Raw genomic sequence first — 72,089 nt, 5'->3', positions numbered from 1 at the left:
TTGACTTCCACGGTGAAGGAATAAGATCGTGTAATAAAAATGAAACCCGCAAAATTATAATTTGCGTAATTACTGGTGGTAGGACCTCTTGTGAGTCCGCGCGGGTGGGTACCAACACCCTGCCTATTTCTGCCGTGAAGCAGTAATGCGTTTCGGTTTGAAGGGTGGGGCAGCCGTTGTAACTATACTTGAGACCTTAGAGCTTATATCTCAAGGTGGGTGGCGCATTTACGTCGTAGATGTCTATGGGCTCCAGTAACCACTTAACACCAGGTGGACTTTGAGTTCGTCCACTCATCTAAGCAATAAATAAATAAAAAACTATCTAGTCTATTACTATGTCTACATTTACTGGTGGTAAGGCGTCTACGCAACAGTTTAATAAAAAAATCAATTATAATATTTGGTTATTTATTTAAGTGCAGATCGATTTACAGTCAAACTGAATGTTAAGTGGTTATTAGAAGCCAGAGGTGAGCCTGCCGCTACCCAACCTGACAAATTAGATTGCAGTATTAATTTTTTTTTATTAGTAGGCATACGAACTTACGGCCCACCTGATGGTGAGTGGTTATCGTCGCCCATGGACTTCAGCAATGCCAGCTGCAGAGTCAAGTCGCTGCTAGCCCAAACGTATGATTGCTTAATGGTATATTATAGAATCTAATAAGTTGAATTGTGATACCTACCATTATCTTACATCATGCTCCCATCAGTTGTACTTAACTATATACATATAAAGATCTCATTTACTTATTATTTTCGGTTTTCGCGACTCCTAAACATAAATAAAACTGCTTTTGCGGCTTTTAATTGTCATCATGTTATTTCCGACGATTCGCGGTCATGGACGACTACGGCGATAAAGATTAAAATAAAAAATAATAAAAATAAAATAAAATAAAAAAAACCGTAAACGTTTAAACCGTAAATGCTTTAACTGTATATTAGTCTTTATTATTAACTAGCTGACCTGGCAGACTTCGTAGTGCCTCAATCGATAAATAAAAGATCAAAACCTTTGTATAAAATAAACTTGAAACAAACAAAAGGAATCCGTCCGACGGGGGACACATCAAAGGAAAAACAAAATTGTTTTTATTTATTTAATTCCGTGCATTTTCATATTTATGTACGATTTAAATCTTCTCTGGAATTCTACAAATAATTCAAGACTAAAATAAGCTAAATCGGTCCAGCCGTTCTCGAGTTTTAGCGAGACTAACGAACAGCAATTCATTTTCATATATTACCTATATAGATATAGATAATCACTTAATAGTGTTCTCTCTTAAATTCTGACTCCATCTCTGCGTGCACTCAGAAAATTTCTTCATAATCCAAGATAAAACGGGCAGCTTCGAGTTTCCTCACTATTTTAATAGCGGGGCCGCGTCAACAGTTCATGTATACTTTTCCTATTTACAGAACGAATGAATTTAATTTTATACTTTGCAAAACTCAGGAAGGCATTCAGGAGCTATGCTCAAAGGACTCGTTCTCTGTACATTACTTAGTTACCCTACACAATACTAAACTGTACTGTTGTCTGCGGTAGGCAGCGGCTTGGCTCTGCCCTTGGCATTGCTGAAGTCCATGGGCGACGGTAACCACTCACCATCAGGTGGGCCGTATGCTAGTCTGCCTACAAAGGCAATAAAAAAAAATAAAAAAAAATTGTGTACAAAACGTATTTTTGCAGGCACATATAAAAATAAAAATACTGTTTTTAATACACTTCTATTAGCTTTTATTATGTTTAGCACCCCACGCTTTCCGATACTAATATTATAAAGAGGAAAGATTTGTTTGTTTGTTTGTATTGAATAGGCTCCGAAACTACTGGACCGATTTGAAAATTTCTTTCACTATTTGGAAGCTACACTATTCCCGAGTGACATAGGCTATAATCTTTTTTGAAAAAAATTAGGGATTCTTACTAAAACTACAATAATGTAACCCAAGGTGTAAAAAAATTACCTAAAATATTCTTTACATCGCGTGTTCTTTTATTAAAAAAAAAATAAAACAACATCAAATATCGTTGAAATTTTTGTTAAAGACCCGAGCGGAGTCGGAGCAGGCAGCTATTTTATAATAAAATCATTTTTTGTTACACTATTTTTAATACAAATCTATTTTCTAATTTTTTGTTGGATTTTCTATAAAAGCGTATTTTGTTAGTTTTTTTAAACTATTATTTATTTTTATTTACTACAGCCCTTGTCTTTTTCGGTCGTGAAGCAGTTAATGCGTTTCAGTTTGAAGGGTGGAGCAATCGTTGTACTGTAAAACTGAGATTTATAACTCATTACTCAAGGTCGCTTTTACGTCGTTTATGAATTCCGGTAACTACTGGTGATAGGACCTCTTGTAAGTCCACGCGGGTAGGTACCACCATCCCGCCTGTTTGTGCCGTGAAGCAGTAATGCGTTTCGGTTTGAAGGGTGGGGCAGCCGTTGTAACTATACTTGAGACCTTAGAACTTATATCTCAAGGTGGGTGGAGCATTTACGTTATAGATGACTATGGCTCCACTTACCACTTACTCCAGTAACCACTTAACACCAGGTGGGCCGTGAGCTCGTCCACCCATCTAAGCAATAAAAAAAAGTATTTTACTTAAATTCTGGGAGACATAAAAAAAAAAAATACATATGTGCAATTCACACGTGGTAGAAGTGAAACCTTCCAAAATTAAAATACAATTATCCTAAACGTCTTAAGTATATGTAAAATTTTGTCATTAGTAAATAATTGTAAGGTAGCGCCCTCTGTGAATTGATATTTTAATTTCACGTATAATCCTAAATTAAAATTCACTACAAGAGCTTTCATACACACGTTAGTATTAAAAAATCTCACAGATGGCGCTGTATTAAATAGTATGTATATTTCTGTCTCATTCTTTGCTGGCTTCATCCTACACATTTTTGTATTTGTGTCTCTTACCTGTCGTTTTTTCCGTTGCATCCGGTTTGAAATCACAACGATTCTAAAGAAGCTTTCACTTCAAAACTTTTCATATAACTACTTAGATATTCGTATATGGTGGTTTTGTTCTTATTAAGTTAAAGTCGTCATGGACAATTTTTCTATAAAATACGTATTTTACAAATGCTCACAATTGACCTCCACGGTGAAGGAATACATCGTCTAATAAAAATCAATACGATATTTCTTTCAGCGTGGATGTCGTAACTTTGTAATTTCATTAGTAAAAATTGATGCCTGCTTGCGAGATTTGAACATCACCATTGCCTCATCGTTCGATACGAATACACCGGGTGGATGGATGCCTTGTCCTTTTTATCCAAGACCACTTCAATCGATAATATTAATATAAACAAAAAATGCGGACAAAATATTCAATTTACACATAAAAATCAAATACGGTAGGTCTGAGATTTTCTAACATGAATTTCATTTGAAGAAGCCTATTTTGCGGTAGGCAGCGGCTTGGCTCTACCCCTGGCATTGCTGAATTCCATGGGCGACGGTAACCATTCACCATCAGGTGGGCCATATGCTTGTCTGCCTACAAGGGCAATATAAAAAAAAAACATAGATATTCGGTAACACGAACATCGTACATAATAAAGAGTTTAATCTTTTTTAATTTGGGCGAATGTTGACCCTAGCATTAATTAAAATATCCTTCAAGTATAAAACGCTATGCATAGAAAACTTCAGAACTATCCTTTTCTTTGGAAGTCGAAACTAACAGTCATAAAACCCATATCTGTTTTTGGTTTGGAGCTATGTAAGGTTTGTGGTTGACATATGAACATAACCTCAACATATCTTCACACTGCCCAAATGTCCAGGCAAAGGGAAAATAACACAAAACTGCTATATTTCCAATTTGAAAATATGTCTGCGCCGTAAACCCCGGAGGCGCTATGTAGTTCATAATTAAATTACATTCCGGCACTTCGTTCTGTACTCCCGCACGTAATAGCAGCGGACCATGTAGATACGTAAGTTCGCAAACTTGTTGATTGAAATTGATTGATTTTCGGTGTTACCAACCTACAAATTCTTGTTTCTTTGTTTTTTCAAAATATGGGATTGAGTGTTGAATTCTATGTTAAAGTTTTGATATGTATGATTATTTAAAAATAGGTATGCCATTCAACAGAATGTACTCTTGTCAGTTTTCACTTTGACTATTTACAACTTTTTTAGAATAGCCAAATTGGTCCAGTACATTGGTCATCTGATGCAATTATCAACGAAAGGTAGTTAGTTCATTTTATTTGTTCATAGAAATGGAAATAAATATTAAGCAGAAATTCACCAAAGCCCATTATTATTGCAATATTGGCTACGTACGCTTTTAAAAGTTATAAGAATTTTATGTTTTTTTTACTAGTTCAATCACGTCATTTACCCCTTCATATTTCATATTCATTAAGCTACGTAGGTATTGTAAAGAGCAGTAATCGCCGGCGACTAATCCAACGACAGAACGTTAATGGAAACTGCACTGAATTATCAAACGTGTCAAAATTTGCATCAGCTGATCATCGCAATATATATCTATATTGTTTAATTGCCTTGGACGGATAGGTAAATAAGCTTCGAATGTATGTAATTCCAAAGAGGTTCAAGTATTCCTTAGCGATAGACCGTAACTTGGATGTGCCTGCCATTGCTGACGCCATAAACAACGGTGCTCATTCACAAGCGAGTATGATGTACTGTTACGCGCTGGGGTTCGGGATAAATAAAAATTTCACCAAAGTACAACTAAAAACTGTATTCAACACTTAGAACACTTAACAAACCAAATCATTCAAATCAAAAAATGAAAATTGATTAACTTTAAAACTCTCAATTCGCTTCTTCCGCTTCGCTTCAGGTGATCAGTTCGCTGTTTTGCTTCGAATAGTTCCGATTACTGACTTACTGCGTGCCATCTCTGCAACGCTTTTATAGTCGATATCACATCCCTAGAATTATCGAGAATATTCCACACATCTCTAGTATTATGTTTCCGCTGTCTGACAATAGATGTATTTCTCGATCGTTCTAGGTGCTACTAGATCCTTCGATATTCGTTCGACTATTCGACGATAGACGGCGTTACTCTTACCGCCGTAACAGTATGCTCAACTGCAAAAGACACTGACCGGGCTCCGCACGGCTAGACAGGATTGAATTTTCAAATGCATCAATGCTTCCACTCCCTCAAGTAGAATATACAAGGACTTAGGAATTAGGGAATCAGGTCTGAAATAGCTAAGGGCGCCTACGCTACAGACGTAGTAGAAATTGGTCAAGCGTTTCCTGATCACATAGTGGTATAGAAGTTGATTAAGGATCAGGTCTTGACACAAAGGTCCTTAAGGGTCGAAGTATCGGACGATTTGTTCGTATTACTTAACGATATCGATTCAATTGTCGTATTGATTTGATAAAATCATTGAGCAATGAGATTTATTTATTTATTGACGATCCGAACAAGCTTTGTGTATAGTTAAGCTGAAGTAGTAAAATGTTCAGAGAAGTTAATACCGAGAGCTTGCTTAAATGCTGAAGTGGAGGCTTTTGTGCGAGCAGTACAAAACGAAACACTTGGAGGCTAAGATTTCGAGAAAAAACATTTAACAAAAACATTATTTCCTCTACTGTGTTGAGATGACAGCTGATAGAAGAGAATGGAATACAAAAATTCGCTGTGCCGACCCCACCTACTGGGATAAGGAGACAGAGACAAGTCGTCGTGGCCTAAAGGATAAAGACGTCCGGAGCATTCGTATTGAGCGATGCACCGGTGTTCGAATCCCAGGCAGGTAATTTTTTTTCTAATGAAAAACGTACTCCACAAATGATCGACTTCCACGGTGAAGGAATAACATCGTGTTTTTTTTTTTTTTTTTATTGCTTAGAGGATTGGACGAGCTCACAGCCCACCTGGTGTTAAGTGGTTACTGGAGCCTATAGACAATTACAACGTAAATGCGCCACCCACCTTGAGATATAATTTCTAAGGTCTCAATTATAGTTACAACGGCTGCCCCACCCTTCAAACCGAAACGCATTACTGCTTCACGGCAGAAATAGGTAGGGTGGTGGTACCTACCCGTGCGGACTCACAAGAGGTCCTACCACCAGTAATTACGCAAATTACAATTTTGCGGGTTTCATTTTTATTACACGATGTTATTCCTTCACCGTGGAAATCAATCGTGAACATTTGTTGAGTACGTATTTCATTAGAAAAATTGGTACCCGCCTGCGGGATTCGAACACCGGTGCATCGCTCAACACGAATGCACCGGACGTCTTATCTGTTAGGCCACGACGACTTCGCAATTTCATTAGAAAAATCAAATTCAATCAATCAATTAATAAGAATCAAACCCGCAAAATTATAATTTTCGTAATCAATGGTGGTAGGACCTCTTGTGAGTCCGCGCGGGTGGGTACCACCACCCTGCCTATTTCTGCCGTGAAGCAGTAATGCGTGTCGGTTTGAAGGGTGGGGCAGCCGTTGTAACTATATTGAGACCTTAGAACTTATCTCAAGGTGGGTGGCGCATTTACGTTGTAGATGTCTACGGGCTACAGTAACAACTTAACACCAGGTGGGCTGTGAGCTCGTCCACCCATCTAAGCAACAAAAAAAATAAAAAATGAAAAAACAAAGAAGAAGAAGACTATGTTATTATTATTATTGGAAGAAGGTTTCGGATATTGGAATTCAATTGTTTCAAATGTTATAATCGCTTAAGCTCGCATGGAAATTGGACCCTGCAAGTTTTCGACGAGCATCCATAGAAACTAACTCGTACAGTTCGTGTTAGAACTACGAAAACTCATCGTCTTCCATTACTCGTGTTACTTTTTTTTTTTGCCTACCTAAGCTGATAGCCTTGAGAGGCTATATCAGCGTAGCCTTAACTGGTAGGTGAGCTCACGGGGCTCGAACCTGGCGACACTGCTAACACGAACCCTAGTAAGAGCCGTACTTCGCAGAATCTACCACCGGATCGGAAACACGACCCACTGAGAAGATCCGGCGAAAAACTCAGTGGGCTGTCTGAGGGTTAAATCGTGTTACGCTGATACGCTGACATCCCATCCCCGTGAACAATGAACATTAAATAATTCGATTCGAATTTATCCTTAAGCCTTTCACTACTCTATGTTGTTAATTTAATGCTTTTCATACCGTTCTCGTTAGGTAACGCTGCAGACTTCCAATTTCACTAATGCACCTGCCTGCCGTAGGTAAGGCGTGTCTGTTGTGGACTAATACGGTTGGGGCGCAGACTTATATGGACGAACATGTGAACAATGCTTCTGTGATCATGGATAGGACAACGTTTCAATGAGTTTTAATTGTCAAGATGTTTAAAGCGATTTTTTTCTACCTATGCTGATAGCCTTGAGAGGCTATATCAACTTCTCTTTGACGTGTAGGTGAGCTCACGGGGCTCAAACCGGGAGTGTTGCTAACACTGGAACTAGCAAGAGCAGTTCTTCGCAGAATCTACCACCGGATCGGAAACGCGATCCACTGAGAAGATCCTGCGAGAAACTCAGCAGGCGGCGTCTATGGGTTAATTCACTCGTCGAGCCCTTCGTCGCAAGTGACGGGTTCGATGAGGACGGTGACCGGTGCTTGTGGTACCTAAAAGCACCGTTAATGGATCCGGTGGATCCGTAATGACGTGCTTAGGGCGATGTCGACTGTTTACCATTCAGTCCACAGGATCGGGTATGATAAAGCGCTCATACCTAGGCGGCACTGAAATTTTGGGAATTAACGAAGTGACACAACATTACTATTTAAAAATGTATTTATTGCTTTTCGAAGTATTCTCCGCGAAATTTGACACATTTTTCCATACGATGGAACCAATCATTGAAGCAACCATTCCGTTCGGAAGTTGGGGTCTCCAAAATGGCCGTTTTGTAGGCGTCCACAGCTTCTTCAGGTGATGAAAATCTCTGTCCACGCAATTTATTCTTTATTTTAGGGAAAGTACGAGTAACCTATCTATCTAAAACTATCTTTTGATTCATAAGTGTCTCACTTTCTGATTAACTATCGTGTGCACAATGCTTTTGTGATTGCGTGGATAAATTTTCAATGCGTTTTCATTTGTCAATACGATCTTAAGCTACGCTCGTAATCTATCAATCATTATATATATCTATCTGGATTGCTGTTATATTGTCACCTTCTAACTTTGCACCATATACCTAAATGTGCAAATTTTTACCTTTTATCGCATTCTTTGGCTCAGCTCAGATGGCGATACAATCTAAAATGAAAGCAATAAAACAAGAACGATCAATATACGACGACGGAGGTCATGTACATAAAATTACCAACACATACAAAAACAACTTATTTCATACCGTAATTAAACATGTGCCAAAGTCTAGTGTTGTGACATTATCGGAATTCTTAAACAGGTAAACCGTATGGATGTAAAGTGTTAAAAGCGAATAACTATTCGCCTAAACTTTATTAATAAATTGTTGAACAACTGTTGAAGTTACAACTCGTTCTTTAGTTTTGCTCGTCGAGCGAAAACATTAATTTACAATTAATACTTCACGCGGAGGCTATGTTGGAAACGTCGGAATTAATATATTATTTATTCGTAGATTAATAATATATTAAAAAAATTCGATAACGTGATTAATTCGAAAAGGTAGATTTAATTACGTCTACGTTCCGCGAAAACCAAAGGAATTACGCCATCGATTCATTTGACAAAGAATACGAAAAAAAAAAAAACATTTGGCAGTAGCTATGCGTCAGCTTTGCAATTAAAGTTAAAATATGAGTAGAGTTTTTAATTAAAAATATTATGGAGTATCACATCGCGGCAACGTTTCGCGGTGAGGTGAATTTCTTTTGTTACAAATTTTAAAAATATATTTCAACTCGGATTACGCGACTTTGGTGCAAATCAAGTAAATTGATAGGGGAAAAAAATTAATCTAGTGTTTTCAGCGGTTTTACAGAAAGGAGTTTTGAGTGAGATATATTACCGAAAATAATCGTTAGAATTAGTCGAGCAAGACGTTAAACACAAAGTATATAGTAATTGTTCAAAAACTAAAAAAAAAAAACAGTTTTGTACCTCGCATAATATCACGATCAGGATATAGTACCTACTACTTAATTTAAATTTTTTAATTGAGAATTTTCGTTCTGGTTTTCAGCAAATTCCACTATTTTCGTTGAAAATTGGTTCAAGTTAGTTTTCATCGCAACGATTCCAGAAGTCCAATAAAGTCTTCAAATTCGATTAAGAAACCTAACAATCCAGGGCAGCTGCTTCGCGAATGAATCTACTACCGGACCGGAATCGCGACCCGCTGAGAAGATCCAGCGAGAAACTCTGCGGACTATGCATGGGTTAAGTTGCACGTCGAACTCTTCGCCGAGTTGGCCTGCTCCTAGTGCTAGAGCTAAAGGCATGTAATGCAAGAGTTATTGGATATGATGGATCCGTAAGGACGTGTCTAGGGCGACGATAGTGACTGGCTCATGGGTGAGCAGGAGTCTAGGAGTGTTCAGCGGCGACAACGATAAGACGATTATCATGGCCCATGGCCTTATTGAAGTACCGTTCCGACGCTGACTTTAGTTGTTTCCGGATCGATTCAAGACCCGGGTCGTCGCGTAGGCCAACGTTCCTTACGAACCACGGAGCTCTAGACGGCTAACCTGCAAAAGCGGGACTGTAGGGCTTGGATGGTGTCTATGTGTGTGCGGGCGGCGTGAGCGAACCCCATAATCCCGTATGTCATGAGGGGTCTTATGCAAGATTTGTAAAGTGTTACCTTGTTCCGAAGGGACATTTTATTCCGCTTGCAAATTATGGGATAAAGTCTGCCGAGAAAAAACGCGGCGAGGTCACGAACAGACTTTGTGTGTGGGCGAAATGTCATAGATGTATTCAGGGTGAATCCCGGGTACTTGACCTTCCTAGCCCAGGGTATGGGTTGCCTGAAAAGGGTTATCGGGGGTATCATTTCTACGCCTGATGCAGGAGAAGATACGGGTTGAGTTCCCCCTTTGAAAGAGCACCGCTATGCTTTTCGCTAGGTTAATATCGTTGCGCTATTTCCGTAACAACTGTCTAAGAGTTACGGCTGCGCTCTGGAGTTTACTCGCCATTAGGGACTTGTTTCTACTGGAATAATAAACGGCCGTGTCATCGGCGAATAAGGCTAACTGGGTCGGCGGCGACCGGGGAATGTCGTTAATAAATAAACTAAATAGGAGCGCAGAGACGATGGAGCCTTGCAAGACCCCGGCCGTGAGAGATCGCTGGGAGGAGCGGGTTCCCTCGACTTAATATCGCAAAGAGCGGTTCGACAAGAAGAAAGACTATTAGAGAAGATTACAAGACTTGCAGATTTGGTCTTTTTTTTGTCTATATGTAACTAATAATCTTCCCAATTCGTAAAAAAATGTCGCCATATTGTTTTAAAACTTACTGACAATGGGGAATTTCGCTAAATTACCATCAATCAAAGTATACCGGTCCGATTGAAAAGAATATTAAACGACAGCGAGAAATAGGAACGGTCAGTGATTTAATCACGACTGGAAAAACCTTCCGAAAACACTCTTCTAATACGCTTAGAAGAAATCTGTTGAATGCTGTAAAATAAAAGCACCCATCACGATCCGACCTCTATAATTCACACAGAGGAGAGGACCGTAACGGCTTGCGGTAGACGCTTTCAACGCGCTAATTACATGAAAATGTATTCGGTAGTTCCCGAAATGCGATGGCTAACACGTGTTATTGTGGTTTATACGAAGACTTAGTGATTTTCTAACTATACGTGCAAAGAACATTAAAAGATAATAACGTAAACCGTTGAAATAATAATTTGCGAAATTGTTCCGGCGTCAAGGCGAGAGAAAACTATAATAAAATGTAATTATATAAAAACTCTGAAAATTATTAAAGCGTAGGCGTAAACTAATTTGAGATATTTTCAAATTTAAGTTAAGGTCTTATTAATTTAGTTCAAATCGTGAGACAGCAACTTGGGTAATGTATTAAAGGGGACGGTAAATATCTTTTTATTGCTTAGATGTGGACGGGCTCGCGGCCCACCTCGTTTTAAGTGGTTACCGGAGCCTATAGATACAACGTAAATAGATACTAATTATGTACATACACAAAGTTATAATGTACATATTCAAGAATTGTAATTAAGATTAAAATATATTTTTAAAATCAATAAAAGATATTAATAAATAACCTTTCCTTGCATTATTTTATACATTATCATATATTAATATACCTACATAAAGTTTATGTAATAGCCTAAGACTTTCTCAAGTTAAATAATTTGAATAATAAATAGTTAACCTTAGATTAGTTTAAGTTATTATTTCTGTCTGGCGTTCCGAGAGTCGAGACGCACGTTTTTTTTTAAATTATAATTTGGAACTAGATCAATTCCACCCACATTATATTTCGACTAAATAAAAAAAGATCCCGCTTCAACGTAAAAAATAAGGTCTATATATATTATGTATTTACTCAATCCAATATTTTTTTCTAGATTCCCGAGATTCAGAATCAAATAAAATAATAACAGGCAAAACGAAATCAGTAATTGGGTTTTAATCCTTAAGAATCAATTTCATGGAAAGCCCCCGGGTATGAAAATTTAATGAGCAGTAAAATTGAGAGTTAGCAAAAAGCTGTTTTTCGTTCAAATACAATAATGGGCTTTAACACAATAACACTTAAACATCAAAGAGTTGGCTAAAAAAACTTCGATCACTGTGCGTAGTGCGAGTTTATTAACGTTCTCGATAGCGTAAAAGTTAGCTCATATTTGTATGGAATGGGATCGTTTGCTTACGTTTGCCGCTAGGGGCGCTGTTCCGACTGCATAAAAAATTGGGCTAACTTTTACGCTATAGGGAACGTTAAAAAACTCGCACTAAGCACACTGTTTTGACGACCGAATCCGAAAGTGCTTAATCTGGCCGTAGCAGAAGTTTTAGTCGAACTCTAATTATTAGCAATTGTCACTCGCGAGCTAGTAATTTAATACGCTGTGGAAACAATTAGCGGATTGTTATTTTTTTCATTTTATTTTAACTATGTTAACTTAAATTAGTGCTAATTAGAATATTTCAAAACTATAACTGTTTACTTACCGAATAATAGATGGCAGCACATAATTTATGTAAAGTAATTTGTTCGCGTTTTAGCGAGTCATGCGGATAACATTGAATGCATGCTTTCAGTATTATGAGATATGCGTTTATTTACTATCTTTGCTTATTGTATCTTCAATGATAATTACAGCTGACACACCCTGAGATACGACGTCGAAGATTCAATTCTAGTACATAACAGCTATTGCACCTTTCAAGTACCAACCCTATAAATCCTATAAAAGCGTTTGAACATTATGAGCTATATAGGCATCTTGGTCTGGATAACCATTGCCTTAATTCTTCTCCTTACCAGGCGAGGTTTCTCCTTACCTTACCAGAGTGAACTCTTATAGTATATGTGTTGCATAACTAGATGGCGTTGTAATAAAATACAGAAATTGCTAACACATTTATTTCCATTTAAAAGTATTTTTCCAGGGGTTCCCCTAATATAAGTTCGAGTTTTCTAATGGCCTCTTTAGTGCAGGTTTCGATTCTCTGGTCACCGTCTTCTAAAAGCTCAGCTAAGAATGGTACACTCTCGGCTAATAGGGGCAGCCAACTGCTTCCTAACTGTGTTGCCATAGCTACTAAACAGTCTAAAGCTGTTAATCTGTAAAGTAATAAGATGATCTTCAATAATTAACTAAAAACAATATAAAATTAAGCATTTTTTTATCTACGTCAACAACAAAAAGGTGACATTTAAAATAATTTCGGTAAAGTTTGCATGTAAAACTTTTTCATTTTAATATAGTTTGAACTTTATTCTTTATTTACTTTATTAATTTACTTTATTAATGTACTTTATTAATTACTTTACTTAATTAAATGAATGTACTTTATTAATTTGGATTAAATTAAGCAATAAAATCATTTTGCCAATATAATTTTATTTTAAATTACCTTATTTCCGCATCGTTATTCCTAGTTTTCAATAATATCTGGTAGTTTAGAAGCTTCCAAAGCGAATCGTCTGCTGTCGCCACTGCGAACTGTGATACGCACGGAATAATATTTTCTATCGCTCTCGCTTTAAGGTTCAATATTCCGCCTACAGTATTTTCTAATTGATCCACAATTGGCTGCATCATCGTTTCAAATCGATTTTTGTTGACGAATTGCTGGCTATCATACAAAAACACCACATGAAGTGTCTTTATTATGTATTTGATTAGGATTTCACATTTTTCCTCGTCGTCGAAGTAAAGTTGTTCGGTTTTTGTGTTATTACAGCCGTCGAGCAAATCAGCAGCGTTCTTCATGAAGTGAGCCGCGAACAAGACGAAAAGACCTTTTAGTTTCTCCGCTATAGCGCTGCTCAATCTGTATGAATTAAATGATACACGAATTATAAATTATTCAATACTATCTTTCAGCGAGGTGAGCGTTGAAGGAATAACATCGTGTAATAAAAATCAAACCCGCAAAATTATAATTTGCGTAATTACTGGTGGTAGGACCTCTTGTGAGTCCGCACGGTTGTAATTATGCTTGAGACCTTAGAACTTATATCTCAAGGTGGGTGGCGCATTTCCGTTGTAGATGTCTATGGGCTCCAGTAACCACTTAACACCAGGTGGGCTGTGAGCTCGTCCACCTATCTAAGCAATAAAAAAATAATAATAAAAAGTACATTCATTTTCTACATGGATACCAAGTTTCAAGTCAATCGGATGCATGGTTCAGTAGTTATAACGGAACATCCGTAAAAACCACTGTAGGTTTACATATTAGTATAGATATAGATTAATAATGAATTTAATATTTTTTACATTTTAATCGAAAACTAAAAGAAAATGGCTCACCTGTAGAATGTGATAGCTCTATCTTTGTGTCCGTCGACGTTCGTCCTAATAGCCCAATCGTATATCTTAAAGTATAACGGTCTGAAACTGGACTCCGAAAGCTTCAGAACAAGAGACACCAGCGCGTTCACCACTTCATCCTCAGCTCTGTCCACTACATCACTGTCCACATTCTTGTCGACCGCGTCACTGCGCAACTGCAGTGCTGTCAGGAAGAGGGAGGTCAAGTCCTGCTGTAACGCGGTGAAGTCAGCGGGGGTCACGTTGGCGAAACTATCAGCCAAGACCGACATGACCGGTCCTATCGCGTCGAATTTCTCCTTTTCCAATAACAGCTGATGCGTTTCGCTCACAACCGGAATCAAAACCCTCGGAGGTATTGAATCGGCTATTTTCTTTCGTATATTCGATAGTTTTGTGACTATAGCGGATACTTTACTGCACTCCAGATCGGCGGCCTGCCATTTGGCCAATAATATAGAGTACTCGTATAGAACTTTCTGTAGATACGGACTTAGGAACAGAGGTAGGCTTTCGACGATTTTCGCTATGGCCGTCACGGTACTGAGTAAGATTAGCTCCGGTGTTTCAGCTTTTCTCTGCCTCTTCAGTACTTTGATCAGGGCAGGCATGAATCTACGAAGGCTGACTAGGGCGTGCGCTTTCAGATTGCTGCACAATTCGGCCAAACACAAAACAATAGAGGCCATGACGTTTCCGGAAATGCTTTGGTTACACGTGTACTCTGTGACCACTTCGAGAACTGCTTTGAATGGTTCTGGATCCTCGGCTGCCAACATCCGGGTCAATAGCTTCAAGGAAAGAAGGGCTGTCTGTTGGTTCAGTTCCAATTCTTGGGCTGCGACGTCGTTTACGTTGCTATCTTTGTTTTCCACAGTTTTCACAATATCCAAGAGCTCCGGTATTAGTGAATGCAAAATTTCTCTATCGACTTCGGCAAAGATTTCTGGAGTGTTCTGTATTTTCGAGTTCAATAATTCCATAGATTTCCTTCGGACCGTTTGCAAGGGATACTTCAATAATCCTTTAACAACGCCCAAGAACATCTGAGCCGATAGCAGATTGTTCGTATGGTCTAATAAGTCGTAGCTGTGGTGCAACATCACCCGCCAATACTTAGCTGTCTTCTCGTCGGACACTTTGGAAATTGACTGTATGAAGGTTAGTATGTTCACGATGAGATTCTTGTAGTGAGTTTCCATTTCTTTCGGAATCTTAGCTTGACCACAGTGGTGGATAAATCGGGATGACGCTAAGCAAGCATTCATAAAAGTTATTATAACGTATTTGTAGTGACGGAGTTGGATTGCCGTGTGACCGTTCACGCTAAATATCTCACTTGGATCGATATCAGTCTCCATTGACTCGTCGTCTTTTTGTATGGGCAAAGATCTGATGTACAAGATTAATTTTATGAAATTTTCCAGGCAGACCTCTGGTGGGAATTCAAGGACGACATTTTGGCCAAAATCGAGTCTGTTAAGTGGCGATTCTCGGTCGGCCAATGTTCTTGATTGCCTTTTATCCTTCTTCTTTGGTTCATTGAAATGGGCAATATGAGTTTCTATTAATAAAGCTAGGAACACCCAAAGGAATTGACTTGGTCCCAGTGTTTCTAGCAGTTTTTTGAACAATGGTAACCTTCTGTGTTCGGGAACATGCAAGACAACGTCAGCGAATATACGAAGCACTGGGACGACTCGATTCTGAAGCTGCTGCAATTCCTTCTCCGTGTGATCTTCAATGTTTTTGTCTAGTTTCACTAAAATAGGTATCAAAGTTTCTATAATCTTTGTAATTATCTGGAAGCTGTACGCATCGTCGTGCCTGAGAACCGATGAACCCATGAAAGTGAAAATTTCCATTGTATGATTGAGAACTTGCTCTGGCAACATGTACGCTGCGTGCGACAATAGGATCAATGCATGATGGTGAGTTTGAGGGTTCTGGGTCCCCCTGATGCATTGGACAACCAAGTCTACATCGAAGATATTCTTTAAAGATTTCAGTTGTTGAGCGTCTTTGTCGTTTACGTATTTTTTACAGAAATACCACAATGAGGACAGGATTAATTGTTTTGTGTATTCGACGTGCGATTGCTCTTCGAACCTCAAACACCTTTTCAATACATGGAAGAGGATTGTCACGAAAGTATTGTCAAGTTTCATTTTCTTTTTTGATTGGACATATTCGAGTAGGGTCACGCCCAATCTCCATTCGTTGGTTTCAGCCAATTGATATGATAACATTGAAACCGTGTGCTTCTTCTTTTTCTGCGCATTATCAGCGGGATCCTCAGCATTCACCATGCCCTCTAAAATTGGTTTAAAATCTTCGAAAGCAAGTTGAATTTTCTTCATTACTTTCGAGGCTACGCTTGAAATTTTTGAGTTGTTGCTTACCGCACCAGCTAAGCTAATGAGGTAAACTAATTGTTTTCGTTTTTCATCGGGAGCTTTTCCGAATACATCTTCTGTTAATTGCCTCATTATGAGAACAGCGGGACTTGTAAACGACTGATCTTCTTCAAGTACACATTCTCTGTATTCTTTCAAGCCCAATTCAATGATATTCCAGACTTGGTCTTTTGTAAAAGTCGTAACGGTTGACTCGTTGATGAAAGAAAATACACTTCTGAACAAGTTTGATTCGTAAATATCGAATGTCAATCTATTGTTGTCTTTATCCTTCAACAATTTCGTGAAAGGACTCAAACATGGCGTAAGTAAGGGAAATGTAGAAGCGTTGTCAAGATGACTCAAAATTTTTAGGAAGGCAGATTTTATATGGCTCGGTGTCTTTTCACTCAGCAAGCCCGTGAGTCGTAATAGACAGTTTCTTCTGAATAGTTTTTGTTGTTGATCTTTCTGTGTAAAAATTGTTTTCAGAACCTGTTGTATCTGGTTTGGATCTAGCAATAGCTCACTTCTGTGTACGAGTAGCTCTTCTAATAACTTCACATACAATAATTTGTTGTCAGGTTTCTCTCGAAGTAATTTTTCTATGAAGTCTACTATGCATTCGCGTATAGCAGCAATCGGGTTGTTCAAATTTAACAAGATAACCAAAATGACGACATCCGAATCAAATAGCCACTTCGCATTATTTTGTACAGCAATGAAGTTAATTAATAATTTAATACTTCTTAGTTGTAATTCTGGTGCGATCACATCTTTAGGGTCAGTGGCATATAGAATATGTCCGCAGGCGAAATTAGCTACAAAATCAAACTTCTCTTTAGGGTTGCTGAAGAATTTATCTAGCAATTTTTGTAAAAGCTCTACATAATTTTCTCCGTAGCCGGGTATAGCACACCCTGTCATACATATTTCATACAATCTTCTTATTAAAATCATATCTATTGTCCTTAACATATTACACCAAGGTTTAGTAACCCCCTTAATGTTGACATCTTCAATGACTTTACTAAATATGTACTTTATAACTTCAAAGAGCATTTTGTTTTCTTTCGCTTTCATTATAAATTCTGGCATGATCTCGGCAGAGAAGGGCACTTCACCAGTACTCTGAACAATTGATCTGTTCTCAACAGATTCCAGCAGTAAATTCAGTAAAGCGGTGACTTCCTCGACTGCTACTTTCTTGAATGTACATGTTTTAAGGAGAAGATAGAAACATATGTTCAGAGTATCATTCTTATCTAGCTGATTTTCATTTAATAGATCATCGAAATCAATGGCGTTATCTATGAACAAAACTTGAAATATTTTCTGGTTCACTTTACTATAGTCAGATAGATTTTGTAGTTTTTTTAAAGCTTTATTTGTCAGTTCAAACTTTTGGCCCCATTGTGATTTCATGATTTGAATACAGATCTCGAGTTCCTTTTCATCTCGTGGGAATAATAGTGGTAGGATTGCTAATACAGTGTCTTGATTCACGGGTAGCAAATTCAATGAACAGAATTTAACTATAGCTGTTTTTATAGTAGCCTTCCATTTTTTCGATCGCTTTGATATTATTCTTATGAATGCGTTAGTAACATCAACCTCATTAAGAACTTGAGCTAAAGATTCATTCGATATTTCTAAGACTGCATTAACTACAGCAATATGATCATCGTTGAATCTTTCAAGAATGGATTCTTTCACGAAATCTGGATTTTGTAGTTTCAGAGCTCTGAATTCTTTTTCAATATATCTCACGGCTTCCATACGTAGATTTGGATTAGTGTGGTTTAGGTTTTCAAACAGATACGTACCGCCCACTTTGTGAGCTATAGCCGGTTTAAATCCAAGTAGTTTTGAAAGTTGACGCTGTCGTTTGGGAGTAATATCACTTTCAGAGTTCATTACTGAAGTTATAACCTTGTCAAATGCGTCAGGGTACTGGCGTTCTATGTTTTTAAGGAGTATAGCATACCACTTGATGATTTTGGATGAAAAGTCCTCTTCATCTATGATTTCAATGTCACTCTCACCATCGGCTTGTTCATCAGCAGTAGGTAATTGATATGCATCTAGGATGCACCTGTAATGGTATTTTTGTCTTTAGTGTAAACAAGTACATGACCTTGAGCTATTATGAAGGTATATACATATAAGGGGGTGAACATGCCACTATTTGAAATTCTGATAAATTCTCAACAACTTCTAAATAAGAGTTATTTCTTAAATTTCAACAATAAGGCATGATTATGGTGGACATGTCCTTAACTGGTCATCTCATTAGAGGGATTCGTCATCACAGACACAGCCCACTGAGTTTCTCATTGGATTTTCTCAGTGGGTTAAGATTTCGATCCAGTGGCAAATTCGGCAAAGCACTGCTATTACTGGGGTAGATGTTAGCAAAATTTCTCAGGCTGAGCCCCGAGGGCTCTCTTACACGTTTGATGAAGCTAGCAGAACCGCTCGAAGTTACTAGCAATAGGTAGGAAAAAAAACACCTTAAGCATGTTATAAAACACAAAACCCGCCAACATCTAGACTCACTTAGATATAGTCAAGTGAGTACAAGTGTGATAAACATGATTCTTAACATGTTCAGCACTCAGAAGGCTTGATATTCAAAAAACAAGGTACAGTAGCATTGCAAATGTAAATGAGTGAGCACTTCCTATTAATATACTAGAGAGTACTATTATATATGTTTTAATGACTATTCTTTACCAATAGTATCACCATAAGTATTCAACCATAGATTTGTTACAGCAGTTGTTCTACAGAATATAATTGAGAGTTTGACCTCATGTCTGCTAATGCTCATGCTTTGGTTTCTGCTAAACAGCTAAAACTAAGCTGTCTCAAAACTTAAGGGCTCATATTTTTATAAAACAAAAAGCTGAGATACTTACATTATAATTTTTTCAGGATCTTGGTTTTTCAAATCAACTTCCTCTATCAATATATCTGGCAAAGGGCTGTAAGTTTTAAATTCCTCTACACCTCTCTGTGCTAGAGGCAGAACTTTCTTTAAAAATGCTAACACAAATGGTCGAATGTTAGTCTTTTTAGCTACAAGTACTTTTATATGACCACAGAAGGTATGCATCATGTCCACAGAAATATTAAATATCACATCCGACATTTTAGTTATGTGCTTTTGGTGTTCATACATCATAACTATAAGAAGAACTACATCATATGACAAATCAAATTCAGTTGTTAGCATCCTATCCAATATTTGATTGAGGGTTTTTTCTTTGAGTTTTGTTTTTGTAAACAGATAGCCTATAATGATGTAACAAGATGCCCGGAAGTCAGCTATGGGTGACTCAATGCCTTTCATAAGTGTTGGAAGTAGTGCGGTAATCATTCCTTCACTAACATTTTTTACTGTACTAATAGTCCCCACAGCGACTTGACAGAAAAAGGCATATATCGTATTTAACTGCGTAGCTCTTTCTTTGTACTCTTGTACATATTTTAGCACCATTTTAGCTATGAATTGTAGAGTTCCCATATTAGAAGCACACTGATTGTATAAAACTTGGTTTCCTAAAGGAATACCATTTTTTTTTATTGGAACAAGCCAAATCCATCTATTTGAAGCATATTTCAGGTCCATTAATTGAACACATCTCACGAATATCATTGTGCCATGGTATGGTAGTATTAGTGCCATCATGGCATCTTGGTTGTACTGATGTATGTGGTATCTGTTTATTAGCCATTCTAATGTTTTATGCGCAGACTGTAGTAAATAGTACGGAGACAATTGAAGTAAGAACTTCTTAATGTTCTGATCCAAATTTTGATTGACCTCTTTAGACTGTACTGCTCTTTCAAACTCTTTGGATGAGCGACTGAATAAAGTGTCTTGGTATGTGGAGAAATCGGGGCAAAGTGCTATGAGCTCTTGAAGACCACTCAAGCCGATCTCGTAGAAGGTGTCACGGTCCTTCGAAGCTGCCTCTGAAGGGTTAAATAGCAGCGAAACTTGTATCGTCGACTCTTTGTATATGGAAGATTGCGGTGCCTTCAGCTTTTGTAGCTGTTGCGCTAATGACGTGGTTGCCATTTTTTTAATATCGTTTTTAATTCTGTAAAGGTAAAACAACCGATAGATCACATGTTTTTAACATGAATAATGTTAGCCTTAAATAACCTTCAATTTACATGTGTTAAACTTACCCAAATAAATGATAATATTTTTAACAAATATTATAACTGAAGTTTTAAAGAGTTATCACTAACAATTTCATATTAGATATAAGTAGTTTAATATAATATATAATTCAAAATTCAACCTCAATGCAGATGAGCAGTATAAAGGTACCGTCAATATTTTGGTTGTTGTTGTTATTGGATTCGTCATTAGACACGCAAAAGGAACATAGGTCATAGAGGAAAAGTTTTGCGACAAAAGCCGAAGTCAGGTCTGCCTTTTGAAAATTGAAATGGAACAAATACTTTTTAGCGGGAACGCGAGAAGTGAAGTTGTGCGATTTGTTTTATTTTATCTATTTAGTGTTTCTTCAGATTTAAATGTGTAATAACGGTAGTTTATTAACTGTTTAGTATCTGTGAAAGTGCACAAATGTGGGAAAGTGAAACAAAGCCACTGAACGTAACTTCTCGGGATCCTCCAAAAAGTCCACTAAAAAGTTTCAGTAAAGGACCACCATTTTACTGAGATTAAATTTTATCCCTTATTATCTCATCTCATTTCATTTAATTTCATCCCAGTTGATTAATGTCTCAAATTATTAATATTTATTTCATTTCATTTCACTCCATATTATCATTTTTCTTAAAAACAAGAACATAAAATAAAATAAGACTTGACTTAAAAGACTTAGTTACCAGGTCATAAAATCCCAAAAAAAAAACTGCGGCGCCGCGTCTGCGTCAGCGAGACTTCTTTCGTGAGACCAACACTTTAATGAGTTGAGAATTCTCAAATATAATAAGTGTATAATGTATGTTGAGAATCATACCATATTTCGGACTTTTTGGCGGGAGCGCGAGGAGTGAAGTTGTGTGATTTGTTTTTTTTTGTCTAATTAACGTTTCTTCAGGTTTAAATGTGTAATAGCAGTGGTTTATTAACTGTTTAGTATGTGTGAAAGTGCACAAATGTGGGAAAATGAAACAAAGCCGCTGAACGTAAATTCTCGGGATCCTTCAAAAAGTCCACTAAAAAGTCTCAGTAAAGGACCACCATTTTACTGAGATTATATTTCATCCCATATCATCTCATCTCATTTCGTTTTCATTTCATTTCATTTTATAATACTATTTTTCATAATATAAAAAAGCTATCATTAAAATTAAAATAAGACTTGACTTAAAGGTCTCAGTTACCAGGTCATAATACCCCTTAAAAAAATACCATATTTCGTTCGAAGTTCGAATGATGTCGTATTTACTTATTTACGCACGGGGGCTATTTGTGTATTTACGTTTATACGTTATCAACGTTTATTACAATGAGTAGTTCCTAATAAATAAAAAATTAAATATGTATTTACTAGATTTCAAATAATTCTTAATGTACAACTAATTTAGAAAAGAGTTTTAAAACAACAAAACAACAGTGCTCCTTAAATAGTGTTATTATTTATATAGTGTTCTTTGTTCTTGATTACAATGAATCTTGTTAAAGCTTTATTGTTTAATTTATTAAGTTTAAGTATAGGATTTGCGTATAAGCCTGTGGTTTTAATGCATGGAATTATGACTGGGAGTGGTAGTATGGAAATAATAAAGCATAGAATAGAAGAGGTAAGTCTAGATTTATTTGTGACCTTTCTTTGATAATAGGAAATATATCGTGACCTTGATTTTTTAATATCATAACAGTAAGGGTAAGATTTTATAAATAATAAAAGTAGTGGTAGATAAATTATTATTTCTTCAATTTGAAACTGCCACTGACTCCATCTATACTTTGTAGCAGTTTTAATAAACATGAAGCAAAATATTCCAGAAACATCCCGGAACAGTTGTGTACAACGTGAACAGGTTTGAGAGCTGGTCCAGCTTGGAAAGTATGTGGCACCAAGTTTTGGAAATTGGTTTGGACGTGGCTAACATATCTGCGTCACATCCTGAAGGAATAAATTTAATAGGTAAAATCCAAACGAGAATTTGAAAATAAATTTTGCTTTCTTAAATGCTCTAATCAAAACAAAAATATAATAACCATATTACAACAACATTATTTGATTGTGAGTAACCATAAAAATAGTTAATGCTGTTAATCTAATTATGTGAATTGGCTCTCTTAAATAATGGCTATCCGGTAATTAGAAGCAGAACCCAAGCCTGATTGGGTACTTCATGGCTTGACATACAAGGCTAAATTCTTAAGAGTTTGACTTAAGTACATAAAGTTTTTCCTTGTAGTGGCTTTGTTTCAATTAAAATAATTAAAACTCAATAAATCAATTCCAGGATATTCCCAAGGAGGTCTGGTAGCAAGAGGGATCGTCGAGACATTCTCTAATGTATCTGTTAGTACTTTCATATCACTTAGTTCACCACAAGCTGGTCAATATGGAGGTAAGGCATAGTAAGTAATTGTTGATATAAAAAATTTTACAAGATTAAAATGTGAAACTAATCTTAATTATTCTCTCTACAGCTATAATTTGAATAACCACTATGTAATCTCAATGAATACCTTGTTATTTGTTAGGAGAACTATGTGTTTAATCTAAACAGAAAGAACACATTTTTGAACGGGAATACAGTAGAATTAATTTACAACGACCTCGTTTATAATGACTAACCGCTTTTAACGACGATAATGATTACTCAAGTTAGGTTTCATAGTTAGGTACTGAGAAAATATAACTGTTTAGTGCGACTCTGTTTTAAGCGACCAACTGCTTTTAGCGACCCTTAATTATGAATATTATGATGATATGTCCGGTTAAAACGACGCACAATGTTTTGTTTACATAACCTACCAATACCTCGGCGCCCCAACTTCACCCCGCCCCTTTTATTGGCGCGTGAATCACAGTTAGTGCTTGTCACTTGTTATGAAAAGTTCTTAAAGCTCGACAAAATGAGTTCTATGAAGCGAAATTGTTTTACAATTGAAGAAAAAACGTGCAATATTACACCGAGTGGAAGCCGGTGAATCAAATGCAACCCTCGCAAAGGAGTTTGGCGTATCTCCTTCTTCAATATCAACAATAAAGAAGAATAAAGATAAGATCGAGCCGCTGTTTAACGCCAATGTTTTAAAATACAAACGTGTAAGGACTTCTACTCATGAGTCGGTGGATAGGGCATTGTTACAGTGGTTCAAGCTTCAGCGCGACTGGGGAATAACCGTGAATGTACCTCTGCTACAAGAGAAAGCAATTTTTCGCTATACAGTTAGACATGCAAAATTTTACATGCTCCATGAGTTGGATAAACATATCTTCTTAACATATGTACTTAAGAAATAATCCTGCCGTTTTGTACGTCATCCGGTTAGTACGACATAGTTTCGCCGGTCCCTTGAAGGTCGTTATATCCGGATTCTACTGTAATTTGAAACAATTCTTTCACAGCTGGTTTCCTGCACTTGGTGTTTCCGGGCTTGGTCAAAGAAACTGTCTATGAGTTGTTCTACTCGAAAGTTGGTCAGCACACATCCGTTGGCAATTACTGGAACGACCCATACCATCAGCCGCTGTACGAGACCTACTGCATGTTTTTGCCTTACCTAAATAATCATAAACAGTGAGTATTTTTATTAAATTTAGCTTCCGTCAGTATCAACAGAAAGGAATATATAGTTTTTTTTTTAATCCAGCTGCTTATTTCTATTGTTTGAAGTATGTGACAGTCTATGTATAAGGAATAAAGTATGAGTTAATAATAAATATTAACAAATTAGGCACCCTGGGTTCGAATCCTGCAGACAAGTACCAATTTACTATATACAACTGGAAATTAATGTAGTTCTGTAGTTAACATTGTATGAGACAGCTACCGAAAAAAAAACATGTCAAATAATTATACGATTTTTAATAATAAAAAAATTATAAAATATGAAAGCAAAAATTTTATTTCAATAATTTGATTGTGCTGCAATAAATGTTTGTGATTCGGCTACATTACCGTAATTTTGATGTGTCGTTCGTCGGTTCCATGGTGTAATGGTTAGCACTCTGGACTCTGAATCCAGCGATCCGAGTTCAAATCTCGGTGGAACCTGATCTTTTTCTGTTTTTATTTTGCATTTCCTAGACGACGGAACTTAATTAAATATAACTAATAGTATTTGATTTTTATATAGATATTTTTTTTGTTATTTTTTTCCTTTTAATATTTGAGTTCAGTACCTAAAGTTGATGAATTGGAACATCAAGATAAAACATTTATCAACGATAGAAAGAAAATTTTCAATCGCAGAATCTACCACCGGATCGGAAACGCGACCCACTGAGAAGTTCAGCCGAGAGACTGGACTAAATCTATTGTAAAATCGCATGTGCACCAATTTATCTCTCTACTATGCAACAAATACTGTACAAATACTTTACCGGTGGTAGGACCTCTTGTGAGTCCGCACGGGTACCACCACCCCGCCTATTTCTGCCGTGAAGCAGTAATGCGTTTCGGTTTGAAGGGTGGGGCAGCCGTTGTAACTATACTGAGACCTTAGAACTTATATCTCAAGGTGGGTGGCGCAAGTACGTTGTAGATGTCTATGGGCTCCAGTAACTACTTAAAACCAGGTGGGCTGTGAGCTCGTTCACCCATCTAAGCAATAAAAAATAAAAAAATAAAAATGATATGACATTTTGAAAATTCAGGTCGAAGAAGTCTGAAGAATTCAAAGCCAACATGCTGAGACTGAAGCGGCTGGTGCTGATCGGGGGACCGGACGACGACGTCATCACACCCTGGCAGAGCAGGTACGACGACATAATCGCTCGGTTATACGTTGTCTCTTTCTCTCGCGAAGCAAGTGACAAGGCTACTGGACACCCATAACAACACAAGAAAATATATCAAAATTTTTCTCATTTAATATGAACTTTTATCTGAAAATTAATTTTTTTTACTTCAAGTGAAACACCAATCTTCTGAGTGAATTGAATATTGGATGATGTGTGGTCAGCTCACCGTACATACTGGGACCTCTAGAGTCCGCACGGGGAGGTACTACGGCCCTGCCTATTTTATGCCGTGAAGCAGTAATGCGCTTCGGTTTGAAGGGTGGGGCAGCCATTGTAACTATACTGGGACCGAACTTATATCTCAAGGTGGGTGGCGCATTTACGTTGTAGACGTCTATGGGCTCCAGTAACCACTTAACACCAGCTCGACCACCCATGAAAGCAATAAAAAAAAAAAAAAACATTCTGGTTCCAAATGACTAGTAAAGAATTCGGCAATATTGAAGAACAATAGCCTAAAAGTTAGTTTATGCAGCATCTAAAATAAAATGATTATTAGGATTTTGTTCCCACACCGTTTTATTAGCTAATAAGAGTATGTTAAAAACGGACACAAGTCAGTACTCATAATGTTTCACACGTGACCGTTAGTAACGGCGCTGGCGTACGAAAGAGATGGCGAGATAAAACTTCATAAAAAAAACTTAATTTTTTTTCTTGTCACGTCAATTCTAAAGGTGCGATATGTTCTTCTGTCAGTCGGGCCAAAAAAAAACATTAGATTAAGGTTTTCCTTCTTTTTTTTTTCAGTCAATTCGGCTACTACAACGCCAACGAAACGGTCATCGAGCTTCGCAATCAGGAAATCTACAAGGACGACAAAATAGGACTGAAGAGTCTAGACGAGTCGGGCAGGCTACACGTCCTCAGCGTCCCAGGTGTGAACCATTTCAATTGGCACATGAACGTCAGCGTAGTCGACGACTATCTGTTGCCATATTTAGATTAGAACTTCGACATCAAAGACATAAGGTCGTATAGTAGTAGTAGTTTTATTTTTCCAACTGGAAAGGCAAAGGTGTCATAATACCATACAGCCTAATCAGAATACAGATATTAAATAAAAATGATAATATAAAGTTAAATGATATAAAATGATATGGGATGAAATATTTTATTATAATCTCAGGAAAATGTGGTCATTAACGGATACTTTTTAGTGGACTTTTTGGAGGATCTCCACATTGGTGCACAGATACCAAGAAAAACGAAATTGACGAAATAAAACAAATCATACAGCTTCACTCAAATCATAGCTATAATTTTCTAAATTTAAACAAATAAAAAAAAAACTCATCACAAAAAGTTCTGATTACGGGCTAGTTGTTATTATACTTCGCTCTTTAATGTCGAATAGTTTGACAAAATGTTTAGATGTAAGTGTAGCTCAATTCATAGGTAAATGTAGTTGTTGTAAGACTCGGTTGTGCAGTAGTTAGCGCTCTTGACTGTGGCGCCGAGGGTCGTGGGTTCGATTCCCACATCGGACAAATATTCGTGTAATTAATGCATGTACTGACTGTGTGTCTGAACGCTTAATAACATGTATATAAATAAATATATTATTGAACGTATGTATAATCCTTTTTTTAAATCAGATCAAACCAGACCTTTATTATAGTACACAGATAACATAGTTTCAACTTTTTGTGAGGTCATAATATAAATCTAAAGGTAACTTTATTTATGTACGTCATGAAGTGAAATTGGCCACAACACGTTTGTTTTAAAATACTACTCTTTGAGTACTATCGACTTTGTAGATATTGAAATTCATCAATTACCATTTTGCACATCTCTGTCAAACTCGACTTCACTACGTATGACGTCATTCGGGGTCAAAATGTACGGCGATAGTCCCAAATCATAGATTATACAGGATTCGCCGAATAGTAAATAAATATTCGGATTTTTGTTTGACCGGCTTTATGATACGCTCTAACGAAAAAAAAAATTTTTTTAGGAGTTCATTTATCAGTTGTGTTTATTCGAGCTAATTAATAGTCGCTATAAAATATAATAATAAATATAATGAAATGATTAATAGTTACGGAACAAAGAAAAGGAAATCGGTTCGTAGACAGAGTATAAAATGTTTTTGTCTCTGTCTTGCTTACTGTCAATGAATATTGTGTTTCTCTCATTTTAACATAGCAGCTTACTGTCGTATCAAATTCGGAAACAGTCCGCTACCCAAACGAAACCAAATTATAATTCTTAAAGTCCTTTAAGACTCATATTGAATTATTTATGTTTATGTCACATTTATATCGCGGCACCGCGTCCAGTGTGCGCTTAGTGCGAGTTTCTTAACGTTCTCGATAGCGTAAAAGTTAACTCAATTTTGTATAGACTTGGAACGTTGAGCTATGTTTGCCGCAAGAGGGCGCTGTTCCAACTGCATACAAATATGAGTTTACTTTTACGCTATCTAGAACGTTAAAAAACTCGCACTAAACACACATACCTACTTGGTCTCCGAAGCGTAGCGTGCTTAAACAAACAGATGTGCTTTCTTTAAGTGGATTTAAAATTTATTTCTGCGAAACGTTACCTTTGTCTGGAATACAGCGCCAGAAATCTATACTAATATTATAAAGAGGAAAGATTTGTTTGTTTGTTTGTTTCGAATAGGCTCCGAAACTACTGGACCGATTTGAAAAATTATTTTTCCATTAGAAGCCGACATTGTCCCTGATGAACATAGGATACTTTTTTTTATTTTTTTTTGGTTTCATGTGTGTTTTAATGTTTCCGAAGCGAAGCGAGGGCGGGTCGCTAGTTAGATTAATAAAGAAAAAATAAAAACTCGATTTACAAAAGTGCCAATAGGGTTTTTTTTTTTTTAAATTAACGTAGTATTAAATGTACTAATAGATACCGTAAAATGGGGCGATTAGGGACAAATTCCAACTTTATGAGCCATTTTAAGGTAGTTGTTGATGTATATAATGCTATATCAGGATCAAAATGATTGAGTCTTGGGGGCATCTTTGTTGTGTAATTTAAAATTATGCAACTAGCATTCCAGTTTAAGCAAAAAATGCAAAAATAGGTGTAATCCCTATTTACCCGAAAATTGCGGTTAATTGGGACGAAATGAGAAATTTGCTAGGGCTGGCACTACTTTTATTTTTATATATAGTTTTAATTTATTTATTTATTTAGTTGCACCAACAAAGTGATAATCAATAAAAAAAATTGAAAAACTGACAAAAGTACATGGCAGACATCACCTCAATTATAGGTGCAATCGACAGTGCATTAACAAAATATATATATATATATATATAGTGGGCTTTCTTAGAAACGGTTTATATTTCTCCGTTCTTGGTAAGTACTTAGGGGCTGATATTTCTATCTGGGTTAAGAGATTAGGTGATTAGGTAGGTAGATTAGGTTATTCCATGGATTAATCAGATGAATACCCCCACTCTGAACAAATATTAAATATTGTATTATGTATTACTTAGACATTTTTGTCCACCTTGAGATTTCATTGATCTTATTATATGTCTCTGCAAAATCGACTTACTTATATTAAATTGCTTATCTATTTCAATTAAAGACTTATTCCCAATTTCACTTCGAATAAACCAGATTTTTACCAACAAATTTAAAAAATATTGTTATAACTACATAGACAACCCTACAAACCTGTACCTATTTATACTTAGCTCGTTTCCATTTCACGTATTCTCATCCCAATTGACCCCTTTTTCGTTGTTATTTGTACCTAAGACGTCCCCAATATCCCTAAAAACAACAGATTTTTACATGTATTTTTATTTAATCAAATACATTAAAACCAATAACAACTGAGACTTTCCTTTAATATATATGCTGGTTCAAACACTAAATAACGTTTATAAATCATAGTCGTCTTCTATTATTATCAAATAAATAAAAGAGATCAAAGTTTCTAGCACTAAAATAATTACCACCACAGGAAGTTAATTTGAAACGCGATTTTTTATAAGTTAGCAGCTATTATCATGCATATTCAGAGTTGTTTTGTGAACTTTCAACATTCTACTATTAAACTACAAAAAATGGAAGATTTTGCAACGAATATAAAACTTATATTGAGCGTCGAAAGATTTTCCCGGTTTTTTCCCGATTCGCCTCTCAATCCCTAATCGCCCCATTTTACCGGTACTCGTAGATCTAATAGTGCAAAATATGTGATATATTTTTATGTAATTTTTTTATTAGTTTTTATTTTGTTTGTACAGGCAATATTTTCGATTCGTAATATTAAATATTACGTAACGTAACCCACTAACTTATACATATGTGTGGTGAATTAAGTAAATAAAAAATCTATAATTAATGTTTTAGTGGTCATACAATTATTAATCGATTAATTAATTGTCAATAAAGCTTTGAAAATCAACGTTTTAAATTATCGATGTGAAAGCTCTAAGACATTATACGCAATACAATTAAAATGTTTTTTTTTTTTTTTTTGATGGGAAACAATAACAAATTTTAAGGGTGTTTATTTAGATCTGATGAGTAATTAGATCTTGTTGAACTTAAATCCAGTAATGTAATCTTTGGTAGGATGGAGTGTGTCAAAAATGGATTACACTAACATAACTTTTCTCAATTAAAAATTAACATTTATATGACGTGACTTAAAGGCAAGAAATCACGTGACGTCTAATAAGGAAATAATATCCTGTAAATATTAATCTGTTTTTCAAAAAGTTAAAAAATTGTACTCATAAATTGTGCAATGCGTTTATAAGTGAAAAATAAATGTTTATTTTATACGACACTCTTGTGTTTTTTTTTTATTACAGTATTCTTTTTTTTTGTTTTTCAACGTTCTTGTCCATTCTTCTGATATCGTTTGGAACTTAAAAAGGATTTCGGTTCTTTTAATGCTGTGTATCGAATGTTTGATAAAGAATGTTTTTTTTTTTTTATTGCTTACATGGGTAGACGAGCTCACCGCCCACCTGGTGTTAAGTAGTTACTGGAGCCCATAGACATCTAGAACGTAAACGCGCCACCCACCTTGAGATATAAGTTCTAAGGTCTCAGTATAGTTACAACGGCTGCCCCACCCTTGTAGACGATGTTTTGTTGTAACTTTATTAAATGATCCCATCTTCTTTTTACCATAATTATGTGATGTGATTCTAGAACGAATACTCGCCATACCATACGCCGCTGGAATGAACTGTAGGCACAATTTTCCCGGGATAAGTTATATCCTTCAACCGAGGTTTGAAAGGACAATGACTTAGCTACGCCGCTGGCGTTGGCGATGACACTTTACTATCAGGCTGATCGTATGCCCATATTCTTGTAAAAGTAACAATTTGCGTTTTAATTTAAGCTTCAGAGAATACAAAGACCTTTTTTTTGGAAGTGAAAACTTCTTTAGCATCATTGTGATTTGAAAGTCGATGAAACGAAAAATCGACAGTAAAAAGAGATAGACACATAGATTAAACTTAGGAGAAAATGAGATAGGAAGCATTATACAGTTTCTTATAGTCGTGGTCCTTTTTAGGCTCTGCTTTGTACCTAATATTCGTACTTAATATATTCTGAATAAATCAATGTAATATTTACGAATAAAATGTAAAATAATTATCAAACTTTGTATCGCTATGATCATTACTAAAACCTACAAAATAAATATCCTCTTCCCGAAATTTTACATTCGCCTCATTATCTTGAAGCCAACATTTTTGAAGGTTTACCACGCGTGAATTGCACACATGTTTTTTTTTTGCTTTGTTCCTTTTTTTACGATATAAAGATTATTATCTTGACCACTGGACCACACCAGACGGTTTGTTTTAGTGTGGCCCGCGACGCATCTTTCAATCAGAAAATAGTTTTGGATACAAACAGTTTGTCTAAATAGAATTTTTTGTCAAAACATATAATCAATATTTGGTGTAATTTATTTTTATTCTTGTAACATTCCATTCCCACGACGTCATTTAAAAGCGAAGCTATTTTTACTATTATTTTTTTGAAAATATATTTTTCTGCGGGCCTCCATCTTTTGTAGTAAATTTAATTAGCCCGAAAAGGTATTGAGAAGTTATTGTGGTAGTGGTCAATAATGGTTCAGGGTGTTGTCGGAAGTGAGATAATTAAATAACACAACTGGTTAATCGGAGCGTTTATTCGCGACTGAACTTAAAAAGTAAAAAGCAACGGAGCTTGCGGGCGCAGCCGAATGTTATGACTACGAATAATTTTGTTTATATAACAAACTGTGTCCCTACAGTTCGGAGAGTCTGGCTTTAGGCCACGATGACTTCAAAACTATTTTTTTTTGTTAATTTTTTTTTATTGCTAGATGTGTGGACGAGCTCACAGCCCACCTGGTGTTAAGTGGTTACTGGAGCCCATAGACATCTACGACGTAAATGCGCCACCCACCTTGAGATATAAGTTCTAAGGTCTCAAGTATAGTTACAACGGCTGCCCCACCCTTCAAACCGAAACGCATTACTGCTTCACGGCATAAATAGGCGGGGCGGTGGTACCTATCCGCGCGGACTTACAAGAGGTCCTACCACCAGATAATTACAGATTAATACAGATGTGTATTAAATTTCGTTTTGCAATCATCTATATTGTTTGCTTAGTACATAATTAACAACAAACGTAGTTATGTTATGTACTAAATAAATAAAGATGATAAAATTTTAACCGTTAGTCATGAATGTTTTCTCTGCTTATCCTTATCTTATTCTATTATCTGGTTCCGGTTCGGCTATCTGTGGAGTTTGTACTATGAGTAGCTAGCGATAGAGCAAATGATGTATTAGAAAGAATTGAGAACACTGTTCTTTTTTGTATGTAGTCGGTTGAAATTAGATTAAAGTCAGTTGGTTCTCAAAGGTATATTGTAACGCCGGTAAGAGTAACGCCATCTATCGCCGAATAGCCGAACGAACATCGAAGGATCTAGTAAAATCTAGAACGCTCGAGAAGTACAACGCCATCTATTGTCAGATAGCGGACAGACACATCGAAAATACTCAACTTGTGAGGAGTGTTCTCGATAATTCTAGGGATGTGGTTATAAAAGCGTTGCAGAGATGGCACGCAGTTAGTAATCGGAACTACTCGAAGCGAAACAGCGAACGGATCACCTGAAGCGAAGCGGAAGAAGTGAATCAAGAATTTTAAAGTGTTTGTGAAGTGTTTTAAGTGTTCTAAGTGATAAATACAGTGTTAATTTTATATTTATCCCGAACCCCAGCGCGTAACAATATTATAGGCCTCGAACTCGTATGGAATCGTAAAAAGTGAGACTTAGTACACAGGTCTGAAGATGGGCGGCGGCATGAACGTGGTTGATGTCCACGGGCTCCGGTGACCATTTAACACCAGGTGGGCACGGAGCTCATCCACCGATCTCAAAAAAAAATTAAGAAGAATTATGAATTCAATGAACTGCGAATTATACACAAATTTAAATGTACCTACTAAACAATAAAGTCCATACTATTATGTGGTATGTACTGTGATCTAATTTATGTCGTAAAACTATCGCAAGAAACATTTTAAATCAATTTTCCTCGGTTGACTCACCGGAATCCTATTAGATAACACGAATGGAATTGTATACAAAGGGTAATGGCAATCGCGTTGATATCTACATGACTCTATTTTCTTTTTATTTATTATTATGAAAAATGTTATCGTCTTCTACGTACTGCAGCGTGGGTTTTTTTTTAATTGACTAAAGTATATATTATTTTGGATATTATATTATCAGTGTCGTGGATTGGAATACTCCAGAATGTGGGACTGTGTCTATATTCTTCTACTTTTTCCTTAAAGCAGTTTTTCTAGGTAGGTATGTATATTCTTCATTGCTTCTGACAATACGTCCAAAGTACTCGAGATATTTGCGTAGTCAAACGGTCAAGTTGCGTAGTTAATACAAGCAATACACTTTACTTTGAAAACAGTATTTACATTTCTTTATTTATCGAAAATCTTTAGTTCGGTCATGTGTCATTTACTTTTCAGACAGAGTCAGATAAGATTTAGACTAATCTATTCCAAGTTTTTACTACTACTTTACGTATTATTAAATGATATTGCTATTATGATATCGTTACAGAATAGCACCCACATTAGCGCGCATACCTTCCCGTGGTGCTCAGTCCTGAGTCCCTGTTTTTTTTGCATTACAAGCATTCCCTGATTTCTGGTTTTGGTTAAGGGATCCCGTGATCGGGTTATGCGTCATTTGAGAAGGAATGAATAAAAACGCTTTTATCTTCGTTGTCGCGAGAGAAAAAAACTGGACGTCGGAATTAATGAGATTATTGCGTTATTAGCATGGCTCACAGTAGGGAATGGATTTTTAGTTTAATTTTAATTAAACATTTGAAAAAGTTTAACATTACAAAAATAAAACAAAACACAACAACACACTGAAGTTGTCGTGGCCTAACGGTTAAGACGTCCGGTGCATTCGTGTTGAGCGATGCACCGGTGTTCGAATCTCAGGCGGGTACCAATTTTTCTAATGAAATACGTACTCAACAAATGTTCACGATTGATTTCCACGGTGAAGGAATAACGTCGTGGAAATCAATCAATCATAAAAATGAAACCCGCAAAATTATAATTTGCGTAAGTACTGGTGGTAGGACCTCTTGTGAGTCCGCGCGGGTACCCACCCGGACTCACAAGAGTCCACCACCCTGCCTATTTCTGCCGTGAAGCAGTAATGCGTTTCGGTCTGAAGGGTGGGGCAGTCGTGGTAACTATACGTGAGACCTTAGAACTTATATCTCAAGGTAACCACTTAACACCAGGTGGGCTGTGAGCTCGTCCACACATCTAAGCAATAAAAAAAAAACAGTTTAATTAAACTCCGTCTCTTAATGAAAGCTCTACGATTATTTAGGTAATAATCGATGTGACCACTTAAAATCAAGAGGGGCGTGAGCTCACCTAACTTACTACCTAACTTAGCCATTAAAATTTTGCTAAACAAAAAATCCCTACCGAATGATAAAAAACATTATCACTAAATAATATAGATGAGATATACGGTACAATAAAAAGTCCCTCATGTTTTTGTCTGTCCCATAGATTTCATCGACAGTTTTTGATAAGTAAGTTTGAAAAAAAAAGGAATTTAATTACATAAAAATGTGTTATTACAAAAATACCTGCTGTTGTATAAGTATATATTTTCCGAAGATAATTTCCTAAATGTATCAAGTATGAAAGAGATCGCTTCTAGCCATAATACCGATGATTGCACCGGCTTATCTTTCTTGTTCTGTTTATCTGTATTTATCAGAGTACAATTTATTTCTTATTTTGATTGACGTACATCATTAACATGAGGTTGAAATCTCAATTATCGTGGAACACGTCTACATTTATTAAGTTATGACGCAAACGGATTTTAGCTTCTTCGAGAAACCTACTTAAACACTGATTTATTTGAAGGCATCGAATAACGACATACGTAAGCAAAAACTTGTAAATAAGCCAACAGCTTACTTAGATCACAATAAATAAGGCTGGAAATTCCTTAATTCCGTTGCCTTAATGCATAATGGTTTTAAGAATTGAAAAACGTCAATAACACAATGCAAAAATAACAATTTGCCGAAACCCGCGTTATTTGTGCTAACAGGTGCTATATTACATTTTGATTTGGAAGCATAGTATTATTATAATAAACTAGCTTTAGCCCGCGACTTCGAACGCGTGGAATAGTTCACAAATAATGCTTTATTTTAGAACAAATTTGGTTAACATAAAAATCGTTATAGTGAGCCAACCTTAACACATAGACATATACTGTCGCGAACTTTTTTTAGATCTTTTAAAGGGGAACAATTCTGTCATACATTATTTTAACGAAACTTTAACCGCTTCTGCAGCGCACGCAGCGGATGCTCTCAAAAGGAAAAAAAAACCCGATTTGGAAACATTCTTTATTGGTACTCCGTTTGAATTGGTCTTAGCGTCATGGTATATAGCCTATAGCCTTCCTCGATAAATCTGACTGGGCTATCTGACACTGAACGAATTTTTCAAATCGGACCAGTAGTTCCTGAGATTAGCGCGTTCAAACAAACAAACTCTTCAGCTTTATAATATTAGTCTAGATTAGATCAAATACACTGACGACACTAGCATATTTGCACCAAGTGAAGAGAAAATGGCAATTCTGCCGAACACGGCTCTTGCTAGGGTTCGTGTTAGCAACGTCATCAGATTTGAGCCCCGTGAGCTCACCTACTAGCCCGGTGACGCTGATGTGGTCTCTCTAGACCATCAACATAGGTAGGAAAAAAAAGGAAAATAAATAAATAAGAGCATATGAGTAAGTTCTTTTTCGGAGGAGTTTCTGAAATGCATTAAGTAACCCTAAACACGTATCTATGGTAAGAATCATTACACCTGTTCCTTTTCTTTTTATATATATGTGTATGTGTATGTATATATGTATAATATTCGCTTACCTATTTTGATTTACTCGTATAATCAGCACCGCTATTACTAGTTTTAAGATACTCCTGTAAAAAACTCTCCACGAGACAGGCAGTGCCTAGTGTGGGGAGTTTTTAGCAAACTGTTGTGTGTAAATGTTTTCAAGGTTAATACATTATTATTATTATTATTATTATTAAGTTAAGATGATCGATCCTTTGGGGATCAAAATTATGTATCATTAGAAAAATCTGTAACCAAATGTATGAAAATTGTGAGAGGGATTCTCTTCATAGTCATGTCAAATGTAAATCGAATTGTCACGTCTGTGTATTTAGTAATCGGTGGTATTTCGTGCACGTGCTCAAAGGCAAGTAATCTGTTGCGTGTAAAGTTACTGATAAATAAGGTACTGTACTTAGACCTTGTTTACATCTGAAGCCGTTTGGTAAACACGTGTAAGCAATAACAATGGTCTACAGGGAATTTTTTGGTTGCACATTTAAAATGACTCATTGATTAGATGATACGAAGTTACAATTTTGAGTTAGTGAAGTGCAATGCCCAAATTATTCGTTTAAGTTATAGAGGGTTCGTAATCGTATTCGTGAAAGCGTAACAAACAAACTTACATTCACATTTATATATTAGTAGGGATTACTACTACTATAATATATTACTATAGGCGGCAAGTTATTTCATATGAAACATCGAGAATTACTATCGCGAAGTTTTTTTTTTATAACTGTAAAACTTTGGCACGTGACACTCGTAGTACCTAATATCAATAAAGTCACAAGTTACAACCAACAGTACCTTAATTTCAATCGAAATAAAAAATGTTATTACTGGTGGTAAGACTTCTTGTGAGTCCGTGCGGGTGGGTACCACCACCCCGCCTATTTCTGCCGTGAAGCAGTAATGCGTTTCGGTTTGAAGGGTGGGGCAGCTGTTGTAACTATACTTGAAACCGTAGAACTTATCTCAAGGTGGGTGGCGCATTTACGTCGTTGATGTCTATGGGCTCCAGTAACCACTTAACACCAGGTGAGCTGTGAGCTCGTCCACCCATCTAAGCAATAATTAAAAAAAAGACTCCTAATGACAGCGGCGCGCGGGGGACAATGTGCGCGCGCGCTTATAAAATGGTCGTGCATTCAACAAGAACCATTCTTGGATTCTCAGCAACCGAGAAAACACACGGCTTAAACACCAAAAAAGTATATTTTATATCCGTACATAATAACATGTGTTCCAATTTCAATTTAAAAATCGTTCTTAAGTTATTGTGTTGTAATTTATTATTTATCCCTCTAGTAAACATGGACAATAACAATAATTTTGTTGGTAACAATACTAAAGTGACAATGGAGACGAACTCGAGTCTTCTGAAAGTAGTCGGAAACAACTGCGTCATTTATGTTCGTACTAATTACGGCGACATCGAGGTGGTCGGCAACAATTGTCGGGTGGAGGTGACGAATAACTACGGGATCATCCACGTTGTGGGCGCAAACAGCCTTGTGAACATCAACAAACGTTGGAGAGGCGACAGCGTTCAGCTCCTCGGGGCGAATTGTAGGCTGATCGTTGCGGGGAAGCTGATGTCAGCCCCGTCCTACGAAGCCCAACTGTCGCCATCCAGCACGGACCTGGACGACGTTATTGAACCGATTTTCCCATTCGTGATGCGGTGAATAGCGATGAACTCAAATGGATTTCGCTTTTGTGTGTTAAACAGTGAAAGATACGTGGCACCTTCAATGACTTTTGATGTGGTTTCTGTGCTTTAGGTTGCGGCTCGAGGTTATGATGTAGATGGGTCTGTTTAAATAAAGGCGCTTTTTTTTGAAAATGTTCGTTTTTTTATATTTACACATCTTTTAAGTAAATTAATTACGTCACAGAATAGATTCTTTTCGGCAAGCATTTTTAAGCTAAACAATTTTTTTGTAACTGTATTCATTAATTTAATATAGGAATAGGAATTCCCAATAATATTAAATAGGAAAGAGGTTTCTCTTTGAACACAACATGTCATATAATTAGAGCATTTTTAGTTTAAAAAAAACAGTCAGAGGTCGATGTGTTTCCTGATTCCTTATTTTTGAGAAAGATAACAGAAAATCGAGAAAAATAAACAATTCATCGGTTAATCAGTGTACTGTACTTTATTATGACATACTAAGCTATAACGCTTTGTGAAATAGATAATATTATTATCAGTCTAATAGTAACAATAGCGTGATCATAGGTCAATGAGGAGATTATCCAAAATCAAATATACCCATACGCGAAACCGAAGGCAGCAGAAGTGTAGCAAAGTATGTGTCAGTTACTACAATACAATGAGGACTCGGACCTCAAGTATTTTATTTTATTTTATTTTATTAGGAAGACAAACAGTGAACTTAAACTATATAAACTCTAACCTTACAACTAAACACCATTTAAATGTCTCCGCATTTAAATAACTACAAACGATTGGGGCGTCGCCTCGCCTAGAATTAAATAATTAAAGTAAAACGTAAAACAAAAACAAAAATAAAACAGATTGAGAAAATAAAAAAACAGAAAAACGTAGTAAATAGAAAATAATTAATTAAATATTTGCATTCAACCATCGACTGACTAATGTTCTCCTAATACTCTTAGTAGAAGTGTTGAAAATGTCCAGTTCAGGGAAGTCAGCTAGAGCATTGAAACTGTTAGCGGCTCTTATAAAGAATGCATTACGTCTGTAATTTGTACCACCACGAGGTACTCCGAGACGAGATGATTGACGGCTCTCGCGCATTATGGATCTCGGGGGCACCCTTAAACATAACAACGATAGAAGATAAGACGAGTCCACCTCAGACTGAGCTATTTTGCTATAAAGAACAATATCAGCTATCCTACGTCTTTCCTCCAGTGGAAGTATGTGATGCCTTCTACATCTCGTCTCGTAGTCGGGATCATACACTTTAGTTTTAAATTGAAGAAACCTCATGAATTTGGTCTGTATGGTCTCCAATCTATTTATATAAATTTTATATCGCGGATTCCATACCTGCGAACAATACTCTAGGATACTGCGCACATATGCACAGTACAGCACCTTAAAAATTTTAGCACTAGTAAATTGCGCACCAAGCCGCTTGATAAAACCTAATGATATATAGGCTCTTTTCACTATATTGTCTATATGCTTCTCATAAGACAGTTTCCTATCATGTGTTACCCCCAAATCGCAAAATTCATCTACATTTGCCAGATTGGTTCCTATAAGCTGATATGTGAACTTAACAGGTATAGTCTTATGTGTGAAGGTCATGGCAAAACACTTCGAAACGTTGAGGTCTAATTTATTAAGATGACAATATTCCTCGAGCCTTAAAAGATCCTCCTGTATCATCTGACAATCATTGGAAGAGTTAACTTTTCTATAAACTTTTATGTCATCCGCATACAAGAGGAAGTCCGAAGACCGAAAACATGTACCTATATCATTTATAAAGATATTAAACATCAACGGGCCGAGCAGAGACCCTTGAGGAACACCAGAAGGGATCCCTCCCCACGAAGAAGCATGTCCGTTGACCACAACCTTTTGTGATCTATTTTCAACATAAGAAGAAAACCACCTGAAGAGACTACCATGAATTCCAGCATTAAAGAGCTTTTGTAGCAGAATCGTGTGATCGATGCGGTCGAATGCCTTACTGAAATCAGTAAAGACAGCATCAACTTGACCACCAGAATCCATATTACGTGTGAGATATTCCGTGAAGGTAACTAAGTTAGTGGTAGTCGATCTATTCTTCAAGAAACCATGTTGTTGCGCTATGAAGGTAGGCTTTAAAAAAGCGTACAACTGTGAATACACAACTCGTTCAAACAGTTTAGCAAATAAGCACAATTTGGATATAGGCCTATAATTTTTATATTTTCTTTATTGCCTTTTTTGTGAACAGGTGTTATGAACGCAGATTTCCAGATAACAGGTACGATTCCTTCATGAATTGACCTACGGTAAAGTATGACCAAAGGTGCAAGCAAGTTCTCAGAACACCTAACTATAAATAGGGGTGGAATCCTATCAGGACCTGCTGCTTTTGACAGATCTAAAGCCTTTAGCAGTTTCAAAATCTCAGCCGGATCAATTTCAATACTGGATATGCAGTCAGAGTGTGCAATGTTTGTATTAACACCCAGGACCTGGTCAGCAGTACTGTGATCAGCCGTAGCAGTATTAAGAAATTTGATTGGAAGTATTCACAAAAAAGATTACAGATAACATCCCCGGAGTCAGTTGTTTGTCCTTCGTATGTGAGAGTAGAAGGAAGGTTTTTGCGCTACCTTTGTTAGTTTTAACAAATCTCCAGAAGAACTTAGGATCCTTTAAGATAGAACTTTCGACCGACGCGATATAAGCTCTATAACAATCATCTTCCAATATTTAGCTCTCTTACGGAGGAGAGAAAAGGTTTCATAATCGTCAGTATTGCTGTATTTCTGGTATTTTTTCAAAAACTTGTATTTTTCCTTCAAAACTTTTTTTAACGAGGATGTGTACCAGGGTGGGAACAAACTAGGAGCATAATACTTTCGAGGAACGTGCTTATCGATTACGTCATATAAGATCTTATAAAAATTGTCGAGGGCCTCGTCAATGGAAAAATTTAGTAAAAAGCTGTCCCAGTCTATATCCGCAAGTGACGAGTTAATAGACTCAAAATTTCCAGAGTGGAAGCAATACTTTAACCTAGGTTGAACTATTAACTGTTTTATATCAGTTAAAGACAGAAATATATTCAACGATTTATGATGAACATCCTCCTTCACTAAAGGGTCGTCACAAGCACTGATTTCAAGCTTTGAGTTCGATAAAACCCAATCAAGTACCCTATTATTAGTATTATAAAAGTAATTAAATTGATAGAAATTACATTCTGCCAAAACATCAAAAAAGTAGATTTGCGCATTTCCACTAATGCCCTGTGGCTGTGTAAAATCTTCGTCAGTGTCAAAAGACCATTTGATATCTCTCATATTAAAATCACCGGTAACTATAAATGTATCATTAGGGCATGAGTCCATTGCTAGAGAGAGTTTGTTTGCAAAGTTGGTTAGCTGAGAATTGAGGATGGATGTAATGTGCACTGCGTAAACCCTGTCCCGCCGTCTCAATAGCTCCGACTGGGTTCCCGCCCGGTCCGGGGTAGGGCGCCGGCTGTGAGCGGCAGGAGTTTTTAGTGAGGTTCGACTCCCACATACCCTACCTGCCGTGCGGGTGGGGATCCGGCGATTTTCTCCTGTGGAAAAAAAAAAAAAAGCTGAGAATTGAAGTTGTGGCCAAGTTTTTCATCACATAAATAGAGGGAACAAAAGTGTATATTTACAACACCACGACTTTTAGTATTGAATATCACCGTAACCCATATATCCTCGGCAGAAGACGACCATTCCGGGCGGCGCGACGCCGTAAGATCGCGTCGTATCGCTATCAGTACGCCTCCACCATAAAATTCATTTGTAACTATATAATTTCTATCCCGTCTAAACACAATGTACCTATCATCGAACAGCTCACAGTCACCAATACTATCCATTAACCAAGTTTCCGTGATTAAGATAACATCATAGTTATTAAGTAGGACATTTCTTTTAAAATCAATTGTTTTGGTACGTAACCCTCTAGTGTTTTGATAATAAATACTAAGCTTTACATTAGCCATTTGATAAGAATTTTGATACAATAGCTGAAATAAATCGAAATAAGCAATTTTAAATGTAATATTATAAACAATAATAAAGAATAATATAAATTGATTTTAATAAACATACCAAGACAATCATTTTCACGAACAAAGTAATTCAGCAACACAAAACGATATTGTAGAAATAGTAAATACTCAAATCCTAAGAGTAATACATTTAACAAATAAAATTTAATTTTAATATTGTAAGAATAGGGTAGTAAAAAAAAACTTACATGGCATCGCACACGATCGCTCGAGCACGATCGGTTCACACTTATCAAGCGATAATGAGCGGAACCGAAGTAGCAAAACGCAAGCGATAATGTGCTCTATGACATGGCTAAGCGACGTAATGCATAACGATAAACGTATGAATATAACTGAACTTACGTACCTGAACTGGATGCACGCTTCGTAATAATAAAAATATAGGTATTAATAATGCGCGAGGTTGCATGCGGCTCTCATACTTTTAACAGTTGACTTCTTATTAGAGCAAAATTTAAAGAATAATGAAGAGAAAATAAATTTTGTGTGATAAAAAATACTTAATAAAAAGAAATATTGATTATTATTCAGGTTATCTTCTTCAAATCCCTTTCCTCTTTTATAAAAAATATCAGTGACGATGTCCTTGGACTCTGATAACCACCAACTTTAAAAAAACTTTTTTACTGGTGGTAGGACCTCTTGTGAGTCCACGCGGGTGGGTACCACCACCCCGCCTTTTTCTGCCGTGATGCAGTAATGCGTTTCGGTTTGAAGGGTGGGGCAGCCGTTGTAACTATACTTGAGACCTTAGAACTTATATCTCAAGGTGGGTGGCGCATTTACGTTGTGGATGTCTATGGGCTCCAGTAACCACTTAACACCAGGTGGGCTGTGAGCTCGTCCACCGATCTCAACAAAAAATTTGTAAGAATTAGGAAATCAATGAACTGCGAATTATACACAAATTTAAATGTACCTACTAAACAGTAAAGTTCATACTATTATGTGGTATGTACTGTGATCTAATTTATGTCGTAAAACTATAGCAAGAAAAATTTTAAATCAGTTTTCCTCGGTTGACTCACCGGACTCCTATTAGATAACACGAATGAAATTATGTATATATAAAAGGTAATTGATGGCAATCGTGTTCATATTTACAAGACTTTCTTTTATTTTTATTTATTATTAGGAAAAGCTTTATCGAATTCTAAGTACTACGGCGTGGGCGCGCGGGTTTTTTAATTGACTAAAGTATATAATATTATTATTTACATTTGTCGCTCAGTAGTGATAAGTACTAGTTTTCTTTATGTTATTGTCATATTTGTTTTGTAAATAAAATTTAAAAATCGTCGTGGCCTTAAGGATAGTACGTACGGTGCATTCGTATCGAGCGATGCAATTTCAACCAATACTTTTGACTTTGAAAACAGTATAGGTACTGAATAATTACACTTTTTTATTGATCGAAAATCTTTAGTTCCGTCATGTGTCATTTACTTTTGACAGAGTCAAATGTGTTCCGATTTTATAATGATCATCATTGTACTCTCAGTTTAGTCTCGTATGTAACTACTGGCTGGTTTAAAAATTTTACTAATCCATTCCAAATGTTTACTTCACTTTACGTATTATTAAATGATATTGCTATTATGATATCGTTACAGAATTGCACCCACATAAGTGAGCATACCTTCCCATGGCGCTTATTCTTTTTGTTTTCTGCATTACAAGCATTCCCTGATTTCTGGTTTTGGGGGATCTCGTGTACGGGTTATGCGTCATTTGAGAAGGAGTGAATGAAAACGCTTTTGTGTTCGTTGTCGCGAGAGAAAAAAACTGGACGTTGGAAATAATTATATGTATCATTGCGTTATTAGCATGACGCTCATAGTAGAGACAATATTTGTGGTTTAATTTTAAATTCCGTTTCTTAATTAAAGCTCTATTATCATTTAAGTAATCATCGATAAAAGTATATATTGATGGTGGGGCTTGTACTCGCCTGCTTTCACCATGTGATCACTTAAAATCAAGAATGGCTACCTAACTTAGCCACAAAAATTTTGCTAAACCCAAAATTCCTATCGAATGATAAAAAACTTTATCACTAAATATTAAAGATGAGATATATACGGTACAATAAAAAGTCCCCGCTGTGTTTATCTGTAAGATAGATTTGATCGATAGTATTGTGATAGGTTAGTTTAAAAAAATGGAATTTAAGTACATAATAAAAATGTTTTATTACAAAAATACTATCGATCGTCACAGAACTACATACATACCTGCTTCTATACATATTTTTGAAATTTACTTCTAAATACTTCAAGTATGAAAGAGATCGCTTTTAGCCATTATACCGATGGTTGCACTTGGCTTATCTTTCTTTTTCTGTATATCTGTATTTTTCAAAATACAATTTATTTCTTATTTTTATTGACGTACATTGTTAACATGAGTTTGAAATCTCAATTATCGTGGAACACGTCTACATATTAAGTTATGACGCAACCGGATTCTAGCTTCTTCGAATAACCAACACTGACAGTGATTTATTCGAAGCTATCAAATAAATCGCAATAAACGAAATACGTAAACAAAAACTTTAAAAGGTGCCAACCGTTTACTTAGATCACAATAAACAAGGCTGGAAATTCCTAAATTCCGTTGCCTTAACGCATAACGGTTTTCAGAATTTAAAAACGTAAATGACACAGCGCGAAAATAACAATTTCCCGAAGCCCGCGTTAGGCGCGTTATCTGTGCTGACAGATTCTGATGCTATATTTCATTTTTACTTGGAAGCAAATCATAACTAATACACTTAAAATATCGAGTATAGTGTCGTGACAAACTGTTTATAGAACTTGGGGCTTTTTTAGTAAGCGTAAGATTTAGAAGTTTTTTTTTGTGAAATTACACTGCACACCACAAATCAAATTACGCAAGCGCATAAGTTCATACCGAGAATTATTAGTGTTTTGGGATTAACTTCAATAGAGTCATAAATATCTTCACTCATTCACAATCTACAGATTTAAAAAAATAATCAGGTATTTATTAGAATACGCTCGCGATCACCCGACGGACGCTGCACCTTAGTTATAAATAAATAGCTTTAGTTTGTTGAAAATTAAAAATATTTTAGTGTTGTTTTGTAATTCTAAATTTGTAATTCGGTGTGTGTTAAAAACTTACACAAAACGATATGCATTTGTTATCGAAACACGAAAAATATTAAAATCTTCCGAAAATCATATTAGGTTAGTTTTTTTATTTTTACATGCAAGCATTTTGATTTAGCAAAAATTCCGCTGGGATGCATAAATTAGTCTCCTGTAGACACGGGCGATCCTGCCACAAGGCTTCGTGTTAGATTGGATGTACATATTATTATAATAAGAACCAAAACCAATCAAAACCAAAGTATTTGGTAATGATTATTACGATAACAATAATTACTTAGGCTATAAACATTTCACTATTTTCCACTCCCGTGAGTACTTTATTGTGGTTTTAGCTTCGAGAACGATATATTTGTAGCATTTAAATAAGTTATTAATTTGTTTTTAAATCATCATCATCAGCCTACATACCTCCAGGACGACCGCGATTTCTAGCAGATCCTTTGAGTTCTTAAACATACAAATATATTAGTCTACCTATGTACCTGGTAAAGTGGTTATCAGAGCCGATGGAGATAGATCACAACACGAATGCCGCTAACCACATTGAGACATGAAGTCTGAGTCTCAATAGTATGACCGGAACGCACGATTATTTTGCGCGATCGTGATATCTAACCAGACACAATACACCTAACCACCAGTATGTGTGGTTTTATTTACATCTTTTAAAAAATATATACCTTATTTAGTTCTGTGAATGGTTATTTTCGCTGGCTAACTATACACGAGACCTTAGAACTTAGATCTCAAGGTGGATGGCGCATTTACGTCGTAGACTTCTATGGGCTCCAATAACCACTTAACACTAGGTGGGCTGTGAGCTCGTCTACCAATCTAAGCAATAAAAAAAAATTAAAAGTAGCTGCCTAACCAGGTCTGATGAATCACCGTCGGTCGGCCTCAACGTCGACGTGGAAGCCGCGGTGTAAACGGTTCTCAAAGGACGCCAATGACGTGGAAAAAGATTAAATTGACAACAAACCATTATCTATATGTCGTGGATAACGACTTTTAGTAATATTAAAACGGTGGTTTTGATTATTATTTTAAGTGATGAAATGTTGTTTTGATAAATATCACAAAATGAAGGGTAGACTCCGTAACGCCACAGTATAAAATGGCGGTACGTGGACAGAGTCGTGGCATTCCGTGTCAGACAGTCATTCCGTCCGTCTCAGTCAGTGAGTCTCTGACAGTCAGTCAGTCAGTCAGTCAGTCGGTCTGTCGGTATGTGCAACGAAACTGTCGGTTTATCCTGTCATTGTGAAAGTTGTGTGTGTTGAGTTTCAATAATTATTATTCAAAAGGTTTTATTGACTTTTTATAAACTGAGTTCAACCAAATACGAGTGAAGACGGAAACTACCGCTTAGCCATCCCTGGCGCCGCCTACGACATATATATATATCGACGCTTGAAAGGCAAACGTGACTAAGCGACAATGCGTGAACTTTACAGTAGACTAATTTAAAATTGAAATACCCGAAAACAAAAATTATTTTAACGAATCTAGCTGTAGTAGAATCTAGCTAGTAGCTGTAGGATTGAAATTATTTTAATAGACCTAGTAATATATATTTTTTGCGCATCGAATATGGTTATTGCCTATCATTTATGTACAAAGTAGCTATTGTCGCTTAGTCATGTTTGCCTTTCAAGCGTCGATATATATATAAAAACTCGAGAACGGCTGGACCGATTTGGCTAATGTGGAAGTCCAAAGAAGGCTTAAAAGATAGATAAATATGAAAATGCTCGGAAAGAAATAAAAATAAGAAGTTTTTCCTTTGATCACCCCCCCCCCCCCCGGTCGGACGGGTTCCTTTTGTTTGCTTCTAAGTTTATTTTATACAAAACGTCCGGCCTCGCGTGGAGTACTGCTCCCATCTCTGGGCCGGGGTTCCCAAATACCAGCTTCTTCCATTTGACTCCATACAGAGGAGGGCCGTTCGGATTGTCGATAATCCCATTCTCACGGATCGTTTGGAACCTCTGTGTCTGCGGAGGGACTTCGATTCCCTCTGTATTTTGTACCGTATGTTCCATGGGGAGTGCTCTGAGGAATTGTTCGAGATGATACCGGCATCTCGTTTTTACCATCGCACCGCCCGCCACCGGAGTAGAGTTCATCCATACTACCTGGAGCCACTGCGGTCATCCACACTGCGTTTCCAGAGATATTTTTTGCCACGTACCATCCGGCTATGGAATGAGCTCCCCTCCACGGTGTTTCCTGAGCGCTATGACATGTCCTTCTTCAAACGAGGCTTGTGGAGAGTATTAAGCGGTAGGCAGCGGCTTGGCTCTGCCTCTGGCATTGCTGAAGTCCATGGGCGACGGTAACCACTCACCATCAGGTGAGCCGTATACTCGTCTGCCTACAAGGGCAATAAAAAAAAATCTTCAGAACTTTCAGCCCTGTATTCATAACTGATAGTTTCCTCATCTACCGCCAGAATACGAAATTTATAATGACACATTCAATGCAATTCGCTTGTACTTGCTCCCTATGTTTCCATCGGTAATTTAGAGACTTGATATTCATCAGTTACGTAAAAATTTAAATAAATCATGATAAGATTTGATGCAAGGGACATTATCTCCAATGACAGCGTGGTTTAACTGATTGTGTCACACTTTTAAATGGAGCCATGTTGTTGAAGTGGCATCATGCGAAAGTAATTTGCATCTGATGATAAAATTCTTGAGAAATTACCTCATTTCGCTTCAATTGTTTACGTGAAGTATCTGAGTTGCTGTAAAGATAGACTACTGAAAATCTTGTTCTCACGTAGTTGGCATATCCTATTCAATAAACATGGAGAATCTTCGCTGAATTATTGAAAAAACTTAATGGCGTCTATGGGTTTTGTTAATTACGTAACGGTGATCTTAGCTCGTGAATATTAACACTTGTCTTGAAATGTGGAACGAAGACTCAAGGTTTCGCATGTTTTTTTTTTTCTCGATAAAGATATAAGAAGGGCCATGGAATTATTGTCAAACATCCATCTCCAGAGCTGTTATTAAACGTGCTCATTTAATGTTATGAAAAATGGTAATATGGTTTTTTTTATTGCCTTTGTAATACGGCCCACCTGATGGTCAGTGGTTAAATCACAGTTATTACACATTACACTAAATAGACAAAATAAAACAAATCATACAACTTCACTCCTCGCTTTCCCGCGAAAAAGTCTCGGGCACAAAACCAAAGTGCTGGTTTTTTGTTTTATAAAATTCCTCCATTGCACACGCAAAGGAATAATATTATTATATCGTGTAGTCTGAGAACTATTTACAGCTTAGGTACAGTATTTACAGCTTCGTTCGAATTGTAAATAATCTTGAATGCTTGGAATCTCTGGGTCTACGAAGAGGTTTTAATGCTGTTTGTAGTTTGTGCTGTGTTTCATGGAGAGTGCTATGAGGAATCGGTTGTGATGATCTCTTCATCTATTTTTTTTTCATTACACTAACTATCATTAGAGCAAAGGGACACCAGAGGCTTGGCTGTTGATGTAGCATAGCTGGCTGGTTGAAGGCATATGGCGTTTTCAGATGAATTGCCAGTATTGAAGGTCACACTTTTAAAGGGGATGTACTTCAAGCGCGGGTATAAATTCTTAGCTTAAAGAGCATATGAGTAAGTTAAAATGATCGACCCGTTGGAAATCAAAATTTTGCATCATTAGAAAAATCTCTAACTAAATGTATGAAAATTGTAAGAGGGGGGATTCTGTTTATAATCATGTCAAATGTAAATCGAATTGTCACGTCTGTGTATTTAGTAATCGGTGGTATTTCGGGCACGTGCTCAAAGGCAAGTAAGCTGTTGCGTCTAAATATGACTCATGGGTACGATGTGTGTGTATTTCAACTCAGATTACATCAATTTAGTAACCGTTCGAGTCGTGAGTCATCTGTCGCGCTTAATAATATTTACACCTGTAAAGGTTTGTAATTATTTTAATTTTGTATTTTTTTAAATAGTCATTTCACGGGGCTTAATATGTTATTTATGCTTGGGCGTGACCTCATAAACCACAATGTGAATGGCCCGGTCTACTTTGAGACATTGAGGCGTCTACTGGAGATAGGGTATCTTGTGAGCCCACACGGATAGGTACAAGGGCGGGGCAACCGTTGTATTACACAACAAAAACTTAGAATTCATGTTTTAAGGTGAGCGATGGTATTAACGTTGTTGATGTCCATGGTCTGCAGCCTAACCACATAATAATATCAGACCGTCAGCTCGTCGTTCGTAGCTCGCTATTTCTGCACATTCATGGAACAGTACATACATACATATAAAATGAAAATACTGATAAAGGATTTCACGTAAAATATGATTCAAAAATTTCGACGCTACGATGTCGCGAAGAATGATTCGCCTACTAGTTTACTTAGAATTTTTGAGGAAATGCGACTAAAGGAGGAAGGAAAACTGGTACATATAATGATACCCTTTTCTTCGTTATAACTAGGTAATCTAAAAAGAACACAGAATAATTTTCTCTTCGGTTTGTTAACGGATTCTCTTTCTTTCTTATAATATTAAGTGTATTTGTAAGTGTGCAATAGAATCTATTCTCTCTCTCTCTCACAAAACATACATACAACATTTTTTTTTTTTTTGGTCAGGAGGAAATCGCCGGACTCCCGCCCTCCACTGGGGATGGCGGGCGGAGCATGTCGGAGTCGAACTGACTAAAACCTCCTGTCGCTCAACAACCAACGTCCAAACCTCGCATGAGACAGAACTCATGAAAAGGCAAAGTGGGGAAAGTGAAGCGCTTAGGGCGGAGCACATCTCTTCCGTCACTCTCCCCTTCGGGACGCCGGACTGGCAGTCGTCGGCGCCACGACCACCAGCCCTCTCGGTCGGCAGGCTATCTGAAGCCCGCCTGGATGGCGCCGGTTAGAGTGAGTTATCCTACGGAATACCCCGCTGGGTCAGAACCAGCATGGGTCGAGGATAGCCGGCCTTCCATCACCCAGTTGCTCCTGCGTAAAACGCGTGCAGAGCAGCTTGCACGTCGACTTCTTAGGCCCCCCTCGCCGGTCCCTAGACCGACATGTGAGGAGGACCCGAAACACTTAGAGGGCCAGGGCTTGGCCGAGATTCGCCTCCCTGACCCCCGTTCGACGGCGGCGGGATTGTGCGTCTCTAACGCGCCCCGCCGCCTCCTTCTGCGAGATGCTGCACTCACAGAAGTCGAGCATCGCCTTTCACGACTCGTCGTCAGCAATGTCACGGATGAATCTAGTCGGTATATTTTCTTTTTTATTAATATCATTATTGTATTTATAAAAATATTATCTTTATGATAATGGAAGCTCACAATTCTGAAAGGATCATAGTTGTTGAATATAATCATAAATCGATTTAAGCTTGCTAATACAGTACGTCACAGTAAACAAAACACAAATAAACGATACATTTAATGGATTAAAAATTTCTACCTGTATTATGAGTATCGAAAACACCAAATCCTCCACTACAAAATATCTAATCAAAGAGATAGAGAAAGAAAAAGAGAGAGAGAGAGAGAATCAGAGACCATATTATATTATATGGAAACAGAAACATTAGAATTCGCTAGGCAGATCTGCTAGCCTGGCATTGCTGACGGCAGATACGTCGTACGCACGTTTACGAACAAAGACATAAAATACATGATCACTAGGTGATAAATCTGTTCTTTGACTAGCCCTGGTCAGGAGATAAGCTAATCTTTTACGTACAGGAGGGCGGAGACATTCGGCCGCCCAATTTGCGATACGAAGCTGAATTTTAAGGTTAAGATGATCCAACACTAGATGCTTCATAACAATAGGAATGGTTTCGAAAAGGATAAGCATACAAAAATGGATATTTAATTATCGCTGTGCCACTGTTTTAACCGGAACGCTATCCGCGGGGCGGAAATATACCAGCGTGCAAGTACGCACAATACTCCCCTCCACCGGTCGAAGCTCGTTCAGCTGGTATGCGTATTATCGAGGTAATGACCCTGTACAGAAACTACAAGGAAAACTCGGCCATAATCGAACACAGGAAGTTCCCCGTTAAAAAAGCGTTGTTATTATTGCTCATCAGAAAATGTAGAGCTAGAGCCGCGCGACCCCGATGTGTTAAGTGTTTAGGTGATCACGCCATGGTCCTCTGTGCGCGCGACCAGAAAACCGCTACCGAACCGCCTGGCTGCGTTCTGTGCCGTACACAAGGTCACCCTGTGAACTACCGTGGATGCCCCCGAGCTCCAAAATAAATCGCCGCGTTGCCCGCCAAAACCGCCTCCAAGATTCCGGCCCAGATATCAAAGTCTCGGCACCCTCTGTGCCGAAGGCTAAAAAACCTGCCTTCGTGCCGGCGCCGGTGCTCAGCGTACGCTTAGCTCGTACTCTCAAACCGGATACGGTAGTAACTATGCCGCTAGCTCATAGGCCCCTCAGGCCGACTCGCGGTGTTCGATCATGACGAAAAACAGAGCTGCTGGCTGATTCATTGCAAGTCCAGTGCACTCCCAGCACTCAATCTTCGAACCCTGCTCATGTAGAAACAGTAGACAGTGAGTGAGTGATAACGCAAAGAGGTTGCCACCCTCGGACGTATTACCACCCGTAACTCCGATGGAAGTTAATCAAAGACCTACGTCCTCGCAAGTCTCCGGGTTCAGACGGTATATTTAATCGCGTTATTAAGTTTTTACCCGCCCAACTCATCGTTATGTTGGCATCTATTTTCAATGCTGCTATGACGAACTGCATCATTCCCGCGATGTGGAAAATAGCGGACGTTATTGGCGTATGCCACCGAGCTACCGCCCGATTAGTCTCCTCATGTCTCTAGGCAAACTGTATGCGCGTCTGCTTTACAAACGCCTCAGAGACTTCGTCTCATCCAGCGGTATCTTCATCAATGAATAATTCGGACTCCGCGCAAATCACTCATGCGTATAACAGGTGCACCAGGTCACGGAGCACATTCTGGTAGAGCTTAATCGACCAAAACCGTAATACACGGGAGCCCATTTTTCGACGTTGCAAAAGCATTTGACAAAGTCTGGCACTACGGTTTGACTTTCAAACTATTCAACATGGGCGTGCCGGACAATCTCGTGCTCATCATTCGGGACTTCTTATCGAATCGCTCTTTTCGATATTGAATCGAGGGAACCCGCTCCTCCCCGCGACAAGTCACGGCTGGAGTCCCGCAAGGCTCTGTCCTCTCGCCGCTCCTATTTAGTTTATTCGTCAACCACATTCCCCGTGTGCCGACCCAGTTAGCTTTATTGGTCAACGACACTACTGTTTACTATTTGAGTAGAAAAAAGTCCCTAATCGGGAGGAAACTTCAGAACGCAGCCTTAGCCCTAGGACAGTGGTTCCGAAAATGGCACATAGACATCAACCTAGTGAAAAGCACTGCGGTGCTATTTCAAAGGGGAAACTCCACACGGATTTCCTCCCGGAACAGGAGGAGGGATTTCATACCCCCGATCACCCTCTTCGGCCAACTCATACCCTGGGCCAGGAAGGTCAAGTACTTGGGTGTCACCTGAATGCATCCATGCCATTTCGCCCACATATAAAGTCTGTCCGTACCCTCGCCGCGATTTTCTTGGCAGACTTTATCCCATAATTTGCAAGCGGAGTAAAATGTCCTTTCGGAACAAGGTAACACTTTACAAATCTTGCATAAGGCCCGTTACGACATACGCGATTATGGTGTTCGCTCATACGGCTCGCACACACATAGACACCCTCCAAACCTTACAATCCCATTTTTGCAGGTTAGCCGTCGGAGGATCTTGGTTCGTGTGAAACGTCGACTTACACGACGACCTGGGTCTTGAATCGATCCCGAAACACCTGAAGTCAGCGTCGGAATGGTACTTCAATAAGGCTATGCGTCATGATAATCGCCTTATCGTTGCCGCCGCTAAACACTCCTCGACTCCTGTTCACCCAGGAGCCAGTCACCATCGGCGCCCTAGATACGTCCTTACGGATTCATCATATCCAATAACTCATGCATTAGATGCCTTTAGCTCTAACACTAGGAGCAGGCTTAGGGACTCCGGTAACCGTACTTGTCGAAATCGGCAAAGAGTTCGACTTGCAACCTAACCGAAACATCAGCCCGCTCAATTTCTCACCGGATCTTCACAGTGGGTCACGATTCAGCTACTCTTAAGTTGTTAGGTCTCCCTTGGAGGCGCTCGGGTAGCTGTTAGAAGACCCCGTCCCTTGTGGCTGAGCCCTTGTTCGCCCATCTGTCGTTGTGAAACTGGAAAGGCCTCCGGACCACCAGTAAGCCGTCAATCATAAAAAAAGGATGTAGAGAAACTGTTTTTGTAGTTCAAAAGTTAATTAGATTGTTTGGTACTGATCACTTGATAGAAAAGAAGGCGCTTCAATCGCGATATCAACATTTTTAAAGAAATTTCACATACGACTGTCGGACATCGGCGGAAAATCTTCTCCGATAATAAGTATAAATAATCCTTACCTTATTTGGCTAAGCTAAGCACTAATTTCTTAATTGTAGACGGTTCCGATGACGTATTAGGAATAAACGAAAGTAAATGGAAAATATCTTTAATATACAATATTTAAGTAGGTAGGTTCATAATTATCAAGGTAGGTTTATAATTTGTATAACTACCAATAGTGGAGCACCATGTGAGCGCGCACGGGTTGGTATCACCATCCTGCCTAAGATATTATTCGTCGAAATCTGAATATTGTGGTAACTACCGTCTATTTTTGAAAAAACCAGACTTAAAAGTGTAACGTAAAAGTATTTTTAATCATAAAAACATTTATTTATCAAGAAATATATTATTATAGTTTAATTATAAAAATTATCAAAATTGCCTTTGGACAAAATAATTCTTTGGATAAGGGCTCGTTAATGCAAGCGCCGGTGATGTCCCCCGTATACGTACCTACACAAAGTGATATCTTATCAGTTAGTGTTGATCGATTTTTGATTCCCTGTATGATATGTAGCATTGATTTAAAAGGAGAGGCCTTTTCAATGCGCTTCCTCGATATGTCATAGAGAATGACTTATAGTTAGACATTGTAAACGTCGTAAGTACCTACGCCATTACAAAAGAACGGCATTGTCGCGGAAAAAAACCGCGGTAGTTTCAAAACAATTGTTGAATATTGCCTTGTCTAGAATAAAAGAGAACATGCAGGGTACGCGCCGTGACTCCGCTATATAAAGGCGGCATATAGACAACTACGTCAAAGCCCATTGAGTTTCTCGCCGGATCTTCTCAGTGGGTCGCGTATCCGATCCGGTGGTAGATTCTGCGAAACACTGCTCTTGCTAGGGCCAGTGTTAACACCACTCCGGTTTGAGCCCCGTGAGCTCACCTACATGTTAGGGCGAAGCTGATATAGCCTCTGAAGGCTATCAGCAGAGGTAGGAAAAAAAAGGTACGTCAATTCCAAGCATCGACCATCGTTCTCGTTGAACTTAACCCACATACACAACCTACTGAGTTTTTCGCCGGATATTCTCAGGTCGCGATCACAATCCAGTAGTAGATTCAGCGAAACACTGCTGTTTCTAGGTTAGCAGTCTCTCAGGCTCGGCCCCGTGAACTAACCTACGAGCCCAGAGAAGCTGGTATAGCTCCTCGATTGCTACCAGCGGCTTGATAGGAAAATATAGAGTCTTCGTTCAGAGGATTCAAAACGAAACTCTTTGCCCTGTAGTTATGAGTTTTTTTTTTTAATGTGTTATTTGTATTTACCAGACTAATTACAATGAACTCAGTTCCGCCGAATACGGCCAATGACGAAATGGCCACTCAGCCAGCCCCGACGCCCTCATACAACTCTACTCATACTCCACTATCATTGTGCACTTTCGTAGACCTACGTGACGGAAGCCTTCAACATTTTTTTACAAATTGCAAGACATTGGTTTGTTTAAAAAAAATGCACGCAAGACAATGACCCATGACAATACAAGTGGTTACAATTTAAAAACTACAATAATACAAGATATATAACAAAAAAATAAAACGGACTTCAACGTAATAAGATGCGTTGTATTGTCAATGTAGTCGTCGGTTACATGTTAATTATTAAGGATAACTCACACCACTGGCTGGATCAATTTAGATTAATTTAAATGAGTCTACTGCCCGTATATTTAGACGTTTCGTAAAATAGTCCTCCACTCTTAACTCATCCGATGATGCTCGAGAATTCCCTCCAAACATACTCGAGTTTGGTATTTTTAGTCGACCATTACAATATTCCTCAACTGTCCTCGAGTGAGGTAATAATGATGAAAATTTGATCAAGCTAGCATCAAACCCATAGAGTTCTGTAGTCTATGGTCATTGTTTAATGTCAAAGTCAAGCTGCCGCTGTCTGTTTGACACTAGATGAACTTGTTTGATGTTTTGGTTGCTGAGTTAATCGTAAATATGTGTGCGTGCGGTAAATCTGAAAGTGTATTATTTATTTTCTAACCTATTATTATTTTAGATTTCGGATCCGGCTTTGTATTTTTATTCGCCGCTTTTGTGTGATTTTGGTTGCATCGTGTTGTTGAAGTGTTTTTCCACAACCACCAGTTTATTATTATATAAATAAAACTTATAATCGCATTGACTTTATTTATCAGGTAGTAAGCAAAATATGACTCTTATGTAGGTAAATAAAATAAAGAGTTTCAAATGTCTAACCTCAAACTATTTACTTTATTAATAAATATTATCAAAATTAAATTATCAAAATATGCGGGAATCATGAACAGATCCAGGCCATTACAACATTAACATATATTTCCATTTGCGGTCCACATACTATTTGGACATTGATAGAAAACCAGCCTTGAGGAACATTCAAGGTACGTCGCGACGTACCTTGACTTGACAGTTCGCCTACTTCACTCCGGTTAGGAAAATTTTCCAAGGACGTTTGAGTGGAGTTTATTTTTACGACTACGCATACCAAAACGCGCGTTGGAGGTTGAGTCGAGTCGAATTAGGCTCGTGTAAACGACTAAAGATACGGGTCTATGTCATGTAGCGACAACTTCCAAAAAACTAAAAGAATCATCAAAATTCGTTCATACAGAAAAAAGTTTCGGGGAAACACACATGAATTGAGATCAGCCTCGTTTTTTGTATTTCGGTTACGCTTACGCTTGAATAATATCGCCGAGAAAATAGCCGACCTAAAAAATCTTTTTTATTTTTGTTATTAAACAAGTTAAACTAATATAATAAAAATATATCGTAATGAAAATTATGAAACTTATTTGTAGTATTACATTATGACGTTATTACATTTAAAAAACCTTGGACGCGTATAACGAGAAACCTTTTATTAGTTAGAACATGCAGACGAAGCTCAGGGTCTATCTTATGTTCAGCAGTGAGTGAGCTCACGCAGACTGGATGTCATCGACTACCTTGAAACGTAAAATTGAAGTCTATTTCATTAGTCAAAAGGTCCTAAATACGACGAAAAGAGAAAGACGTCACCTACACATATTATATATAAATTAAACAATAAGTTTTAAAAGTCGATTGCAATTAAGTTACTCTTGATTGTGACTTATGACGTTATTAGTTTATTAATATCTATATATTAATACGTGAAGCAAAAACTTTGTATCCCTTTTTACGAAAATTGCGCGTACGGAGGAGTATAAAATTTTCCACACTTATGGAGAATATAGAGAAGAAGTGCACAGTGCTAATATTGTTTTAAAATAATGCATAAAATATACATACTTTAAATCAATAAAGAAAACATTACACACACTACATATCATATTGACGCACACACGCATGCATACTATTTATTGCAAACTTTTGTTTTTGACTTCTGTTGTCAAATTCAGAATAGATTAAACATTGTTTGTCTTTGTTAATATTTTTTATAGTGTAGTCTTGGCGAAATTTGTGATTATAGAAGTATGAAATACAATCATAATAGTGTAGAAACTTACAATTCCAATTAATTATAGTCGAATTTTGATTACTGCGGGACCACTAGTTATTACTATTACGCGCCAAAGCTTTATACAATGTGCTTTATTGTTTGTGTGAACACCACAGATTTACAGTTATAAAAACATTGAGGTCGAAACTATATGTTTAACATAAAACAACTTTCCGCCTATAGGTATTTTACCTAATATATTATATATTTCTCAGTAAACCACTATCAAGGTTCTACTAGAATTGATCACGGTCAATTGAGGTTACTACAAAAGATTCGACATTCGCGCGTTGAAACGTAGCAGTTGTTAATGGATGACGCACTGAGGGGACTCCCTATATCTGCGGAGCGCGGGGGGATAATGTGCGCGCGCGCTTATAAAATGGCGCGCATTCTAAAAGCGCCATTCATTGGATTCCCAGCAGCTGAGAAAACGCACGGCAAACAAACACCAAAAAAGCATATTTTAAATTCGTATAACGTGTTCAAATTTCAATGTCAAGTTCAAAATCGTTGATAATTTAGTGTTTTGTAATTTGCTTACTACTTTTCCCTATACTAAAAATGAAGAAGTACAATATTGTCGGTAATAAGAAGAAAGTGACAATGGAGACGAACTCGACTCTTCTGAAAGTAGTCGGAAACAACTGCATCGTTTACGTTCGTACTAACTACGGCGACATCGAGGTGGTTGGCAACGATTGTCGGGTGGAGGTGACGGAGAACCACGGGGTCATCAACCTTGTGGGCGGGAACGGTTTTGTAAACATCAGCAAACGTTGGAAAGGCGACAACGTTCAACTCCTCGGGCCGAATTGTAGCCTGACCGTTGCGGGGAAGCTGAAGTCAGCCCCGTCGTACGAAGCCCAGCTGTCGCCATTCAGCAAGGACCTGGACGACGTCATTGAATCGATTTTCACATTCGTAATGCGGTGACCAGCGGTGAACTCAAATGGATTTTGCTTTTTTGTGTTAAACAGTGAAAGATACGTGGCACCTTCAGTGACTTTTGATTCCGTATCAGTGCTTTCGGTTGCGGCTCGAGGTCATGATGTAGAAGGGTCTGTTTAAATAAATGCGCTTTTTTTTTTAATTTTTCGTTTTTTTACTAATGTTTACCTACTTGTGTTTTACGTAAATTGATCACGTCACAGAATAGATTCGTAACAACAAGCATTTTTAAGTTAAGATTTTCTTTTGTTTATTTTTGAGGTTTCTTTTTGATTACAACATGTCATATAATTATTACTAGTGGTCCCGCAGTAGAAGAAATTCGACTATAATTGAAATTGTAAGTTTGTACACTATTATGATTCTATTTTCAAAGACTGTCTCATAAATGACAAATTTTGCTAAGACAAATTAATAAAGACAAACAATATTTAATCTATTCTCAATTGGACCACAGACGTCAAGAACAAAAGTTTGACAATAAATAAATAGTATGCATGCGTGTGTGCGTCAAATACATGGTAGTGTGTGTAATGTATTTATTTATTGATTTAATGTATTTTTTAGGCATAATTAAAAAAAATATTAACATTCTGCACTCCTTCTCTATATTCTCTATAAGTGTGGGAAACCTACTCCTCCGTCCGCGCAATTTTCGTAAAAAGGGATACAAAGTTTTTCCTAAACGTATTATTAGATAGATTGTAAAAAAATCAGAGTCAGGGATCTAAGTGTCTATGTCTCCTGATTAATTATTTTGAGAAAGATAACAAAATCGAGAAAAAAAAATTGGTTAGTTAGTGTACTATATTTTATTATTACGTACTGAATAACTCTGTGCTGTGTGAAATAGATAATATTATTATCAGTATAGTATTAACGATAGCGTGATCGTAGGTCAACTATGTATTCTGAGAAAAATATTCATCTGAGCGATAAAAAAAAAGCTTTCATTATTTTTACGACTTGTGAAAACCGAAGAAAATACTGCGAACTGTCAAGATTTTTTTTCTAATAGAATTCAATTCAATAAAATTGTACATGGTATGTGGAAACGCATTCTATGAACAGAACGAAACCCGTAAGACTTGTTAATTAACATTACGGGCCTAACAGATAAGACGTGACGGTGTACGGTGCGATTATCTTGGTGTTCGAAACCAGGATCAACAAAAATACAAGGCAAGAGCGAATGATCTAAACAAATTTGCACTAATACGTTCATCCGAACGACTTCCACGATGAAGGAATGGTGAAATAAGAATGAAACCCCCAAAACGTCATTATAGGTTATGCTGGGAGCTCATATGGCTTCTGTCCCGCCTATTTCGGGCACAAAGCAGTCATTTGGTTCGCTTGAAGAGTGAGCTAGCGGTGACTACGATCTTGATTGAGACGGTTAATCACATTCACGTTGAGATGTCAATAAACTTTACTCTTTAAGGGGCACTTACGTCATCAGAAATATTCTTTCATCATTTTTAGTGGTGGTAGGACCTCTTGTGTGTCCGCGCGGGCAGGTACCACCACCCTGCCTATTTCTACCGTGAAGGAGTAATGCGTTTCGGTTTGAAGGGTGGGGCAGCCTGTAACTATACCTGAGACTTTAGAACTTATATCTCAAGGTGGGTGGCGTAGTTACGTCGTAAATGTCTATGGGCCCCAGTAACCACTTAACACCAGGTGGGCTGTGGTGAGCTCGTCCACCCATCCTAGAAATACAAAAAAAATAATGTATTTTACGTAATAATTCTGAATTTCTGAAAAAGTTTGTACAATTTAATATGAATATTTTACATTTATTGATAAAAAAGAAAACTCTAAAAATAGGTTGTTCTTTTTGATAAGAATGTTCCTCGAACCAAAGTAAAATTATGAATGTTTTTCTTTTGTCGTTTATGATGAAGCAATCGCAGACGTCTGTTTGTTTGTGGTTTTATTTGATTAAATCTTCGAGGAACGCTAAATTTAAACATCAGACTAATACGAATATGCCCTTCATACCATAACCTAATTAGGATTTGAATAGGTTTTTTTTCGGAATTTGAAAGCGTTGAACACAGCCAATTATTTTAAAATTTGGACCCGACGTACATTGAACTTTTACTTTTTATAAGACTGGTTGGTACTATAATTATCTATCTATATAAAAGTCGTGTATGTATGTATGTTTTTTTTATTGCTTAGATGAGTGGGCGAGCTCAGAGCCCACCTGATGTTAAGTGGTTACCGGAGCCCATAGACATCTACAACGTAAGTGCTCCACTCACCTTGAGTTATTAGTTCTAAGGTCTTAGTATAGTTACAACGACTGCCCCACTCGTCAAACCGAAACGCATTAACCGGGTAGAAATAAGCAGGGCGGTGGTACCTACCCGTACGGACTCACAAGAGGTCCTACCACCAGTAACCATAAAGACTCCGGAATCGTTAGAGCCGATTTCGATAAATTATTAAATGCTTACATTTTACATAATCTATTCCTTCGATGAGAGTCACAATCTAGAACAGCTGATGGTGACAAGAAATGTAGATGGCAAACGTCCCAGAGGACGCAGTCACACGAGATGGTCGGATCAAATACGATCTTCTCTAAATATCAACTTCCACAATGCCGTTCATGAAGCTAAGGATCGCAGCAGATGGAGGGAAATCGTACGGGAGAAACTGATGCAGCGGGGGAGTCACTACCCTCAGTAATGAGGAAAACGACGCGAGGAGGAGGAGGATTTCTTCGAACACAGCTGTGATTGTATTATTTGGAACGAGTTAATAATATCCTGTTAAATATACTATAATACAATACACGATATATTATTATACTATACTAGCCGTACTCGCCCGCTTCACTGGGCATTTAAAATTAACATTATTATTAGGGAGTCCAACACTCATATGAATATTAGCTTATCCGTTAAGTACATGTATTTTCTACATTGATACCAAGTTTCAAGTCAATCTGATGCATGGTTCAGTAGTTATAACGGAACATCCGTAAAAACAACTGTAGATTTATATATTAGTATAGATTATATTATTATATGCTATTTCTGTTTGTTTCAAAAATTAGAACAGCCGGTGTATGTATAGTACCATGAAAATTGAACTCTACTGTACAATATTTATAGACTCCATTAAACATTAATTATAAAAAACAAGAGCTGTATTCATCTACTATATTATAAGTCTTAAATAACCAAAGTAATAAATAACCAAAGATCTTTTCTGCCACGTACCATCCGGCTTTGGAATGAACTTCCCCTCCACGGTGTTTTCCGAGCGCTATGACATGCCCTTCTTCAAACGAGGCTTGTGGAGAGTACTTAATGGTAGGCAGCGGCTTGGCTCTGCCCCTGGAATTGCCGACGTCCATGAGCGACGGTTACCACTTACCATCAGGTGGGCCGTATGTTCGTCTGCCTACAATGGCAATAAAAAAAAAGGTTTAAGGAACGATTCGAATCATCTTTGTATGTAACACAAACAAGACGAGCTATTTTTTACCTCAAAAACATAAAAAAGGAAGGAAAAACAATAATACAACGATTAGGCAATTGAACCGATGACGTCGGAGCTTTGAGAATTAATATGTACGTTTTCAAGTTATTCCCCGCCATTGCTTTTGAAGGCGTTTTTGTATAATTTTTTTATTGCTTAGATGTGTGGACGAGCTCACAGCCCACCTGGTGTTAAGTGGTTACTGGAGCCCATAGACATCTACAACGTAAATGCGCCACCCACCTTAAGATATAAGTTCTAAGGTCTCAAGTATAGTTACAACGGCTGCCCCGCCCTTCAAACCGAAACGGCTGCTTCACGGCAGTAATAGGCAGGGTGGTGGTACCTATCCGCGCGGACTCACAAGAGGTCCTACCAGCAGTAATTACGCAAATAAAAAATTTGCGGGTTTGATTTTTATTACACGATGTTATTCATTCACCGTGGAAGTCAATCGTGAACATTTGTTGAGTACGTATTTCATTAGAAAAATTGGTACCCGCCTGAGATTCGAACACCGGTGCATCGCTCAGCACGAATGCACCGGACGTCTTACCGCTTAGGCCACGCCGACTTCAAAGTGAAATTTAAAGTTTTAAGAAAGAAATTAATTAAGAAATTTAAAGTGAAATTTTGAAAAAAAATATCAGAACAGAAAAACTTCTTTTAAATGGAGTAAACTTGATTAGAGTTCAATTAAAAACATCGAACTGTTGATGCTAATATCAAATAAAACGCACCTTTAATTACAAGGATAAATATTGCATGGTAAGCGAAATGTGCCTTAAATAAAATAGTCTTTCACCTCTCGTTATATAATTCAAAACGCTGGTATAGCATTAGCCCACAGAGTTTCTCGCCGGATCTTCTCAGTGGGTCGTGTTTCCGCTCCGGTGGTAGATTCTGCGAAGCCCTGCTCTTGCTAGGGCCAGTGATAGCAACACTCCCGGTTAGAGCCCTCTGAGCTCACCTACATGTCAAGGAGAAGCTGAAATAGCCTCTCAAAGCTATAGGTAGGAAAAATTAAATAATAATTTAAAAAAAAACTATCAAAGTACGCTTTTATAGAAAATCCAACTAAAAAATAGAAAATAAATTTTAATAAATTTTAATTAAAAATAGTATTCGAAAAAATGATTTATTGTAAAAAAGCGTTTAAAATTTATTTTTTTCAATATTTTTTTTTATATTGAATTGTCATCGGTCCTTAATAAGTATACAAAATTTCGAGTTAATCCGACGTTTTGATGGGTCAAAATCATGTTCAAAGATTCCGTTACATACTAACATACATACGTCTGAAGCTAATAAAAGCGTATTATAAAAAAGGTAGAGCATCTTGCGAGCCCGCACGCGTCGATCTACACCATCTAAAGTATGAACTACATATTATTAAAAACCATATATTCACATAATTCATAAACTTCTGTTACACAGCACAGGAGCAAGAGCTCACGTGACAGGTAGCAATTTGAACGTTCTAGTTAACACATTTACGGTAATTACATGTAATTTTTTCTGTAGGCCCTTCATCATATTGAACTAGGGTGACAATGGTTCTAAACTTTTTTCTATCAGCCGGTATTGAGAAGTAAAATCGGTTTGTTAAAAGCGTTACTTCAAATGATTTCGTTTTGTCACTAGGCCATTTATTTCTGGGCTATCTTTAGTATAAACCATAAATTACTATTTTAAAGCTAAGATATCAGAACCCTAGTTCATATTGTAAATTTTAGGAAAACCATGTATTGAAACGTTTATTATATACAAAATAATTGTTACGGTAATTAGCACAATATTAATAATGTCGACGAATAAAAATCTTTGACCAAGAACATTACTCTAATTAACATACAAAACATACATTATTCTAATTATTATATAATAAAATAGAAATAGTATAAAATAGTAATAATGCCAGATTTAATCGTAAAAATTAGTCTTTAATATTATATTTTATTGTTGTTATTTTACAATTCAAAGTCTATAGATTGTCAACCGAGTCAGGTCAAAACGTTTAGTACTTACTCAATATGAGAATCAGGCGATGAGATTAGTTAGAAGACAAGTTACATAAGTACACCATCAGATAGGAGTCATGTTTGTGTCTAATATGTAAATATATAAATAATGGATTTTTAATTATTTGTTGAATTATGCATGAATGAAAGGTAAATTATATAAAATCATAATATCTTGCACTCCACTAAAATTCGCATGTCAAATAATGACAAAGCATACACGTATGCTTTTAACTGTATGTAATAACTCATTTTCACTATGCTTAGCGAATAAATTATTTCTTTCTTTTTTTATTTCGTTCTTAGTATTCCTACGTTTGTTTAAGTTCGACCCAAAACTCTTTATGACGCTCACAATGGCTTTTTACAAATACTCATTGCGGTTTAGAGATTTTGTGTAAACAGATACGATGATTATTATCTTTAACCGCAGCAATTTCAGTTGACATTCTTGAGTTCGTTTGACTCATTCTTATGTATACTTCGTTTCCGTTGCAACGAACGAATATTTCCGGTCGCAATGACATTTCAATTGTAGAAATAGCAGGGATTTTACGTCGCTACTGACTCATCCAGATCCTTAAGTAAACATATCCCAATCTATTCACTTACTGAGGTTTCCATCGGCCGAAATCGTCATTAATCTTTACGTTGAATCGCGACCCACAAAAACTGTATGGAATTTTAATGTAATAAATCTCTATATATAAAAATGAAGTGCTGTTCGTTAGTCTCGCTAAAACTCGAGAACGGCCGAACCGATTTGCCTAATTTTGGTCTTGAATTATTTGTGGAAGTCCAGAGAAGGTTTAAAAGGTAGATAAATATCAAAATGCTCGAAATTAAATAAAAATAACGATTTTGTTTTTCCTTTGATGTGTCCCCCGTCGGTCTTTTATTTATCGGTTGAGGCACTACGAAGCCTGCCGGGTCAGCGCTAGTAATTTAATAATTTCGGGTAGGAAAACAAATCAAACAAAATCTTTAGCTTATTACAAAAAAATATTATAATTAAAAAAAACAATTCTGATTTTTGTGGACGGAACTGACGGTACACTAAAGCTCAGGAGTTCATTTAACCCTGTGAATTTCTTTTACCTATAATAATATCAATCGGTTAGACGATTTTTGGAACGAAGTTCCTTACGGCAGGCTTGGAAGAGATAGGGATATTGCTGCGCGACCGAACTGAAAAAAATGTGATAGTAAAAACCGTCAGAAAAAGTCCGTGGAATAAGGCCTTGTTTTCCGCACAGCGATATTTCACCGCGCGGTTTTTTTCTCGTAATTCTTTTTTTTTTTTATATGGAACTTCGTTCCTATCCGGTGTCCCACGACACCACACATCTTTTTTTATTTAACTTCAAACTTTAACCTACAATAAACTGTACGTACACGTGTAAGTAAAACATAAACATGAGTAATTTATATATTAGTCATGCACTGAATTGCATATTTTTATACCTAGTACCTATGCTTTCATCTTACGTAAAACGGTTCCAATAGACCAGTCGAATTAATTTACATAAACAAAAATACTGTAAATGGACAACTCAGAGCATCAATCAATTTTTCAAGGCATTTATAAATAACCTAATTTAGTATTTGGAACGAAATATTTGATTGTCATTTAATTTTGATAATGCATACAAACAAATTATTCCATGTATTTTTATAGTAAAGAGGACGCATTCCACAAAATGCGTCAGGTGAAACTAAAAACCCTACCCTTTTTTGACAGTGGCTTCTTATCGATAACCATGATCTGAGATAAATAAATGATAATGTTATGTTTGCGTACGAGAGTGTAATGTTTTTTGTTCTTTTGCAGTCGCGATGAATACAAAAGAATTTTGACAGAAAAAATTACGATTTTCGTGAAAAGGACATTCCAAAAAAAGATTCCGCTACTGGTAAGATAAGTTTGATCTTTATATTTTCTACGTCATGTTCTATTTGAGTATATCGGAAGGTTATATTAAAATATAGATATATATTACTTGTTTATCTGGATATATACGTTTCGTACATTAATCTTAAATAATAAATTAGTCTATTAATAAGCTATAAATTTGTAGATTAGGATCGATTTTAAAACATACATATATCTTTTCGTGTTTATCGGGCTTATAAAAATGTAATTAATTGTTACGTAAGTGACGTATGTAAATAAATGCACATTTTACATCGCATTTTAATTAAAATTATCTCTATGGTATGCAGCGTACGGAATTTTCCAAGAATATTTTGAATCGATTTATCAGCTTTATCAGATTTATCAGCTTTATTCAGCTAAAAAAACTGTATGTAGCGCACACCTCTAAAGATTAAATGTTTCAAAAACAATAAGCAAATGAAGACATTTCTCGGAATATTTATCAGTTACGTATCGGCTTATCAAAAAGCAATTGATCAAACAATCGTCATAGTTGTTCAATTGAAATACAATTGAGAAGCCCGGCGCATGGAATTTTAAGTGGAAATGGATATTGTTATAGAGTGGAATATTCATTGAGCAAAATGAGACTACAGTTCGACTTTGCTTCGCCAAAACTTTTCATTTACTATTCTCACTGCTGGTGATCTTAATCGATTATCATTCTTGTTAAGTAGGTGATACGGTATTTAATACAGCTGTTGCCTGATTTACTTATCGCTTTTAATATTTACAAAAGAATACGAATGCGTTTTAAAAAAAAAATGGAAAATGTATTGTGAGTGCGGTCAAGTCCTCATTGAATTCCTCTATTCTTAGTATGTTCGTTCCAATTATATTCATAATTGTTGAAAGCATAACCAAGCCTTTGATTTTCATTATATATCATAATTTATTATACACGAAATAACGTTTACAACATATATTCAAATCTATAGGTACCTAAATAGCTTAGCCTCGTATTTACATCTACATAGCATTGTTTTTTCGCAAATCATCATGAGTCAACATGTATCAAAGGTGTGAGTGATTACAAAATTATTTACTACAATGAGTAATCATAATTTTTTTTTATTGCTCAGGTGGGTGGACGATCTCACAGCCCACAGCCGACCTAGTGTTGAGTGGTTACTGGAGCCCATAGACAACTACAACGTAAATGCGCCACCCACCTTGAGATATAAATTCTAAGGTCTCAGTATAGTTACAATGGCTGCCCCACCCTTCAAACCGAAACGCATTACTGCTTCACGGTAGAAATAGGCGGGCTGGTCGTACCTACCCACGCGGACTCACAAGAGGTCCTACCACCAGTAATTACGCAAATTATAATTTTTGCGGGTTTGATTTTTATTACACGATGTTATTCCTTCACCGTGGAAGATAATCGTGAACATTTGCTAAGTACGTATTTCATTAGAAAAATTGGTACCCGCCTGCGGATTCGAACACCGTTGCATCGAGATCTAGATACGAAGGCACCGGACGTATTATCATTTAGGCCACGACGACTACAAAATTGTGAGAAATCGTTTGTTTAGATTATCTCGTACATTACAGTGAATAAAAATGTATAACGAGAAATGAAGATCTAATTTTGGGGTTATGCTTTATCGAAGTATTTTTCTTTATTTTATATCGATTTAATCATACAATTAGAACGTAACTCTTAAATATAATATTAAGCGTTATCTATGAATATTATCTATGAGTATCCACAGATTCGGTAGAATATGGCGCCAAGTTCCGTTCAAAAATCCTGTTGTAAACGGAGCGCCAGACTACCGACTGTGTTTACTGTAAGCAGAACGGTTTTTTGAGGTTATTTAAATACGGAGCATTCCACGTATGAAAGGTTATCTTTGTGTTTTTTGACATTAAAATTGTAGATCAGTTTTTACTGTAATTTTTATTGCTTTATCTATCGAAAAGTATAAAGGTGAAATATCTTAGTAATGTTTGTCAAATAACAGTGGAAGTGTCGGGTGTGAAATTTAATCTCCAAATAAACCATCATTCTTATCATCCATAATTCTTTTTACGTATTAATTTTACCAAAACTCCCACGACCCACTATCACCGGAACTTCTCACCGGGTTGGGATTTCGAATTGGTGGTAGATACAGCGAAACTAGGGCTAGTGTTAGCAAGTTCTCTCAGGTTGAGCCCCGTGAGCTCATCTACCTGTTCCCGTATTGGAATAGCCCCTTAGGCTACCAACGATTCAGGGGGGTATTTCGGAATACCAGCGGCACCGCCTAGGGCAGCCTGCCGGGCTGCCCATAGCGACCGACGTAGAGTCGTCGACTATCGCTTCGACAACCCGTCGGCCGGGCGTCCTCGGGGTGATGAGTCTGGTTGTAGTGTTGACCGTGGGAGTTCCCCTACTGTGTCTGGGTTTTGACCCCAGGTGGAGATCGGACGTCGAGTGAAAGAGTGCAAGGGGAGTTGTTTGGTGGTGCCCTTAAAAATCTTTGGACCCGCGGTCTGCTCTCAACATTAGCGGACTGTCAGGTTCCACATACCTCGCGTGCTCTATAGGTGCCGAAGCCTCGCATGAGGTTCGGCCCCTGCCCGAAAAAAAGGCTACGAACAATTAGGTAGGGAAAAAAAATCTCACAGACTTTATAATATTGAGTGTGCTTGGGGAGTACTCTGAGGAATTGTTTGAGATGATCCCTTCATCTCCTTTTTATCATCGCACCTCCCGCCATCGGAGCAGAGTTCATCCATATTATCTGGAACCGCTGCGTTCATCGACAGTGCGTTTCCAGAGGTCTTTTTTGCCACGTACCATCCGGCTATGGAATGAGCTCCCCTCCACGGTGTTTCCCGAGCGCTATGACATGTCCTTCTTCAAACGAGGCTTGTGGAGAGTATTAAGCGGTAGGCAGCGGCTTGGTTCTGCCCCTGGCATTGCTGAGAAGTCCATGGGCGACGGTAACCACTTACCATCAGGTGGGCCGTGTGCTCGTCTGCCTACAAGGGCAATAAAAAATATATATATACAGTCAAAATCTGTTATAACGACATCGAAGGGACTGCTCATATTCAGTCGTAATAACCGATAGTCGTAACAACCGGTGATGCTTAATGTGTATCGTGCAAGTACAAACAAATCGATAGGGAATTATTGGAAAAATATGTTTACATAATACGCGATTTTTCTTCAATATTAATTTGTTTTCTTTTTCTTTGCCACATTTTGAAAGTTTCACGAATAACTCCACAAAGTTTTGGTGCATCTTGTGTATAGATAAGTAACAAACTAACTGAAGAGATGAAGAAGCGGGCTTTGACTCTACCGCATCCACGTGTTTTGTTTCTAAGAATTAGAAAAGACCCTACACTAAACGAAATCCTATTGTTTTCTTTCCTGATTTTAATAGCCATTGAAGACAAATGTGGATACCTATTCAAATTGTTTACAATACAGCTTAGCCGGTCGTTCTAACAGATCTAATTCTCCGAAATATTAGTTAAATGTGGTCGTTTTATGAGGTATGTCGTTATTACCAATGTCGTAAAAAGCAATATTTTTAATAAGGCGGTCATATGGCATTCAGCCGGGACCTTTGTTCTTGGTTATTATAACCGGCATGTTGTATTAAACGATGTCGTAGTAAACGGTTTTGACTGTATTGCCATGGCAACCGCGGTCTCGTCCTTCTATTCTATGATTGTATCCTATGATTGCTTCGAGACAGTAATAGGCAAGTTGGTTGCATCTATCCCTACTTATAAAATTCTACCACCACTAAATACCATTATACAATTTCAAATATATACAATTTCATGTTTGCAATACTCATAGAAAGTAGGCGTAGCTATATTAGGCCGGCACCAGACCTAATTTTAAATAAAAAAATAAGTAAATCTCAATGGAAAATATTGTCTGATCGAATCTTTTTTAACAAGTTTATCCGTAAATAAACAATGGTCACTCTACACCGATAATTGTTAAAGTTATTAGGTAAATGGGTGGCCACTCGGACACAATGAACCCTGTGTTTTGTCACACACTAACCACTTATTAAATAGGGTAGATCCTTGTATTTTCGTACCATCGAAAGGAAAAGTGTTTTGTTATAAATTTTTAGGATGTTTCATGAATTTGAGACTTTGTCAGTCGCTGTGTTTTTGTTTGGTAAAGCTAAACATTTTATTCTCAATTAACTCCTAGTTTTAAGGTGAAATCAATGTGTAAAGACGATCCTGCTGTTGTTAACATCGTGGTACCAATCCGTGCGGGCTCACAACATACCATCATTTGTCATACCAATGAGCCACGTATTGGCATATTGACCACCAACTCCTTATTGGATGATACAAAATATATGCTAGAAACAAAAGTTGTCATTACGAATTGATTATTAAAACAATGACAGCGTTCATTTAAGTTCTCGCCAGTACATCAGACTTTACACTTGATTACACAAATACTGCCAATTTGTATATCAACAATGCTAACGATGCCGTCGATAACGGAATGACAAAATTGCTTAATTATATCGTGACTTCGGTATCTGTGAGGGTATAGGGAATTCGGCAATTTGTTCCTCCACATAAGTTGCTTTCGGTATTTTAGACTTGATTACATAAAAACTGGCAATTTGTATTTCTTCAATTCCAACGGAACTTTTGATAACCTAATCACATAATTGGATAATTATTATCATTACGTCATTATCGATCATTAAAACAACGACAGCGTTCATTTAAGTTCTCGCCAGTACATCAGACTTTACACTTGATTACACAAAAACTGCCAATTTGTATATCAACAATGCTAACGATGCCGTCGATAACGGAATGACAAAATTGCTTAATTATATCGTAACTCTGGTATCTGTAAGGGCATCGTGAATTCGGCAATTTGTTTGTCCACATAAGCTCCTTTCCGTACTTGATAACATAAAATTTGCCAATCTGTATTTCGACAATGCCAACGGAACTTTTGATAACCTAATCACATAGTTGGATAATTATTATCATTACGAAACGATCAATAAAACAATAACAGCGTTCATTTAAGTTCTCGCCAGTACATCTGACTTTACACTTGATTACACAAAAACTGCCAATTTGTATATCAACAATGCTAACGATGCCGTCGATAACGGAATGACGAAATTGCTTAATTATATCGTAACTCTGGTATCTGTAAGGGCATCGGGAATCCCGCAATTTGTTTGTCCACATAAGTTCCTTTCCGTACTTGATTACATAAAAACTGCCAATTTCGACAATTCCAACGGAACTTTTGATAACCTAAACACATAATTGACAAATTATTTAATAACTTAATATATTTTATTATTAAGTCTAGATTGCAATAGTATAGTCATTCCTAATTAAGTGATTACTGGCACATACGGTGCGATAACGTCACTTATGTAAATAATGTAATTTTTCAGGCGAAACGTTGGAATATTCAACCTCTTATTATATATAGGTCTTATATAGTTCTGCTAGACTAAAGAAATAAAAACGATAGTAATATTTAAACTAAAACTTTAAACTTCATCAGTAAAAGCAAATACCTCAGTGATAACCTTTAAAATATGTATTTCTCATACTCAGTTCATTTTTAACAAAATTTGCATAAGTGACTTTATAGCATCGTATGTTTTTTATTTATTTAATTTTTATTGCTTATTGGGTGGACGAGCTCACAGCCCACCTGGTGTTAAGTAGTTACTGGAGCCCATATACATCCACAACGTAAATGCGCCACCCACCATGGGATATAAGTTCTAAGATCTCAAGTATAGTTACATGCGCGTACTGTTTTTCCTTTAAATCTGATGGAATGCTTTTTGTTGCTTTTAATACTTTAAATAACGTAAACATATATAGTTATATGCGTTTATATTTCGTTTAAATCTAACAACGAGATACGAGGCCTGCACTAAAAATATCGGGAATGGAATATTTCCACTGTTCCTGTCATATTAAAATATTTTTAATTGAAAACTCCTTGGTTTTAAAAATCGAATACCATTTATTTATTTAAAAAAAGATTCTCGGTCTTGTCACGAGGTTTTGTCAAACTTGTTTAGTCGTTGAGAAAATGGAATTGACTCGAGAAAATTCAAGAGCGATGATTTATTATGACTTTCGAAGTGGTTTAACACAAAAACAGTGTGTTGACCGGATGATTTCTGGATTTGGTGATGAAGCCCCATCCAAAACCACAATTTATCGCTGGTTTGCTGAGTTTCAACGAGGACGTGTCAAGCTCAGTGATGATCCCCGTCAAGGTCGTCCAAAAACTGCAGTCACCCAAGAAAACGTTGATGCTGTGCGTAAGCTGATTGAGGAAGATCGACACGTGACATACCGCGAAATTCAGGCAACTTTAGACATTGGCATGTGTCAAATACAAATAATCTTGCATGAACAATTAGGTGTAAAAAAGTTGTTTTCCCGATGGATACCTCATTCGCTCTGTGAAGAGCAAAAAGCGGCTCGCGTAACTTGGTGCGTCAGAACTCTCGAAAGATTCCACGCAGGATCCTCAAATGCTGTATACAACATTGTATCAGGTGACAAATCCTGGATATACGCGTACCAACCCGAAACAAAAAACCAGTCACGAGTTTGGGTGTTCTAAAATAAGTTAAAGCCAACAAAAATTGTTCGTTCACGGAGTGTTGCAAAAAAAATGGTGGCCACGTTTGTCTCCAAAACCGGCCATGTTACGACAATTCCTCTTGAGGGGCAAAGAACGGTTAATGCAGAATGGTATGCTAGCATTTGTTTGCCACAGGTCGTTTCTGAACTCCGTAAAGAGAACTGCAACCGCCGCATCATCCTCCATCACGACAATGCGAGTTCTCACACTGCGCACTGAACAAAAGAGTTTTTAAGTTTTTAGAGCAAGAAAACCTAGAATTATCAGACCATCCGCCGTACAGCCCCGACCTAA

The 72,089-nt window shown here is 37.1% G+C and overlaps 4 protein-coding genes and 1 non-coding gene across 5 annotated transcripts; 4 read left to right on the top strand and 1 right to left on the bottom strand.

Moving 5' to 3' along the window:
• Positions 1-12,570: 12,570 nt before the first annotated feature.
• l(2)k09022 (HEAT repeat containing 1 homolog l(2)k09022) lies at positions 12,571-20,736 on the bottom strand. Its single transcript, XM_028182593.2, has 5 exons — positions 20,598-20,736; positions 19,319-20,506; positions 13,981-18,492; positions 13,079-13,498; positions 12,571-12,785 (listed from the first exon to the last, which is right to left on the bottom strand). Exons 2-5 carry the CDS (start codon positions 20,482-20,484, stop codon positions 12,593-12,595), a joined length of 6,291 nt encoding a protein of 2,096 aa, XP_028038394.2. The 5' UTR covers positions 20,485-20,506; positions 20,598-20,736; the 3' UTR covers positions 12,571-12,592.
• Positions 20,737-21,411: 675 nt separating this feature from the next.
• Positions 21,412-30,158, top strand: Ppt2 (palmitoyl-protein thioesterase 2). The gene is made up of 6 exons (XM_028182599.2): positions 21,412-22,190; positions 22,396-22,537; positions 22,863-22,970; positions 23,978-24,149; positions 25,229-25,330; positions 26,126-30,158. Exons 1-6 carry the CDS (start codon positions 22,056-22,058, stop codon positions 26,322-26,324), a joined length of 858 nt encoding a protein of 285 aa, XP_028038400.1. The 5' UTR covers positions 21,412-22,055; the 3' UTR covers positions 26,325-30,158.
• TRNAQ-CUG (transfer RNA glutamine (anticodon CUG)) lies at positions 24,555-24,626 on the top strand. The gene has a single exon. It is a non-coding gene; the product is annotated as a tRNA-Gln (tRNA).
• Positions 30,159-36,991: 6,833 nt separating the features above from the next.
• On the top strand, positions 36,992-37,685 carry LOC114249133 (uncharacterized). The gene has a single exon (XM_028182606.2). It carries the CDS (start codon positions 37,078-37,080, stop codon positions 37,525-37,527), a length of 450 nt encoding a protein of 149 aa, XP_028038407.2. The 5' UTR covers positions 36,992-37,077; the 3' UTR covers positions 37,528-37,685.
• A 19,477-nt stretch (positions 37,686-57,162) lies between these two features.
• Positions 57,163-57,845, top strand: LOC114249131 (uncharacterized). Its single transcript, XM_028182604.2, has one exon. It carries the CDS (start codon positions 57,317-57,319, stop codon positions 57,686-57,688), a length of 372 nt encoding a protein of 123 aa, XP_028038405.1. The 5' UTR covers positions 57,163-57,316; the 3' UTR covers positions 57,689-57,845.
• The last annotated feature ends 14,244 nt before the right edge of the window (positions 57,846-72,089 follow it).

The sequence above is a fragment of the Bombyx mandarina genome, chromosome 04 (genome assembly GCF_030267445.1).
Source record: "Bombyx mandarina strain Sakado chromosome 04, ASM3026744v2".
Classification (NCBI taxonomy): domain Eukaryota; kingdom Metazoa; phylum Arthropoda; class Insecta; order Lepidoptera; family Bombycidae; genus Bombyx; species Bombyx mandarina.
This window is presented reverse-complemented; position numbering and strand designations above follow the sequence as displayed.

Excerpts from the sequence above, each read along its gene's own strand:
- Ppt2 (XM_028182599.2), top strand. The coding sequence starts at position 22,056 with ATGAATCTTGTTAAAGCTTTATTGTTTAATTTATTAAGTTTAAGTATA. Across the intron at positions 22,191-22,395 it reads TAAAGCATAGAATAGAAGAG|AAACATCCCGGAACAGTTGT; the intron begins GTAAGTCTAGAT and ends AAAATATTCCAG. Across the intron at positions 22,971-23,977 it reads ACAAGCTGGTCAATATGGAG|CTGGTTTCCTGCACTTGGTG; the intron begins GTAAGGCATAGT and ends ATTCTTTCACAG.
- LOC114249133 (XM_028182606.2), top strand. The coding sequence starts at position 37,078 with ATGTGTTCCAATTTCAATTTAAAAATCGTTCTTAAGTTATTGTGTTGT.
- LOC114249131 (XM_028182604.2), top strand. The coding sequence starts at position 57,317 with ATGAAGAAGTACAATATTGTCGGTAATAAGAAGAAAGTGACAATGGAG.